Raw genomic sequence first — 72,089 nt, 5'->3', positions numbered from 1 at the left:
TAGAGTTTGCAGAACCACCAAACATATTAAACAGTTCCTTGCATTTGTTGTATGAACTTCATGTGTTTATTGCAAATATAAAAGGACATTTCAGTTGGACTAGATTAATATTTCATGTGGTATTTTTCACTGACGACATGTCAGTGTTTAGGGTTATTCCTCACTTGCTATTTCTGAGAAAGTAAAACCACATATATTAAATTATAGCACATCTTACAACATCTGGGTTTTGGAAGAGGTTTGGGTGGTGGGCAATGAATGTACAAAAAAGTGGGGATGCTGATCTATTAAGTGCTTATGTACTATAAGCAGAACAGCAGCTCTGCAAAGAAATCCTCTTCTAAGACAAAATATTTGCAGAAATAATTCTTCTTGAGGTTAAAAGGGTAATATGTATGAAGAATCAGCATATAATTTCTACATCATTAACTTTGCTCACAGGAATTGCTAAGTTTGTGAAGCCTGACCGCTACTTGTGCATCTGCTGTTATATTTTAAAATGAAATTATATCAAAATTCTAACTTATTTTCTGACCTCTTTCATATACCTGGCAAATCACTTATGGATAACACAAATCCTATAAGCACTTACAGTGTTATCATCTTGAAGAGAGATTGGCTTATTTAGTGCAATCAGGTTATATTTCAAAAGGGAAAGTGGTGCACATTATTTTGTATTGATTTTCACAGAAAATGAGCTGTAATTACAATGCAGTTAGTTTTAACTTTATTGTGAGTATTTTTTTTATCTTTTTATGCTGCATAGATTTAGCAAGGTTATTCATGAAGACAGACTTCCTACTCTGAGTTCTGTCCATTTGATCTTGACGTTAAAAACATATTATCTTAAATTGCAAAGAAGACATGATAAGCCACTTAAAACTTGAAAGAGCATTGTGTCATGTCCTGTTTTACTTACAGCTCAAAAATGTCTCTATACATGGCTAGTAGGCCTTTCAGTGAGGCAGATGCTAGACACATGGAACTGAAATTTGAAAAATATAAAACCAGAATGTGATAACAACATTGTAGAAAGGATGAAACAACATCAAATAAGGGCGTAAACTGGTATGGTAAGAATTCATGTCACAGAAGATGTATAAGATATCTGGCATTGTTAAAAGGTCATAAAGATGTTCTAAAGGCGAATGTTTTCATATTGCATGTGTTATGATTTCATGCTAATTGTAGTTAAAACACAGCTTTCCTGAATGCTGGAAACATGATGCAAAATGCAAGAGAAAATGTCAAATGCATGTGTGAATGAACAGGTAACAGGCTATTATTAACATGTGGGTTTCCAAGACATCAGTAAAAATGAGACAAGGTATATATATATATATATATATATATATATATATATATATATATATATATATATATATATATATATATATATATGTTTAAACTATTCTAGCCTGTTCTGCCTGCTGTTTTGGCATCTTCCAGTAGTGTGACCTCCATTTGTCAGCTAATACAAACACTGTGAGACATCCCTATAGCAGTTCTCTACCAGCAAGCTGCATCTGCAAAAGTCTGTGGCCGGTTTACTTAAAGTACAGGAACATTACAGTTTGTCAGCTAATACAAATGCTGTGAGGCATCTCTATAGCAGTTCACTACCAGCAAGCTGCATCTGCAAAAGTCTGTGGCTGGTTTACTTAAAGTACAGGAACATTACAGTTTGTCAGCTAATACAAACACTGTGAGGCATCCCTATAGCAGTTCTCTGCCAGCAAGCTGCATATGCAACATTACAGTGTATGTTAATGATTTAACCTTTCTATGATTGTAAATTTCATTAGAATGTATTCAGGGAATGCACACTACTGGTAACCCCCTCCCCCACCAGAGATCTCTCTAAACCCAATACTTTCTAGTTTGGAATCATTGTTTTACTCAGTCTTCTCCTTCTCAATACACTTGTCCATATTTCTCCTACTCCATACTCACTCCTGGCATAAGGTTTCTATTTCTCTAAGAATTCCTAGTCTACATAGATACTTTTCACAGTACCTGGTAGTCTAAGTGACTGTTCCTTGCTGTGCAGTTATGGAACTTGGCTCTGCCCACTCCGTTCTGCCCTTGCTACCCTTGGGCTTCACTCTGCTTCCCTACCCTGCCTCCATTCCCTACCACCCCTAAATCACTCAAATTTATCTAAACCTAACCTCTCCCACTCACACGTGTCTACCAATCACCACTTGTAACAATTTTGAATTATAAAGTAGCTCACATTTCCATGCTAATTCTAATCAATACCCATCCATTAGCACACATATATTAACCTTTTACCAATCCCTACCCTTTTTACCATTACAAAATGCCATCAATACATTGATGCTATCAATACAAATGACCCTCTTGTTTCATACACATCTAACAGTTGTCACACCCTGTAATCAAAACAGACCAATCTCCACTATACCCCCTCCCCCACCATTACAATACAAGACATATCCGCCTACACATTCAGCTGCTCTGACCTCCCACATAGTCAACCTCCTATCTGATTTAATCCCTGCTCTACCACATACCCACAAATTCACAACTATCATTTCCCCCTCCATCATCACACTACACACTCTAACCACACACTGTTAGTCCCACTCTAACAACCTCAACATACTAATAAAGCACACAATGTTACATTCACTAAAACATACATCATTATATCTACTAAAACAAACACAATTTACTACCTTATCTCTCCACACAGCCAACCTATTTACACTAGCCCTTTTTTATCATTTAACTAACTTCTACACACACATCTACTTTGACCACCCCACCAACTCCATTACCAACTCTCCACTGCCCATAACCCACCACTACAACTCCCAAATTGCACACAACCTCTACAACAATACAGAAGTAGACTACCTCCCACTTAAATACCATCAAACCAGACACAAAAATGAACCACTATTTAGAAACCACAAATAACTAAGCAAACTTATAACAACATTATTTCATATATAATCAAAACTAAAACTCAGTGGTGACATCCACCCCAAACCTGGCCCCAAGACTACCAATAAACAATCTACCACTTACACCTCAGTCAACTCCACCATACCCCTTCACCCCAAACAACACTCCCTGCTGTCCCTTAATATACATTTAAGAAGTATACTAAACAAAATCCATGACCTCTATGCACTAATTGACTTACATTCCCCTGACATAACCATTTTGACTGAAACTTGGCTTAAGCCACATGTCAAAAACAATGAAATACTTCCCCCAGGGTTCAACGTATATAGACTCGATCATCAAAATAAACGTGGAGGAGGTGTAGCAATAATGTTTAAACAAAATCTAGCCCTAGAAGTTATCAACACCACACTTCCTACATCTAACAAAGAAGAATTACTCATCACCACACTAAATATCAACAACAACAAAACACTAATCATAGTGGCTTATCTATATCCCTCCAGGAGATAACACTAGCACAGTTGAAGACATACTTCACTGGCTATCCACAACCGTTTACCAAGAAACCATAATTATGGGTGACCTCAAAACTGACTGGTCCACCTATAATTCCAATAATCCATCCAATTTCATAAACATATATGGTTTCTCCCAGCTCAGACAAAACCCCACAAGAATAGACAAAACCTCCAACAGACAATCCATCCTGGATTGGACTCTCACAAATAAAAATAACACATCACTTCTAGTAGGATGCCTCCGCGTACCATAAGTGACCACCTACCCACATACCTAATCAGAAACAATCTTAGTCCACCTAGACAAGTAGTCTATAGGCTAATCCGCAACAAGAAAAAAATTAATACCCACATTTTCAACTCCCTCTTCCAACAAATGAACTGGTCCCCCCTCAAAACACTACCACTAGATGATGCTGTTCAACACTTTAACACCACCTTCCTCAATATCCTAAGCAGCCTGACCCCCTGCAGAATAGCTAGAATAAAACATCAGCACACACCCTGGCTTAGAAACAACACCAAAGACCTACTAGAAGAAAGGGACAAGGCATAGGAACACTGGCTAACTAAAAAAGCAATGACAACCTTCTACTTTTCAAACAACTTAGGAATAAAGCCAAATCCTAGCTAAAAGCTGTCAAAAAAGTCTACTACATCACTGCACAGCAAAGAAACAAAAACAACCCCAAAAATTTCTGGTCCACTATAAACAAACTCCTGCAACCTGGTAGCACGTCCACCCCCAATCCTACTACACCCCCATCAAATGATATCACAGCACAATTAAATTCCTTTTTCATAAACACAATTCACTCACTTATTGACTATGACCAAAACATCACTACTACAATCCCGTAGCCAACAATGAGGGTGTAAACTCCTTCTCCTTTAACCCAATCCCAATCCATACCATAAAAAACTACTCAGTAAGCTCAAGCCCACCAGCCTAGCTGCTGACAGCCTCCCATCAAAATTCCTCAAAGCTGCCTCTGAAGTCATAGCCTACCCCATTTCTATCCTCATCAGCCACTCTAGCTCCGAGAACCGTGTCCCACTAATCTGGAAAGTCTCCAATATCACCCCACTGCATAAAGGTGGCAACTCTACTGAGCTTACTAATTACAGGGCTATTGCCATTCTTTCACCTCTCTTCAAAATACTAGAAAAATGTATTCACTCCCAGCATCTAAACTACCTTCTCACCAATAACCTCCTATCAAACACACAGCATGGTTTTTGCCCCCACCACAGCACCACAACCACCCTCCTCAGTTTTACTAGCACAATAAATAAACACAGAAATCAAAATAAATATGTCTCATCCATATTTCTAGATCTCTCAAAGGCATTCGACACAGTTTCACACCAAAACCTGCTGTCAGAACTGACCACATTACATCTCAGTCATTCTTCCCTAGCTTGGTTCCACAACTATCTAACCAAATGCCAGCAGGCTGTTAGATGGCAACAGGAGCTATCATCTTTGCTCCCTGTTAACATAGGAGATCCACAAGGCTCCGTATTAGGCATCTACTTTTTACCATCTTCACAAATCAACTCCATAAATCCACATCTCTCGTGTCTGTCATGCAATATGCAGAAGACTCTAACCTGATATGCCCCGCCCCCTCTCTAACACAACTACAGGCTATAACACAACAATCCTTCCTAGAAGTAGAATCCTGGCTAACTAACACTAATCTCATACTGAACACAAACAAGACCAAACTCATGCTCTTTCTCCCCACCAAAACACCCAATCCCTCATCCACTTTTCAAATCCACTCCTCCAACAACACAATCATAAACATCAGCTCACATACCAAATTACTAGGTATCACAATTGATAGCAAATTAAAATTCGACCTACACCTCTCACAAACCATTAAAAAACACATCAAACTAGGCTCTCTTTACCGAATTAATCTTTTCCTAACTAGCCATTCTAGACTAAGAATCACCAGGACTCATCGCTTATCTACTGTTCTCTATGCTTCTCCCATCTTTACAAACCTTAACAAAACTGACCTTACCAAACTTGAATCAGCCTACAATATATATGTATTTATATAGATATAGATATATATAGATATATATGACTTTACTATATTGTAATAACTTTCTCCTTTTCACTAAAGTGCCTATTGTATATTGTGCTTTCTTTATTGTCTCTAGATATTTCTGTTAAATTTTATGTAAAACTGACACTGTACCTGTCAATGTTGTTCTTGTTTTATTAGAGCTTTTCTCTCTAGGCCTCTGCTGAAAATGGCCTCACACCCAGATGGACTATCCAGGTCAACAAATGTAAAATAAATAAATAAATATGTTTTCAAGCAAGACACTTTAGTAGTCAGTTTTATGCACAGTCTATACCTCATTTAGGAGCAAACTAAAAGTGTCAGAATGGATGCTAATTGTTTCACTGGAGTGAGTATAGCAGAAATGAAGCTATTCAAATCATACCAGACTCATATGTATGCTGAAATGACTAGTCTCTTTTCTTTAGTTGTGAGAGAGTTTCCAAATCAAGGGATCTTTTTATTGAATTCAACCAATAAATCCATCAACTGACCCTTGAGAACTATAGACCCATAAGCCTAACTGGCCATGGAGAGAATCATTATGGACTTTATCAACAAAGACATAGCCGACCTTCAAAATCTTGACCTGACCCAATTTGGCTTTGTTAAGGAGAGAATATGCTTATTAAACCTGGTGGACTTCTTCGAGAATGTCACCAAAGCCCTGGATGAAGGCAAAACAATACATACAGCCTGTTTTAACTTAGCCAAGGCTTTGACACAATCCCCCACTCAGGCATCATTAAGAAACTCACCCAGCTGGGAATTAACCCATATGTTACTAGATGGGTAGCCAAATGGCTCTCCAGCAGAACTCATACAATAGAAGTTGGCGAATTTCCACTTCTATTAACAGACAAGTTACCAGCAGTGTTCCACAAGGAACTATACTGGGCCCTCTACTATTTAGAATCTATTTCTCAGAAGTCCAGATGGAAATAGATGGCCCATGGCTTACCAGATTCAACAATGACTACAAACTGGGTGCAATCATTGAGTCCCCCAATGATGCTGACATACTACAAAAAGGGCTTAAGGGCTTACACAGACAAACGATTGGTGCCAAAGCCATAGACTTATGCATTTTTTTGCATTTAGTTCATCATCCCTTTCAGCAAAGGGGAAGTCCCTGCAAATTATGATATCAACAGTATCCCCCTTGGTTCAAACTGTGTGGTGAGAGATTTGGGAACGCAGGTTGATAGCAACCTTAACTTCAATCACCATGTGTCCACAGTGGTAAGAACGGCCTTCTGTGTTGCACATCTCAAAAGTAAGGGCATCACATCCAGAGCTAAGGATGTTATAACTCCCCTGTAATCGTCCCTTATCAGACAACTAATAGAGTACAACACTCCCATCTGTATGTACCTCACCAGACACTTGCAGCAGCTAGAGATAGCTCAGAAGTTTCTCACCAAGAAAACACATGACCTACACTGACAGACTGAAGGCCCTGTCACTCTACTCTGTATCTTATAGGCTGCTGAGAAGCGACGTGTGCCTGACCTACAGAGCAGTCTTGTACCCTGCCCTAATAGAAATGCTGCACATCCATAAGTCAAACGGGACAAGATTCACTTCCTCTAGGAAATGTAACCTAGCCTGTGACATTAGTAGGACATGCTAGAGAGACAGATATGTCTCCCAGGGATTGTCACTCTCCCCTGGAACAAACTTCCAATTCATGTAAAACAGAGCTCCTCAATGACTCTATTTAAGTGCAACTTAGACAACTGGATGGGAGACTGTAAATTTGCCCTAGGGGTGTCACCTATGTCCCTCTTGGATAAGGGCAGTTGATGCTGATCATAGACTCAGACTCCAAATATAGACCATACAACTTGGTCAGTAAGGGAACGTGAGTATAACATGGCTAGGCTTATAAAGGGTCTACGGCCAATAGCCTAGTAACCTCCTATGAACCTATAAACATATGTATCAGTTACTTACTCCAATCCCTCTTAAACCATCTCCACCACTATAGAGACCACTAGTTAAACCCTAGCCATCTGGGACATAGTCATGGCAAAAACCTCTATACCATAGAGCAGTCACAATGGCATAGTTTTTTTTAAAGAAATTACATTGAAAGGTAGCTTATTAAGAGAAAAAGCATTGTCTTGAATGAAACCATAAAAACTTTCCATATTTTTAAATTTTTGACAATGACTGTTATTAATTTTATTTTTTTAGTTATGTTATTTAGTCAGATAAATGCTCTATAAAGGAAATACCTATTTCAGACATGTTTATAGGAAGCAATACATTTAAATCAATAGAGCAACTTCATTGCAAAAACTATGCATACAAAAAGAATTACTGACAGAGTAATAATAACCAGTAGACTATGGCTAGGATTCAGACAGACCTTCTCCACCTGTGGTATTTGGCCAATGTGCATTGGTCAATTAACACAACCTTTAAGAATCTCAGATTCAGAAACATGATAAATCCACACAAAGAAACACCTCATTAACATCTTATTACTATGTCTCTAAACTGAACACTGTGCTGTCAGGCCTCACAGTGTTAGTGTCACACTAGCAGCCCACTGCATGGATATAGCATAGGCACCCCACTGCATACACAGACACAAACACACACACACACACACACACACACACACACACACACACACACACACACACACACACACACACACACACACACACACACACACAATGCCACTGTACATACCTGTCTCTGAATCACTTTGCTGACTCAATAACCCACAAATATTTTCAGAGGAACAGCACATGGCTAAACTGCATTAGCCACTTCACCAGATTGCTGCATTAGCATGCAGCTTGAATGCAAGACCATTTTATATGTTTCAGCCCCTATGGGGGGAAACTACAGCAGTATATCAATCTGTAAATTGAAAAAGCTTATTGTGATTAAAAAACCTTTCAAGAAAAGGCTTGCACGTTATGGTAAGCATTTCTGCATCCCAGTCTCTATACCCTTCATAAGTAAAATAAATAAGAAAAGGTAACAGTTTTATCTAAACATATTAAGGAAACTGTAATGCAGGCCTCAAAGTAACTATACAGTTTCTTCAGACTTATTGAAAGTAGCACTGATAAATTGACATTAAAGTACTAAAAACATAACAGCATTACTATTCTATCAATAAATCACTGCATACATGTGTTTTGTTCTTTGCATGGCCTTGTGTCCCATTCTTGCATGCAGTGTCATTGTCCTCTTCTGAATTATACAGTGTAATCAAGGGCAAAACAGTACATACTTACTCTGCCACATTGCTTCACTTTCCTGATTACTTATGTTATCCCACTACATCAAGGAGGAAAAGCAGTGGTATTACCCAGCTATCAACCAATAACCATGCTCTGTCTCTAGTCAAAAATCATTGAAAGATGTATAAATTCCCAACTGCTAAAGTATCTCCTACATGACATCTTAATCTCTCCTATACAGCATGGTTTTCACGCTTCACATAGCACCACTACAGCTCTTATCTCGTTTCACAACACAATAAATCAACTTAGGAATAAAGATAAATTACTCTCTTCAATATTCCTGGATCTATCAAAAGAATTTGATAAATTCCCCATACTAAATTACTACAAGCATTACTCTTCCTTGGTCTGTCCACCTCTACCTAATAAAATTTAAACACCTATACTTTGTTGACCAGGTTAGTCACACTAGGCTAGTAGCCTCTTTTCAAGAAAGACCTGAGGTGGTATTTATACTATTTGGGGAAATTTGGTCAGGGCATCAGAGAACTCCCCCTACTCTTAATAGTTGGGGGAAGGCTTTATGTGTTATATATCCTGATTCCTGTTTCCTGTCCAGGCATGGAGGCAGCCAAGAGGAACAGGGAGAAAATATGGTTGATTCAGCTTTTGCTGAAAATGGAGTGAAAGCTGATGAAAATCTAGTTGAAATGATAGAATCCCTACAAGAAGATTTTTCGGATGATGTGGGTGCAGAAAAAAAACAGTAACATTGGAGGGAAAGGAGATTGTAGCTGTAACTGACATGGAGTCAGAAGAAAACTTTCAGATGAGATTGTTTGAAGGAGAGACAGTTACCTCTGAAAAATGCATAATTACAACCCTCCAATCGGGGGGGGGGGTGTTGCAGGATGATTATTTGGAATAAATGGTAAACTAAAGTGAGCCAGAAAGTAGAGTATCAATTTCATGGAGTGACATCATAGAAAAAATAGAAGAAGAAAAAGGAGAAGAAGAGACTATGCCAGAAAAAGTTCCACAGACAAAAACTTATGCACAAACTGTTGCAGAAGGAACAAAGAAGAAAGAAGAAATAAAAGAAACAAAAAGAAGTATACAGTATGTGTGAGCAGTAAAAAAGAAGAAAGTTTGGACAGGTATAAGGTTTGGACTCTATCATAGCACCTCTGAGTGTCAAAGCAAAGGAGCTAAGAGCACGCATTTTAATCAATAAAGAGACTTTTTGTGATTTAATATTTGAGACTGGGCAGGCTGTGGAATATTTTTGTGTTCATATGAACAAAAGAAAAATATTTATCTAGGTCAGAATATGTGGTGCAAACTTTTTACAGACAAAAACAAAAGAATAATGATTCAGTTTAGAACTGAAGTTGAAGGAAAAGTACTGAAAGAAAATGTGTTAATGATCTGTAAAGAAGTAATGGACTCTACAAAAATATAAGATGAAAGAGGGCTATGGACTTGGGGATGGGAATGTGGAGTAATACTGAAAATGGAAAATGATAATGTTATGCATGTACCTAGTATTATTAATTTTTCTGGTAATAGGGTTTTGTGAAATCCAGGTATCAAACAAAGACTTGTTATTTTTGTGGAAAAAATTGACATTTAATCAATGAATATGATAAAGATGTTATTTATGTGGTAAACCAGGGCGTAATGCAAACAAATGTGATATAAAGTGCAAAAAAATGTGGCAATACTGGTCATTCATGGCAAGAATGTGAAATGAATTTGCAAGAAAATGAAAATGAAGTTATATAGGAGAAAGAGATAGAAACATGAGAAAATATACAAAAAATATGTGACTGATAAAGAGGTTATACATGAAGTTAAAGAAAGTAACAAGGAAAAATAAACAGAGGAGACAAGTGAGGAAAAAGCTGATTGATGCAGAGTAAGAAATAAAAATAATTTGATGGGAAAATAGTTAAAGAAAGGAAAAGAAAATTCAAAAACATAATGCTTAGAGAAAATAAGAAAGGAAAGGGATAAACATTTTATTATAATAACTGTTCTTAAAAGCTGAAAATAGCTTTACATGTGAACAGTATGAAAAATCTTAAAAGCAGAATAAGTATATTACAATGGTGTGCTGCAGTAGATGGATGTATTATTGTTTTAGAAGATATCAGATTATTAACAGAGGAAGAAAGAACACAAACTGAAAAACACTGGAATGGTGAGGTAGTTTGGAACATGGGGAAAGAAACATGCTCGGGCATATGTATAGTATGTCAAGAGACCATTAAAATATTAGATGTAACCATAGTGGAATTAGAATAAATTATGGTAATAGATGTGAGATGGAAAAATATGTGCATAGAATTATAGCTTTATATGCATATATAACAAAAAAGAGAGAGAAATTATGTTTAAAAATATTCTTGAATATGGTTGTAAAAATATGGACATTATGGTGGTTGGTGATTTTAATTGTAATAAAAAAATAAGAGCAATTGTGATATTAAAAATAGTTAAAAAATTGAGAAGTGGACAATTAAGTGTATGGGAGAATAACCACTGGAGTTACAAAAAGAATTAAATTAGGTCAGAAATTGATTATTTTTGTTTAATATCTGATAGTTTAAAAGTTAAAAAAAAGGAATTAAGTATGGTGGATTTTTAGATCTTGTGGCTATGTGGGTTAAAGTACAGGAAAATGAAGAATATATAAGAATAGGAAAAAGAATAAAGAGAATTAATGAACAAGAACTAGATTTAGAAGAGAAAAAAGAACTTATGGAATTATGGAAAATTTATATGCATATGAGAGAATTTTATGAGAATTGGACATTTGGTGGCTTAATTTTAAAGATAAATATAACAAAATGGTTTTAGAATGTATAAGGAATAAAAGAAGAAAAGAAAAAGAGATATATAAGATATTAAGTCAAGAAACATTTAGAGACTTAGTAGAGAAGAAAAAATTCATTTCATGAAAAAGAAAAATAAATATATAAAATGAATCAAATTAAAATTAACCACTAAGAAGAGGTAGAACCACATTTGAGTGAAATGATAAAAGAAGGAAAAATAATAAGAGAATTAAAAAATAAGGAAGGTAAGCAAATAAGACAGAAAGAAGGAATATATGAAATAATTAAATTATATGTATTGGAATTGTTTGTTAAAAGAGAAGGAAACAGAACAAATTTATAAAGGTGAAACATTAAATAATGAAGATAATGAGCATTTAGAACAAAAATAACTATGAAAGAATTGAATGAAATTCTAAAAGGTATTAACATGAATTCTATAACAGGATTGGATGGCACTGAATATGCTACATATAAAGAAATGAAAGTGGCAAAAATAATTTTATAGAAGTTATGAATGAATGGTTAGAAACTAGAATTAAAGAGAAAAATATATGTACAGGAGTTATATAATTTATATTAAAAAAAGAAATAAAGAGGAGATAAAAAAGTGGAGACATATAACATTGAATAATACAGATTCAAATTTGTTATGAGAATAATAACAAAAAAGTTACAAAAAATGGATAAAATATATGACCAAAATGTATTTGGAAGAAAAGGAAAAGGAAGTCAAGAGTTATTATGGATAACAAGAGAAATAGTTGATGATATCATTAATAAAAATGTAGAAGCAAAGGTTATAACAGGGAATATAAGCAAAGCCTATAATAATATTCAGTATAGATCATTATGGGGAAGTTTGCATGCATATAATGTAAGCAAAAAAATACTACAAGTAATAAAATTTGTTTATGAAAGAAACTGTGTGAAACTAAATGTAAAAGGCTGGATTGGGGAAGAAATAAAATTAGAATGTGGAATAAAACAGGGCTGTCCAGCTAGTAGTTTAATTTTTTCATTAGTTATGAATGTAATAGTGAAAGAAATTGATAAAATGTCAAGTAGCTGTGGATACAAAATGATGAAGGAAGTACAATTACCAATAATGTATAATTATGAGGATGCTATTGTATTAATTGTTACAAATAAAGTATGGATGGAAAAAGTAAATGAAAAAATTAAGTATATGTTTAAAAATGGTTTAAGTATAAATAAAGAGAAAAGTAAAGGACTTGGTTTTGAATGTATGATAGGAAGTATTGAGTTTAATAAAATATATATATAGATATATTGGGAATAATATCTGGAAGGAATGAATACAGTCAACAATGGGATAATGTACTCAAAGAAGTAAAGAATAGGACTAATCTTTGCAAATCATATAGATTTTCATAAAGAAAAAGCACACTTGTTAAACACCATGGTAATAGGAAAAAATGCTTATGTTACTAACATCTATATGATTCCTATTATGTATGAAAAGGAACTAATGATGATTATATTTTCTTTTATATGGGGCTGTAGACTGAAGGGACTCTATGTATGAAAGAAGAGCAAGGAGGCCTGGGTTTAATAAACCCAGTAGTACATGCAGCATTTTAATTTTATATAAGGTATTAAAAGAAATTATGAAGGAAAATAAAAACTTGATAGAAATTATACTATATTATAAATATAAAGAACTGTGGGAAGGAATGGAAGTTAAAAAAAGAAGTAAAAGCATTGTGAATGAAGAAATGAAAGAGTATCAAAACAAAATTGTGTTATGGAAAATAAAAAAGAAGATATATAAGAAAAATAGAAAGGAATGGTACTTAAGTATTATGAAAGCATTTTATTGCATTGATCCATGGAAAGATTTAAAAATAGATAAGAAAAAAGCCATAATGATGAAATATAATAACTATAAAAAGATTAAAGAATGTAATGATTTTTTATGGAGATTGTCTATTAGAAAATTGCTAGTTAAGGCAAATATGCCATACAAAAAAAAAGAAAAATAGAATATTTAATAAATGTGGAGAGTTTAAGACTACTTGGCATGTGTTTTTAAAATGTGAAATAGTTAATTTGTGGAAAGAAATATGTAAACATAATAGGGTGAAAAGTTTGGTAAAATTTGAGCAAATAAATATGGATATAATCGATTTGGTTATTATGGTGCATGAAAACAGGAAGAAGTAAAGAAAATGGACAGAGTAATATTTTATGTCTCATGGACTATATGGAATGAGAGACTAAATGAAATTAAATACAGTGGAAAATGGACTTTGACAAAGATTTTGGAGAAAATAATGTTTTGGTTGTGGATAAAAGAGTGGGGAGGGAATGCTTAAATTGAAGTTTATAATGTATGGAGATTTGTAAATAGATATAAATAATGTAAATATGTAAATAATATGTAATGTATATATCAATAAAAAACCCTACTCGTCATTGTTGTGAGTGGGATTAATTTTGGAGGAGCACTTCCTGTTTCCATTCCAGGCGCAAAGGTGGCCCAGAGAAACAGGAAGGCAGATGAAGAGAGAAAGAGATGATGGAATAGTGAAAGAAATGAAAGTGAAAGCAAAAATTGAGACTGAAGAATGTGTGCAAGATTCTGAGGAAATGTTTCAAAGAAACATGTTTGAAGGAGATGATGCAGGAAATGATAGATGTAAAATTATAATCCTCTAGTCAGGAGTGTTGTGGTATGATTTACTTAAAGAAATTATGGTGCAAAGTGAGCCAGAGAATAAAGGAGATATTTCTTGGAGTGACATTATGGAGAAAATACAAAAGGAGGATGCAGAGACAATCTTGAAGAATAGTGGTGAGTTGGAAAAGAAAACATATGCAGAGAAGGTAAAATAATACAAAAGTGGAGTAGCAGAAAAGAAGGAAGAAGAAAATGAAAAACAGAAGTATTTAATAAAGGATTCAAAGTAAAGAAAACAAAGAAATGGACAGGTATGAAGTATGGGACAATTTAATAACTCCTTTGGGTGCAAAAGCAGATGGGGTAAAAGCATTTCTTCTTATTAACAAAGAGGCATTTTGTAACATTACATTTAAACCACTTTCTCCTGCAGAGGCAATAATTCCAATAGCGAAATGTAAAAAGTTCTTTTTATTCCACACGATACAAGAAGTTAAACAAGAAGTTAAACAAGAAGATGACTTGTTCAACTTCTTGTATCGTGTGGAATAAAAAGAACTTTTTACATTTCGCTATTGGAATTATTGCCTCTGCAGGAGAAAGTGGTTTATTCATTTTTAACATTACATTTAAGACTGTTTTTTCAATGGAAAATTTTCTTGGAGGCTATGAAAAAAAGAAAGACTGTTACCCATAGAATCATTACGTGATAAAAGCATTTAAGAGTGAAACAAAAAAGAAGCATGTACAATTTCAAACAGAGGTAGAAAGAGAGACTTTGAAAGGACATTTGAAAGCTTTATGTAAAGAAGTACTGGACATTGCAAACATTTATGATAAAAGGGTTTTATGGACTAGTGGCTGGGATTATAATACTGTGTTAAAAATAGAAAGAGAAAACTATACATATACCAAGCATAATAAATGTGGAGTGGGGGTGAAGCCTAGAAAGCCCAGAGTTAACAGCTTCTTCTCAGAGCTCTGAATTTTGTTAAAATTATTGACAGAAATATTATTACTTCATCATTATTTTCAAATTTGATATTTTCTTAAATACCTTTTGTATCATTTTGGAAAGTTTGATATTTATTGAAAGTAAATTTTCTGTCAAAGTACTTAAGGAAAGAGTTTTCCTAACACACTGAAGGATGAGCAACTCAAAGAATTGCCATACTGACTCTGCTATTAAGAAAGAACTATATCAGGTGACATCAGCATTGCAAGACTTAACCAGTAAAATAGATGGATTTCAACAAAACCTACAAGAAGTCAAAGAGAATAGTCTAAAACAAACAAATATTTTTAAAAAGTTATTCCAACAGCGTCAAACAAAAATCTCAGACATTGAGTATGCTGCATCTGACATTGATACTAGACTTAAAGAAAATGAATCTCAAATGATAACTCAAACAAATCAAAATCCCTGGTTAGTAATAAATCAAAATCCCTGGTTACTGGAGAAACTACATGACTTGGAGAACAGAGAGAGAAGAAATAACATACAAATGTTCAGTCTGCCAGAGAAAATACAGACTGACAACATGATTTCCTTTTTATCAACAAGGATACCTAAGGTATTTAATCTACAAGAAAGCTTTACTTTTGGAATAGAAAGAGCTCACGGATCCATTGGGAAATTGCATAATATTACTGCATCATCAAAATCAAGTTCTATTATAGTCAAATTTTTATCCTACTTAGACAACGAACTGGTACTAAAATCTGCCTAGTCAAAAGCGCGAATAAAATTTGAGCATGCAAACATCAGATTTGATAATAACTATTTGTCTAAGACTATGTATCTAAGAAAAAAACATGGTCATTAATAAAACACCTTAAACAGAAGAACATCAAAGCAAAACTTATTTTCCCTGCAAAGTTAAAGCTTCATCTATCTTCTGACACTAGGATTTTTTTTTCACTACAGAAGCTCTTACTTTTATCAAGAATAATAACATCATTTATTTTCCAGATGATATGGACCGGCTACCTTCCTCCTCCAACAGATCACCAGAAAAGGATGCTTGATCAGATGTAAAGAAAAAGAAACAAAAATAGAGGTTTCAAAAACATCTTTAATAAAATAATATGTCATTACTATTATTGTTTGTCTTGCAACATCTTTTAAACTAGAGCGTTTATCTCATATTATTGACTGTTTGTCACAATGTCGTCATACCAGGTAAACTTTTTTTATTATTATTATTTTTTTCTTATTTTCGATCTCATAATAAGATCTCATACAACTTACATATCTGTTATGTACAGAATTTCTAACCTACTTTCTTATTGTTTCCTTCTCTCATGTCTTGTAATATACCACATTATATGAGTATATACTAGACATTTTAACTTATTTTAGTATATAAATATAAAGAACATTATTAATACTTTTAAGTTAACTTATATAAGCAATTTTAACTCTGATTTTCATTTCAAATAACATTCTTAATACTCACTTGTTTGAAATATCTTGTAGTGAAGCAAGACATAGGAATGACTGCATGAGGCTTAATGGACTTAGATGCTCTATATTTCCATTATGGACTTGTTTAGAAATGGGTTGGAAGGAAAATAAAGGGAGATCATGTCTATAGATTGAATTGGTATATTTAGACAAGTTGGGCATAAATATTGGTGGATTTTGTTCATGAGGTTATGATACTGTATCATTTGTAAGAGATTTATGGTTCTGTTCTGTGGTATGTTTGGATCGCATTCCTATTTGTTGAATTGATGGTGTGGGAGGGTATCTGGATGATGAGGAAGGATGCAGTTCAATGGGAATTGTATAAATGATGGTGAGTTTTCTTCTTTCTCTTTTCTTTTTTATTTCTGGACTTTTACTTTCTATTTGAAAGCTTTGTGGTCCATTTTGTGGATGCTCTGAGACATTTGTGTGCTTCAGTTTTGGGTTTGTGGGGAGATGTGATATATTACTGTGAGGTAGTGTTGCTTTGAGGCTCAAGAATAGTGCTTTTCTTCTCTTAAGGTTTTTGTCAACTTTCAAGACTGCTGCTAATTGCAAGCCCCTTTCATTTGTTTCAAGAATGAATTTTCCACCTTGCATATCAACAGCTGTTGCTGCAAATCTCTCTAAAAAGTGTTTAAAATCTTGTACCGGACATTAGATAAGTGTTGCTTTATCTTGACTAGTTTTAGACACATTTGTACACTATATATGATTGTGCAAGCCTTCTCAGTGGCTGTTATGAATGCTGTTAGCACCATCTCCTGTTTAACTCCTAATTTAACACTCCAGAATATGAAAAAAGATGTAGATGCATCATATTAGCCACGGTAATATTGAATAAGCCTGAGATATTCCTTCTGTTGTTACAGTCACAGAAAACTGCCTAAGGAAACACTGCACACATTTATTATTTCATATATTTTCAAAGAATCTCATTAAATTAACTTTTGTTTAATGCTGATGTAGTTCTTCCAATACTTGCCCAGCTCCATATATTATAGATTTAAGTTGATAAACGTGACAAACAGAGTTGCAAAGCAAACTCACATTTTCTGAAGAAAGCATGATATCTGTCTAAGCATAGTTAGCCCCACTCATAGAATTTTATGCTGGTGCAAAATAGTGAGTGGTATTACCTTTGAAAATGTCTAACAATGCTGACATTTTAAGAGCGGCAAAGATATAATTCTTTATATAAACATCTGTATTGATGACATGGGAACTCCTAATTATGTGGTAATATTTTAAACTGGATGAACCAATTAATCCAAGCATATAGAAATCAGATGTAATGGCACGAGAGATGAGGTTAATGATGGAAGGAGGGGAGGAGGGGGAGAAAAGAGAGGAGAGTTCTGGAAATGTTTTCTGCAAAGCCATTAGATCCATTATGAAATGCAATATTATAGTAGTACCACAGTCATTGCTCATTTGTGTGGAGACTTGATAATGCATAGATGTCTCAGGTATTCTTCAATAACTCACCGATGGTGCAGCTCACATGTTAACAAACTCTTGGACAGATACTCGCAAAGGCTGAGAGACCAACTAAGTATTATTAAATGTTAATGAAACCAGAGGAATGGTTGTTCACTGGGATTGCATACTACCTATTTAGATAGTGAACTATATATGCTAGAAGCTCATAATTACAGTATTAGTTTAAAAGCCTTCTTGGCGTTTCTCTTTTTTGAAGAGGTGAGTAGAGAAATCCCACTATTGGTTTATTAATAGAGAAGAATTAGGGGTGATGGAATCTTGAAATGTGACTGGATATGCTGATATGTATGGGAATATGATGGTACAGAGTTCTGGATGTCCCAAAGTATACACCATTGGTTGAGACATAATGGATTACCAGATTTCTTTTGACTGCTGGGTAAAATCACAGTTGTGTCTGATGCTGTTGCAAATTCTTATGTTGTATATTGATGACTATGAAGGGAATATTATTTTTCTTGTGCCACTTTGTTCTCTACACATGTCTACTTCCTGTTGGCATGCAACTGTCTTTTGTTTTGGTTTTTATGGGAGACACTGGTTCATTGATAAAAATACTTCTCTCAAGAAACAAAATAATACATTTTATTGCTGCTTTGAAATTTGTCAGTAGAGGTCAGCAGATACCCAGTTATATTTTCTTTTTTTTTCAATAAAATTACAGACAGAATCCTTTCACAGAAATTCAAAGATTTAACTTCAAGCTAAATAACTGGACCTACATTTTATATTATATTGTGTATAATCATCATATTCTAAGAAGGCATTCTACCACATACACACAGTAATAATTCATTTTTATGATTGTAAAGTTTTCATTTGCATATAATTTATATTAATTTAATGGATCGTTGCATCTGTCCTCTCAAAGGAGAAATGTGAGCAGATGGGTCTAAGACTATTCACTGAAAGCACATTTCACTGAAACACATTTGACTGTGCACAAGTCATTGAAAGCTCACTTCAATGAAAACACAAACTCACTGAAACATTTCACTGAAAGTTATATATGACCTTTTCCCCACTGTTGTGCAACTCTGGAGTTAGTATATATAGTAAGGGGGTGTGGGGGCACCGCCACCCCCCACATAGGGGGGATGTGGAGGGCATAGCGCCCCACTGATTTTAAATATTTTGAACTATATACATGGGTAGTTGCAATTCCAATAAATTACTCTTTTCTGAACTTAATATATATCCAAAATATGTGGGGGGGTTATGCCCCCCACACCCCACCTTACTATATATACTAACTCCAGGGTTGCACAACAGTGGGGAAAAGGCCATATATAATTTTCAGTGAAATGTGTTTCAGTGAATTGACTTTCAGTGAATTGAGCTTTCAGTGATTTGTGCACAGTCATTTGACTTTCAGTGAAATGTGCTTTCAGTGAATAGTCCTAGACCCGAACAGATATACTTTATTATAAAAATTGACACAAATAAAAGTATGAAATGGGTTTATATTCTATGTGTAAATGACATATTGATGTTCTCCATCTTTTTTCTAACCCTTTTGACAGAATAAAAATACATCCATGCAGTCCAAACAAATATTATTGCTGCTGGAACCATGAATATTGCATATGAAAATTAAAAGCCAAGCTGCTCTTCAAGAAGGTATTTTATATTGGTAACATTCATAAGATTCTGCACTTACTAACAACATATAAATTTTAGTTTTTGTGTCATTTTATAAACTTTCTTCTTTAATAAATGCTTAAGCTTCACATATTAATGGATAATACACTGTTTTATACAGTTATGATTGCTCTTGAATTTACCAACTCTGTTTTTGTTGTGAAGTTGATTTAAACTATATAAAAATGTGACAATAAAAGATGGGTGTATTTGTCAATAATACTGTTAACCATGAAAGTATACATATACAAGTTCAATAATAATCTGATGTGGCTTTCAGGGCTGAAGTCAGTTCAGTGGAATCCTAGGCAGGGAAACGGAGTAGTTTACAGTATCACATAATTGATTGTATATGTTAAGATGACCACTCAGCTATGCTAAAACTTGGCTGAGCTAAACACTTTGCACTTATCACCTCAAGTAATATCAATTAATCCTGCTCTCCAGTAGATTTTTCAGATCCAACCAATGATTTGCCCTCGTTGTCATGACAGGATATTCTATTGGTAGGAAACTCCTCTCTCATTGGCTGAATGAGCTGTCAATAATATTCTTTCCCTGTGATTTTATCCTGTCTTAATTGTTACTTAAATTACTAGATGGTATTGGATGGTTTTAATTGTAAACAAAATTCATCCTTCTATGCCAAAAAGACCGAACAATATATAACTTTTTATAATTGGAAGATTAGTAGGCATAGACTATTATGTTTACATCAGATGCTGGTTTTGTTGATGATAATAAATTACAATTATGAAACCCCTATTTCTATGAGGTGTCTGATCTTCAAAGAATATTAACACAAAAGTCTTAGCAAACTGACAATATTTAAGCTCATTGGGTTTATAGATACATGCTTGACTAACATCCATTAACACTAATGTAAGCCTAATGCCCAAAATCTACTCATATTTAAATACTATCACATGTATGGTAAAGAGTGGAGAACAGAAGGGAGAGAAATGAGGAAGGAAGGAAGGAAGGAAAAGATGGGAAGAGAAGGAAAAATGTTCTATCTATAATTGGGATTTGTAACTTTTTTTAAATATGTTTTGGAACATGTATCGAGAGTCACATTATAACAAGTGTGTTTTCTTAAAATTATACTTGAGGGCCTTTATGCACGGGAGGTTATTAAAGACCAAACAAATCACATGCTAGAAAATATAAAAATAACATCATAAAACTGAGATGATTTAACCTTATTAGCTGTTTAGATAAGCACACCTGTTTATTATCTATGAGACCTGTTACTTTAATGCTTTTTAATAATGTCAAGGAAATGTATATGCAAATTAGATAATTGTTATAAGTAATTGCCTTAAGAACATAATGTATTGTTTATTGAAATTTGAATACTTTTGGTCTTTTCTTCTGTAAAATATCAGATAGCGTCTTTCTCAAAACTCATATAATGACTTTGTTCATTCTGACCTTTCAAGCTTAATTTTTTTTCTATATGTGTTTGCTGTACTGATTCATTCTATTGGAATATTTATTAGTTTGTGGTCCTATTAATGCAAGAATTTATAGTGAAGCCTATACATTACCTTAAATATTATCTTTTCAGACTCTATAGGTTAACTTTACAGCACCCATGCAAATGGAGAATAGTTGCATGACCGCTGAATCATAAACCAATGCACTGTACAAACACGTACACAAATGCATGGATCTCACCATACCCAATAGAACCAAGATGCTGTCCTCCAAAAAAAGGAAGCCAATCTGGTGGTCCCCTGCCATAAACAAACTCTACAACAGAAGGAGGAAACTGATGCAGAATACAGTGAAGTCCCAAGACTGGAAAAACTCCCTTATCAGCCTCAACAAAGGGCTCAACAAGGCCTTTGATACCATTTCCCACTCGGGAATCATAGAAAAACTCACTAAGCTAGGCATCAACCCCTATATCACTAGGTGGGTTGCAAACTGTCTCACAGATAGAACCCACAATGTGAAAGAAGCTGACTCCAAGATAGACTGCCAACCAGTCATGAGTGGTGTCCTATAGGGTTTGGTCCTGGGTCCTCTCCTGTTTGGTATCTACTTCTCTGAAGTCCAGGCCAACACAAAGGGACTCTGACTGAAAAAGTTCACAGACAATTGCAAGTTGGGAGCTATTATTAACTCCCCAAGTAATTTTGACATCCTACAGAAAGGCCTCACTGAGACCAATGCCTGGTGTCACAACCATGGCCTTAAGCTCAATGCCAAAAATGTGTTGTGATCCCCTTTGGGAAAAACCAAGTTCCCATGAATTACCACATTGATGGTAGTCCACTGAACACAGAAGGTGTTATAAGATATCTGGGAACACAGGTTGACAGCAACCTCTCTTTTGACCACCACATTGACACTGTGATCAGAAAGTCCTTCTATGTGGCACATCTCATTACTAAGGGTTTTGCATCCAGGAAGAAAGAGGTCATTGTCTCCCTCTACTCTCCCCTCATTAGGCCAGTCATCGAGTACAATGCCCCATTTGGCATGTTCCTCACCAGACACCTGGAGAGGCTGCAAAAGTACCTCACAAAGAGGATCCTAGGCCTTAAACACTTGTCTTATATGGACAGACTCAAAAAACTCCAACTATTCTCTGTCTCATATCACCTACTTAGAGGCGATCTCTGCTTGACTTACAAAGCCATGTCTGACCCAGCTCTGTTAGAAATGCTACATCTAAAGAAATCCCAGTCTCTCCACACCACATGTTCCAGAGACCTCAACCTCATTACCGCAATCAACAGACCAAACTGGAGGGACAGGTTCATAACTCAGAGACTGCCCATGCTATGGAATAGATTTCCCATACATGTCAAACAGAGCACATCACTGGTTCTCTTCAAGAGAAATCTTGATGAGTGGATGGGAAATAGAAAATTCACCCTGGGGATCACTCCAGTGGCTCTATTCGACAAAAGCACTGGGAACTAAGGTCGGGTGGCACAATGCCAGGGTAATCTTATGGGCTAGGCTTGTAAAGGCTCCAGAGCCATTAGCCTAGTACACACCTATAAACCTATGAACTTATATATTGAGTGTGAAGACGTATTACACAAATAGAAAGACTTTGAAATGAACTTAAAACAACAAATTTGGTTCCTTAAAAATAATTTTAATCAAATTGTAAATGCCATGATTCTTATTCATTTTATTAGACATTTGTTTTGATGCCTTATTTTGTTCTGAGTGGCAACTTCAGAATATAATTTACTTAGAAACTAGTTTGATAAAACTGATATAGAATTTAAATAAATGTCTGCTGGAGACCCAAGATGATTTATGTGATGAGATGTGAAAAAGATAAGAATAGTTTTAGTTCAGAAAATGTATATAGAATTTTATCATTGTTTTCTGTTTTTTCTTTCTTTCTCCTCTTGTTTTTTTCTTCTGCGTTAATTATGCATATAAATGAAAAGTTTACTCAAATTCCCATATTTTGTCTCTAATCGCAGAGCTCTCTCAATATTTATCTTGAATTATTTATTTGTGCATTTATTTATTTATTTATGTATTCATTTATTTTTGGCATTTATATAATGGGGAGAGTTAGCCCTGAGAAACTGTTTTCTCTGAAGTGGACTAGGAATAATAATAATTCCATGGATAGAATTTTAAGGAAAAAAATATGTTATTTTACTAACATTGTTGCTTTTTTCTTTTACCCGAGACCTTAAATTCCACATATTTGTTAATTACAGAATTACATTTAATCTTACTAAATATTTTTTTTCTTTTTCCTCTAAAACATGGAAATAAATGTGTTATCATTAAATGTTAATAGTCTAAATAATCCTAAAAAGAGGGTGAATTTACAAAAATATTTAGAACTTAATAAATCTCATATTTTATTTCTTCAGCAACTCGATTTTTTTGCAAGAGACAGATACTCAGTTTTGGAACTTTAGCAAGTATATATTACTTTATATCATTCTTCTTTTAAATTCAAAAAAAGAAGATTTGCAATTTTATGGAAAAAGGAGATTCAAATGCCACAGATTTTATTTAAACATGAAGATAAACAGGGCTTAATTACGTTGATGACTATAAAATATTCTGACAGGATTTGGACTTTGGTAAATGTATACTGGTTTCCTGGAATGGGAGTTAAAATAGCAAAAAAAAATCTAAATTTTATTATAAACAATTATAAAGGTAATGTAATCTTAGGTAGAGATTTTCATTGTATATTAGATGACTATTATTATTATTATTATTATTATTATTATTATTATTATTATTGTTCAGTGAAATTCCTAACTCTAATCAAATAATGATTTGGGTCTCATTCAAAGTGTATATTAATGGAAACATTTCTTGGTATAAATATAAGCTAAAATAATGGAACAAAGAATTGTTAGACATACAATTAAAGCTAAAAGATAATATAAAAATGTGAAGACAGGTCTAGGCAAAATAAGGATTAGATAAGAAAATTAAATAATAAATATAATGAAATATTATCACATAAAACTGAGTTAGCTCTAGAAAAGCTCAAGATAGCATCTTATTCAAGATGTCCTAGACATATAAGAAATACAGCCAAAAGAATTAAGTTTCAAACAAGCAAAAATGGTATTATAGAAATTAAAACCCCACTACAAATAAATTAAACTCAGATATTGGTGACATCTTAGAAAATTTCAGAAATCGCTTTTCAATCTTAAATAAATCAGATACAAATGGATGGGAAATTTTATTAGAAAATGTTGATTCCACTTTCATTAAAAAAAATCTCTCCCTCACAGAAAAAAATATTTATTAAAATCTATTTCTCTACAAGAACTTACTCAAAAAATAAAAGTTATCAAATCTAATAAATCTCCTGGAAATGATGGAATAATGCCTGAATTATATAAATTATTTCCCCCAAAAGATTATAGTTGTTTTACAAAATGTTTTTTTTTTCAAAAGTACAAGATATAGATCAAAGCCCTCATTCGTGGAAATACTAATTACTCCAATTTTAAAAGAAGGTAAAGACCTTCAAGAATGTCCCTCTTATTGACCCACCTCTTTACTTAATGTAGATTACAAATTATTCATGCCAATCTTAACTGATAGAATGAAAGAAATGTTATCAAAAAAAATGTTTTAGATAGTTGGGATTTATTTATGGAAGACATACTTCTTTTTTGATCCAGATATTTTATTGAATTTTTCAAAAACAAAACAGCAAATTCACAACATTTTCCCATTATAGAATAAAATATTAGCTTAAGAAAAAGCTAATTACAAAATGTACAAAGGTCTGAAGTAAAATTGCAGCTTACAAGTAAATTAAACAAGTTCCATTAACACGAATTTCAGTTCAGAAAGAGCTGTAAACATTTGTAGAGTATTAATGAGTGATAAAACTTTTATCCAAGGATTGTTAACTATAGTCTTTGAATAGAGTCTGCATGCCTCAGTCTTAGTTTCCTTAATTGCCAGTGCTTTCACTAAAGACAGGAAATCTTCAAATGTCGGAGAGCTGTTAGTTTTCCATCTTCTGGTAATATAATTTCTGGTGACAGCCAGTATTGACCATAATAAATATGTGTTATTCTTGTTCAGAGAATACCTTTCATTTACATTAAAAAAACTAATGATTTGGTTAATGAAAACAAATCAGTGAATAATGCTTTGAGAAAATTATCAGTACTGTTCCAAAAACTTTTTAACTTAGGACAGTCATAAAAAATGTGTACCTAATCAGCATTAGTATATTCTGTACATTTCCAACAGGAATCTGTGGAACAGTTATTAAATTTAACTAGTTTACTTGGTGTCAGAAAAGCCCTACGAAGGTATTTCCAAGTGAAAATTCTCTAGTATTGAGACCATGAGTTATGTTTAATGGATAACAATTTATTTATTTATTTATTTTTATTTTGGAAAAAAATTCCAATATTTCTGGTTTACAGAAGACTTATAAGTTATATAATTTTGAGATAATATTGCCTGTGGTAGATTTATTATACAAAATTTCACTAATGAAAGTTATCACCATTAGTCTTTCCTGATAAGATGAGTTGCTAAGCATTCTAATAGACCAGGGGAGTAAGTTAAGACACTTTGTAAAATTAACTAGTTCTGAGAAGGCAAATCATACTTTTTGATAAGGGTAGCAGAGTCTAAAACTTTGACATCATTTATGCATTGATGCCAGCATATTAAATGTTTAGTTTCCCAATAATCTAGAATATTAAGATGCATTTTATCCGGGAAGTTTCTTGTGATTTTAAAGGGGGTTAATATTTCAAACCAAGTCTTAATATCTGCATTGGAGTTAACAAACTTTCTAAAAAATAATAAGGTGATTTAATGAGTTCAGTTTGGTGGGTTTGGCAATGTTATTTTGAATAATGTGACATAAGAAGATGCAAAACATGTTAAAATGATTATTTAGTGGGAGTTTAGCTAAAGATGGGTTTTCATTAATGATTAAGGTAAAATGTAGTAATTTCCAGTTATAGTGATAACTAGGCTCTATACAGTTTAGAATGACTTTAAATATGGATATATTTATGTGCATTTCAATATCAGGGAACTTAATGCCTCCTTGTTTCCAAAGCCTAATATGATAACATTAAAAGATTAATTACACTGATAGATGTGATGAATAATATGGAAAATGTATCTTTGTTTATCAGTTTAGATACTGAAAATGCATTTGACTCTGTACATAGGGATTACTTATTTAAAGTGTTACAGTTGTTTGATTTTCCACCTAATTTCATTAAATTACTAAAGAATATCTATAATAATAATAATAATAATAATAATAATAATAATAATAATAATAATAATGAAGTATATGTAAAATTAGGTTCTTATACTTCTAACTTCATAAATTTAATTAAAGGAACTAAACAAGGTTGTCCCCTCTCCTCCTTTATTATTCAATTTAGCTATTAAAATATTTGTAGTCATTATTAACTCAAATATTAAAATCCTCAGTCTAGAACTTAACAAAGACTTGTTTGCTGACAATATTCTTCTAACTATTAAAAATACTCTAGAAATCTTAAAAGAACTAAATACGATAATTCATTTTCAAATAATGTCAAATCTGCACTTTAATAGTTTCAAGTCAAAACATATCTTTATTAATAATAATAATAATAATAATAATCTTTATTAATAAGAAACCCTCATTAAATGCAAATATTTTATTTCTAGGTGAAGAATCTTAAATATACTCTACCTAGGCATTCATATTTGTAATACTGCAGAAGAAACCGTATATTATAACTATGAAAAAAATATTTCTTTAACCTCATTAATTCTTGGAATAAAATATACATTTCATTTGAAGATAGGTTATATATTATTAAATCATTTCTATCCCCCAAATAAATTATATATAGTGCAATCACTGGTATTGCCATCAAATAAATAAATAAAAACAATAAATGGTTCATAGGTTCATAGGTAGGTTCTAGGCTATCAGCCAAAGGGCCTACGTAAGGCTAGTCAACAAGGTTCCCTGGCTAATGCCACCCAAGAAAGTTATTTTCCTGTGCCACTGTCGAGCAAAGACACAGAAGTTATCCCCGGGGTGTATTTCCTATTCCCCATCCACTAATCAAGATTTTTCTTGAAGAGTGCTAATGAAGAACTTTGCTTGACATAGATGGGTAGCCTGTTCCAGAGTATGGGAAGTCTCTGGGACAGGAATCTATCCCTCCAGCATGTCCTGTTTATTGTGGTGACAGGGTTTAGGTCCCTAGAGTGTATAGCTTGGAGGGATTGGGATTTCTTTAGGTGTAGCATGTCCAACAGCTTTGGGTTTGACATAGCTTTATATATTAGGCAGGGAACACCTCGGAGTAGGCGATATGCAACGGAGTAAAGCTGGAGTTTTTTGAGGTCAGTGTAAGGCATTTGTATGAGGCCAGTAATCCTCTTTGTGAGGTACTTCTGTGGCCTTTCCAGCTGCTGCAGATGTCTTGTGAAGTACATTCCAAAAGGGGCATTGTACTCTATAATGGGTCTAATGAGTGTCGAGCAGAGGGGAACAACGACCTCTTTTTTCCTGGATGAGAACCCTTTTATGATGAGATGTGCCACATAGAAGGACTTCCTGACTACTATGGTGATGTGACTATTAAAGGAGAGACTACTGTCCACCTGGGTCCCAAGGTCTCTTATCACACATTCGGTGTTAAGTAGATTGCTGCCTATGTGGTAGTTCATGGGTACAGAGTTTTTACCAAAGGGGATGATACTGCACTTTTTGGCATTAAGCTTGAGGCCATGACTCTGACACCAGGCATCTGTCTCAGTGAGGCCCTTATGTAGGATGTCCACATCATTTGGGACTTGACTATGGCTCCTAGTTTGTAGTCATCTGCGAACTTCATTAGCCAGAGGCCTTCTGTGTTAGCCTGTACTTCAGAGAAGTAGATATCAAACAGGAAAGTTCCCAGGATGGACCAACAAGGATTTGACTTTAGGTGTAGAACACCAGTCACTCATGTTGGTAATGACTAGGTCTAGGATATTGTTGCCCCTGGTGGGGGTGTGGATAAGTTGATCCAGGGCATTGGAGTTTATGAATTCCAGAAAGCGTTGCACTAAGGAGTTGATACACAAGTAGTTTTCCCAGTTAATGGTGGGGTAGTTGAAGTCACCCATTATTAAGGTGTTTGGTTGAACCCTAATATTTTCCAGTACATCAACAAAAGAGGAGCTGGAATCCTGGGGCATGGTGGGGGATCTGTAGCAAGCTACAATTTGGATTGCAGTTTTGTCCAGAGTTAGTTGCACTTGGATAACCTCGGATGCATTATGCTGAGCAACTAGCCTGGAGGTCTGGATATCCTTAATGAATATGGACACACATCCACCTTTGGTGTTTCGATCCATGTTACATGGCCGAAAAATGTGGTATGAGTTATAGCCTGGTAGTGCAGTGGTGCTCTCTGGAGCCTTGAATCAGGTCTCAGTTACTGCACAGATATCGATGTTCTCCATTTTAAGGAGTGCCTCAAGTGAGTGCATTTTGAGATTTAGACTTCTTGCATTGAGTAGCATTACCCTCAGTTTTTGCATGCCTATTCCTGTTACTGTGGTGAATTTGTTATTTGAACCTTGCCTAAAAAAGGCACTATAGGAGCAGCAAGAGCCTTAGCCAGTATCCGGAATCCCAGGGGCGACAGGTGCAGGCCATCTGTGGCAAAGCGTCATGGTCTGTCGACCATGTCACCCCAAGCAGACAGATACTGGTCTTGGTTGGAGAGAGCTTTACCTCCAGTTTGGCTAGATAAGTGTATCTCTCACAGGTTGTAGTGTTGGGTGTATCCAACATGCCTAGGTTGAATATAAATCATCATTTCAGACCTTGGAAGAGTGCGAGGTTGAACTTTCCTAATCTATAAACTTATGCAAAAACAACAGTTATAAAAATCATTCTTAACTGGTTAGACACAGATGACATATCTAAATGGAAAATTCTACATCTACAATTACTGAATATAAATATGCTTAACTTTTTTAGACTCAATCAATATCAAATTATACAACCAATTGTGGATATTTACCTGTAAATATATCCAGATATTCAAAAGTTCCCATTCTAACTCAACTTGCTTAAATTCAATCTTAAACATTTTTAAAAGAACAATACTAAGTAACTCAAATTACAAATGTTGATTTGAATCTTTAATTCCCTTTTCATTGACTAAAGATTTTATGAATAAATTACCTCCTCATATTTTGAACTATTGGAATAATAAACATCTTTATTATGAGTACCAATTTTTTGAAGGACCCACTTGTAAATCTGTTGAAACTATTCATAACTATTCATAACTTCTGCTAGAGTTGCAAAAATGACAAAAGAAAATATTTCTGGCTGCTCAAGATGTAATAATCAAACTAAAGTTAAATGGTCGCATATGTTTTTTGATTGTCATATGGTTCAGAATTTCTAGGTAAAATACAAGATTTTTTTTAAAGCATTATGGAATGATACATTTATTTTAACAAAAGAAATGGTTCTCTTTAATGTTCTAGAAATAGATAAACAAAAGCAATACTTTTCTTATTTAACTTAGACTATACTTGCAATGGTCAGAAAAAAATATTACTAGGAACTGGGAATCTTCTTCAGAATGAAATTGGAAGACTTTCTAACTCTTCTAAAGGAAGCTGAAATCAAGGAAGTCTAAGTAAAAGAAGCAAGAATTTATCCAAACAAACTACGGAATAATGTTTGGATGAAGGTTTTGGCCCTTATTGAATCATCATCTTTATCTGCTTAATTATTTGGACTGTTATTAAGCTTGCTTTGTTTTAATTATTACTTTGTGAGACTAGATAAATAGAGACTGTAGTTGTGATTTAAGAGAAAAGTGTAAAAAAAGGAAATGAAATAAGAAAATGTTAGAAGTTACAAGATATTGTAAATTAAAATTTTGGGACACAAATTCATGGACTTACAAAAGGGGTATGTATAGAACTGAAACTGATTATTTTATAGTATCAGAAGGTTTAGTTATAGGAGAAGAGCGAGGATTTTCTGATTATCTTATAATATGGCTAGAGATAAAAGAAAATGGATATATAAAAATAAGCAAAGGAATAAAAATGATAAATAAGAAAGCATGGAATGAAGAAGGAATGAGATTAGTAATACAGTTTTGGAAAGATAATACTACTTTTGAGAACATTTTATAAAAATTAGTCTGAATGGTGGATGATATTTAAGGAAATATATAAAAAAAATTTTACAGTGGCAATATGATATGATAAAAGTAGAAAAAGAAAAATGTAAAAGAACATATAACGATGCATTGGAAGATGTAGAGTGTAATAATAGAAAATACTTTGATGAAGAAAAATAATTATATGAAAGAAATCAAGGAAAAAATACAAGAACTGTTATATAAGTAAGATATTTTTACAAGGAAAAAGAGAAGTATCAAGTTACTTAAGCAGATTAGTAAAGGAAGACGGTAGTACAATGAGAGAAATAAAAAAGTAAAACGATGAATAGAAAAAACTCAGGAAAAAATTGTGACTAATGTAATATAATATATACAAGAAATGTTTAAAGAAGAAAGTAGTGAAAAATGTGGAAAGTGAAAAAGTTAACAGAAAATGTGAATAAAGAGTTGAAAAATGATATTTCTTTAAATGAGTTAGATAAACTATTAGGACAAATACATAAATATTTGGCTGCAGGCACAAATGGCGTAGGGTATGAACTGTATAAAAAGTTAAGGGACTGGCAAAAATATGTATATTTTTAAAGAACTTGAATGACTGCTTAAAGGAAGGTTTGATATATAAAGAATTATGTAGTGGAATACATAAAGTCATATGGAAGAAGGATGATGAAGAAGGATGATGGAAGAGAATACTAAACTGAAGACCAATGGTATTGAATAATAATGATTATAAGATTTTATGAAAATAATACAAAAGAGATTTTAAACTAAAATGGGAAATATGGAAGATAGTATTTATAGTATAAATGGAAGTATTGACAATAATTGTTAATGATAGAGAAAGAAGAAACAAAAATCATGATAGGAGACCTTAATAAGGGATTTGCCAAATTTGGACATGAAATCTTATGGTTACTAATGAAAGAGCATATTAGAGGTGAGAAAAAATAAGAAATTATGCATGTCAGCATATAGTAATAATATAGTAAAATTACTTGTAAATGGCTAGTTAAGCCAAGAGGTACATATGAAGACCAGTGTAAGACAGGAATGCCCAATGAGCTGTATACTCTTTGCATTAGTTATGAATATAATGGTATGTGAAAAAAATTACAAAATGAAGGAGGCAGGGTATATAATAACTGAACGGTTACAAATTCCAGTCATGTTAACATATACAGATGACATTATAATAATTGCAATAAAAAACTGGATAAATGAAGTAATAATTTTCACAAATGAGTGTTTAAAGGTGGTAGAGATAGCTTTAAATAAAAAGAAAAGTAAAGGTTTAGTTGATGTAGTAAAGACAGGGGTTATTTATTTTGCAATAAATTGCATTTTTTGTTAGGTATATAATTTGTGAATAAATATATAAGTCAAATTCATTGGGGAAAAACAATGAACGAAATAAAGCAAACAAGTATTTTCCAGAGAACATTTAAATTATCATTCAGAAAAAGGCTTATCTGATAAATTCAGTACTGATGGGAAAATGTATTTATGTTGCTAACAGTATTTGAAAAGGAATTATTGCATATATTTTTCATTTATATGGGGTTCTAGATTAAACCTAGTAAAAAGAGGAATTTTATGTGTAAATAGAGGAGAAGGAGGTTTAGGATTAATTAACCAAGTGGTATACAATGTTTCATTAAATTACTATAAAGTGTTAACGTGGATAAATGAAAAAGATGAGAATTAATAGTAAAACTGTATAAATATACGTATCATAAATTTTGAGGTATGGTAAAAAAGAGTAGAAGAGAAAAAGATTGTATAAATAAAGAAATAAAATGTTATCAAAAAAGTATTTTTGTGGAAAATGCTACAGAAAAAGATAGAAAAGTATGGTATAATAATGTAATGATAAAAAATTACTATGCAAAAACATGGGAAATTTTAACAGATGAAAACAATAAAAAATAAATAAAAGCTATGAAAATAAGAATCAAATGGTGTAATCAGAAAGTAGAATGTCAAGATTTTTTGAGGAGACCAGTAGTAGATAAATTGACAGTAAAAGTAATATGCCGTATATAAAGAAAATTGATAAAATATGTTTACATCGTCAGGAAGAAGAAACTACAGAACATGTGGTTTAGAAATGTAAAGAGTAACATGGTTATGGGAAACTATGTAAAGGAGATTTTTTGAAGATATAAGAAGTGTATAAAATAAACATGGATATGATTAAATATGGATATTATAAGAACAGAAGTAAAGGGAATGTTAAAGTTATTTTATGTTATATGGGTTATATGGAATGAAAGAATAAACAAAATGATGTTTAATGATAAATGGATTTTAGCAACAATATTAAGCAAAATCAGATGGTGGTTATGGAAAAAAGAGTGGGAATCTAATAAGGATGAAAATTTAGCATGATTGCATATGAAATTGTGAATATGTGAAAATAGATTTGTATATTTGTACATATGTAAATATTTCTAAATATGTAAATATTTTGTAAACAAGCCTTATTTTTGTATATAAATAATGGGCCCCTACTCTTTACAATAGGTACCATGGGACCTTTAACATTCACCTAAACTACCACCAACTCAGGTAGACTATCTCTTAAATAGGACACAATGTATCAAATAGCAAACATGCTACTCATCCTACCTACCCCTAACCATTGGTATCCCTCAGGGCTCAATCTTTGGTTCTCTCCCCTTCAATATTTTCATAAGCAACCTCCATCCTGCAGTAGAACAAGGCCCCCTGGTACAGTATGCAGATGACTCCACTTTAATCTATTTAGCTCCAAGCATGCCACTACTACAAACTATTACATAACAATCCCACTCCTTCATCAAATCTTTTCAGAACCTATCTAATCTTCTGCTGAACCCAAACAAAACAAGAATTCTACTTTTTATCCCAAAGCAATACTCTGATCACAAAAATGCCTTTACCATATAATCTACACTTTAGATTGTCACACATACGAAATTACTTGGAGTCACCATAGGCTGATAATCTAAAATTTGACCTACATAACCAAAACACTGTCAAAAAGACCCATGTGAAACTAGATATCCTCTACAAAGCATATAATTTCCTCACCTTACAATGTAAAAAAGAGCACTGCCCTCTCTATCTGTTGCCAAATCTCTCCTATACCTTTCATTGACTCACAAATATCAAATCCTCCCTTTTAACAAAACTGGAACAATGTTCCAATAAAATAGCAAAATCTGCAATCCACATTCAAAGCAAACCCATCACTGATTAGTACTCAGTCAATTTAACTGGTTGGAATTCCCCAACTATCAAAAATGCAATCGACTTACATTGGCCCAAAGTATATTTCATCACCCAAACAAATGTGCAACAGCACTGAAAATAGTAATATTATGGTACTCCCGATCTACATCTCTCAGGCCTAAGAACACATGTATTGTCAAATTCTATAGAGAAAACAATAAACACAGTGAAGTAATGTATTCCTCATATATATCTAAATGTTGAAATTGTCTCCCACAAGACCTAAGACAAAGCATAATCCAAAAAATTTCAAAGCAAGCCTTAGGACCCGCCTCTTGGATTCAATCTACTCTCCTGCCACTATTTCCCTTGCTAAACATTGCTACAACTATAGCCATTTGTCCTTTATCTGTAGCATACTTTTGGTCTTCTAGCATAATCTAAACATCTGCATTTTCATCAGAGGACCCATTTTCTTAATTTTCTTAGCCACACCTAGAAATTCTTACCAAACAATTTCCTATCTAGGAATAATGCGTTACATGTATTCTGTTCTACATCTTTATTAAACAAATGGAAGTTGTTAACATTGTCATTGTTACTTAGTAAAACTGCAGTGTAACTCTTTGAAATATAATGATATCTAGGATCTATTTCTTTTTCTGTTTTCTTTTATCTTCTTTGCATGTTATTTTAGTACCTCGTATCTGATATTTGACAACTGCTGTTTTGTATTGTACTGTACTGTATTGCATTCCATGGCATTGTATAAGATTTGTTAACTGCGGAGCTTTTTTCTGGACCACTCCTGGAAAAAAAACTATCATGGCTCAGTCAGACTTTCCTGGTAAACAAATGATAATAAACTATACACTATACAAATTCTGTACTGACTGTGAAGGCAAGACATGGTTATTGTCAGCAGAGTACCTTCACATTTAGATATACATTATAATAGTAATTTGTTCTCCACTGTGATAATAATGAGTCAATGAATTCTAGTGCAAACATTTTGAAAGTTGAAAACAGCACTTTTTTAAAGGAAACAATGTGAGATTCCTAGTTTGATATTTATTCTACATTTTGAGTGGCACTTGCTTCACATTTGTGAGACTTTTGCTGGGAGCTGTACTTTCTAAGTAATAACTTGAATTTCTAAGTCTTGCAATGCTGAGTCCTGAAATATGGAGACTAAATGACTGAACATTCAAACTTACATATACTAAGTTTGAAATTACCATTTCTCAGAATATCCCCTTTTATTAAAGATATGGTGATCTCAGTGTTGTTGTTTATATGTTCAGGGGCATGGGGGGCTTATTTCCAAATCAGTGGGTGCAGGAGCAAAAGTGATGTTCAATATTCATTCCTCACCCATATTTCTGGTCTTGTTTTTAGGGACAAGGCATTGCAAGTCCTTGCATTTTTTTATGGCGACATGTTTTACCATTTCATGTACACTATACCTTGTTTTACAAATAGAAACGTTAGATGTTACCTGAAAGAATCAAAGCAAATGACTGTAGTTTTACATAATAAACATTTAATTCACTGTCTAGCTGTTCTATGGTTGTATTATCCCCTATCTTCAGTAAAAAAATGAAAAAAATTAAGGATTTTACTCTAATCACTTGCCTTTCAACATGCCTCCTTCATCTTCCAATACTGCTATTTTGAACTCATCCTTATTTTATTTATTTACTATTTGGTAACTTGGGGGTGGCTGTGGTAGTGCAACGGTTTGCATTGCCACCTCACAGCAAGAGGTTCTCCAGTTTGATCCTCGGCTGGGGTGCCTTTTGTGTGGAGTCTGTATGTCCTCCCTGTGGTCATGTGGGTTTCCTCTGGGTGCTCCAGTTTCCTCCCAAAGACATGCTGTAGGTGAATTGGATACTCTAAGTTGGCCCTAGGTGTGAGTGCGTGTGTGTGTGTGTGCCTTCCATGGAAGGTAGGGCACTGGGCTGGCAACTCAACACAGCAAAACTCCACTGTCAATCATGAGCAGACCAGCGATCCAGTGTGGTGACCTCTAACCGGGAAAAAGCCAGAAGAAGAAGACTATTTGATAACTTGATAGGGGGATATGTCCAAAAACCCTTGCAGCCACAACCCAGGCTCAGAGGAAATAAACAGTGCAACTAAACTTAAAATATACACTTCAAATATTGCATACTTTGCATAGCTGAAACAGTTTAGACAGTTCATATACTGTTATTGTATTTTTTTTTATAAAGTACAATGTTATACAGTGTTTATACATTTCTAATAAAGTAGTGAGCTTGCATTAGGTTTTATAAGTTTACATGTGTACTTTTAGATGTCTATTTTCTTTTATCTTGGAAAACATTTACCTATGTACCTGCAGCCCATACATGTAATGTTTTTTTCCCTATAGAAGTGGTTGTCCTTGTCACCACACTGTACTAGAGTAGCAGCACAGGATTTGTAGTTATTAGGAGGATACCCTGATACACTGACCTGGAATTGACTGAGCTTGGTTTTCCTGACTGTTTTCTTGGAAGTCAGCCTAGTCCAGTTTTCTGGCTCACAACCTTGTATTACTTTGTGTCTTTCCACCTCCCACACCTTGAACCTGCACTCCTCCCTCCCACTCCTGCTCCATTACAAAGGTATCAAAAACCTGGAGTAGAAAGGCACCATCTTTGACTTAGCTTTCCTGCCATTGCTTCATAGGAATCCCAGAAGTGTGCTCACATGTAAGCAGTATATGATATTATTTTGCTTGCAATCCTTATTACTATTTTCGTGAAGTTTCACACATGGTCTGTTTGTTTTTTCATGTATATTTTTAATTGGTAATAGCAGTATATGGTCACTTATTTTCTGGACCTAAATTTCAAAGTGTTTTGTAATTTGCTTTACTCCACTTGCACTGCATATGAGTGTTTTGTTATGCCAGTATGGAATTATACTCATAGCATATTGCGGCTTTCAATAACAGGTACCATGCTGCTTTATTCACTGAAGTGAATATTGTCGCCTGCTGTCTGTACTTTTAGATCAGTAACCTATCTGGCAATTACAATAGAACATACTGTAAGGGATACAAGCAACTCTATGTTTCTGTATAATACCACTATTGTTATTCTTGACATCTAGTGGAGAATGCAAACTTGTGTGTAGCATCTTAGTAGTTACTGTTTCTTTTCATACCCTTTACAACAATACAATCTAGTGTATGTTATAATAGCTTGGTATCAACTGCAGTTACTTTTTCTTTGTTTTTTTCTGCTTTTCTTGCATTTGTGTTGCTCAAAGACTCGTGCTGCTTATTACAAGGTATGTTGCCCCTCCCCTGCATCCTCTATTTTCTTAGTACTTGGTAATCAGGGTGTTTTAAAACTTCAGATGTAATATTTACCTACTTTGCGTTTTTATTTCCAGTCAATCTGCAAAAGTTGTATCTGTGTCCTGACCAACCTCCAATAAACCAAAGGTTGACTGGTTGCCCTGCACTGTGAGACCCTGTGTCAGTGGAAAGCTAAATTGCTTTCAGCTAAACTAGTGTATGTTAGAGTTGTATTTAATCTGCCCTCTAGACTGAAGACATTCTTGCTATAACCTTTTACTGTAAGCATGCACACTACTGGTCCCCCCCATCTTGGAAAAGGTTTATCTATGTATCTGCAGCCCATACTTGTAATGTTTTTCCCTATAGAAGTAGTTGTCCTTGTCACCACACTGTACTACAGTAGCATCACAATATTTCTAGTTATTAAAAGATACCCCTGATACACTGACCTGGAACTGACTGAGCTTGGTTTTCCTGATTGTTTTCTTGGAAGCCAGCCTGGTCCGGGTTTCTGGCTAGCCAAACCATTTGATACTGTTTCCCATCCCATCCTCCTAAACAAACTTTCCAACCTACAACTCTCTACCTCCACTACCTCCTGGTTTAACAGCTACCTCTCAAACAGATATCAATCAGTCAATTGGCAAATATCCTTCACCCCTTTCTGTCTTGTTAAGACTGGGATTCCCCAGGGCTCTATCCTGTGCCCCTTACTTTTTAATATATTTACAAATAACCTCCATGTCTCCTGCCCCCACTCTACCTTAATACAGTACACAGACAATTCCACAATTATTAACACCTCCGACAATATACAAAATCTCCACACTCACTCAACAATCTCTGCACCAAGCAGAACAATGGCTAACTGAAAGCAACCTGCTTTACAACCTCAAAAACACCAAGCTTCTCCTTTTCCTTTCTAAAAACCTCAATCCCGCTAAAGAAAACTTCACCATCTCATCCTTAGATATTGCAATTATCACTGCGACTCAAACACCAAATTGATTGGTGTTACTATAAATGACCAATTATAATTCGACCTACATATCTTAAACTGTATCAAAAAGTCCAATAAAAAAATAGGTCTTTTATATCGCAACAACAAATGTATACCTAACAAATCTAGACCTAGACTGGCTCAAACATTTAGTCTACCATCCCTGCTGTGTGCTGCTACCATACTTACTAACCTCCAAAATAATCTCTTAACCAAACTAGAAACCAGCATAACAAGGTAGCCAGTTTCACAGCCAGTAATAGCTACAAATCCCATCAGTGCATTTTATATCCCTGAAAAGCTTAAGATGGCCTGAGCTCCCCCACATGCTTCAAATATCACAACTGCAAATTACACATAGCATCCAAAATAGCCCCAATTTCTGCCCTGCCCTTACATCTAGAATTACACTCTACACACCCATGTCCTCAGAAGCACACAACAAAACCTACTTCAGGTGACCAATCCAAATAAAAATATTGGAAAAATACTTTTCAGTCATTCAATTGCATACACATGGGCAAACTTCCATTGTCCCTTTGCTCCACAACCAAAAGTGATGAATTCAAAAAGCAACTAAAAATTCATTTTCAAATATGCATGGATCTGTACTGGTTAGGAAATAACCAAATTAATTTTTCTTCTTCTCTCATTCAACATACCTGCCTGGTATCTGCTATCTAAACTGTCTACACATATTACTCTCTCTGCAGTTAGTACCTATGCTATTAAATGCATCTTTGTTGTACTATGTCATGATGTTATTCTGAATTGTATGTTACATAATTTTTTTTTTATTTTAAGCATTACTATATTCCTTGTATATAACTTAATGATAACCAGATTTCTCAAACATATTGCTACTGCATTCTCAAAATACTGTATTTTTGCCTTGTAAATATTCATGTTGTATGCTTCTCTTTCTCTGTTTTTGTATTGTTAAGTATCTTACAACTTGAATTGTTAGTTTATTTTCTTATTTTTGTAATTACTTTCCTGGAGCTTTTCTCCTCAGGTCTTCACTGAAAAAGGGCTCTATGGGCACAATTGGACTAACTCAGTTAACAAATGTAAAAATAAAATAACTAAATAAATGTGTGACTAAAAGATAATCCCCCAGATTTACTAATCTTCCATGCAGGACTAATCTAGTCCTGCACGGAAGGGGCAGTTGAAAAGGAGGATGGCAGCGCACCATGCATATTAATGAAGATGTGCTGCCTGAACTCCTAATACTACACGGAGCGTGGACGAGTGCAGGGGGCGTGTCTGAGATCAGAGCTCTCAAAATAAACATGCCCCTGCAAAGTAGAACAGAAGAATCTGTAAATAAATGGGCAAGACTGCTCATAGGTGTCCACATATCCCCACCAACAGTCCCCATGTGTACAACAGCAACAGTACAGAAAAATAAAATGAAGAAACCTTATATATTTTTTTTAAAACCCTGAATACAGCTAACCATAGGTGTGTGGGTGTGCCCATCGCTTAGCTTCGGTTAAAGAAGCTAAAAAAGCTGAAGAGGATAACAAGGACTATATCTGCAAATGAAGCAGCACAGCAGTAGTATAGTGGTTAAAGCATCCACTTAGCAAACAGGCTTTCCTGGTTCAAGTCCCACTGCAGCACATATCATCTTCATGTAAAATCTGTATATGAGCATATTTTTACATCTTTTCGCTGTATAACCTACATAATAACATTTAAATGTGAACTGGAGTACTGCATGAAATGCACATGTGAAGTGTCAGTGTCATAATGAATAAGGAACTAGTAATCAGGTTTAAGCACAAATAAGAAGTAATAAGCATATATAAGCACTAGTAAGCATGTATAAGTGTGTTTGCATGGGAGGAAGCATTGCCTACACAGATTAAGCAAAGTACAAGCTAACTGAGTGTAAGAAATCGTAACCAGAGGTTAGCAGTGCTTACTGTCGCGCAAACCCACTCACAACTGCTTTAAAGTGCCTTAATCACTCTGTATCCAACGGACCATGTTCTGCCCAGCAACAATATAAACTGCTCTTGCAAGGCTCAAACCAAGTACCCTGCACACCATCAACAAAGTGATTTTCTACTAAGCCATGACAGATATGAAGAGATTTAATGTTTTCAGAAACATATCATCCAGTCCAGTCATGCAACAGTACAGAGAATTTATACCAACATCTAGATGTATGCGTGCGTAAATATATTAATATCTAAACAGATACAACATATTTAGATATGTATATATATATATATATATATATATATATATATATATATATATATATATTAATTTCTAAATCTATATACATATATATGCACATATATACATGCATATGCCTAAATTGACAAATATATGTGTCTACACCTATATGTCTACATATACACAGCATGTTACATATGTGTACACAGATATATATCTATGTAGGTATATACGGACATAGTTATATATATATATTAGCATTTATATAAATCTTTATAGGTATATATGGCCATACATCTGTAGATAGCAATAGCAGATTAACAAATACACATATGTCCACATGCACCGTTAATGGGATTGAGAGGCCCCAAACACTATACGTCTTGTATGAATAGGCACCCCCCCCACAGCCAAACATGTGCGCTCTGCAATACACTACCAAGTACAGTCTGCCTCCCATAGGACATGTAATATGTGGAAGCCATCAACATCCCCAGGATTCAGATAAACAGACACAAATATGCAGATACATATATATATATATATATATATATATATATATATATATATATATATATATACATATATATATATATATATATAGACATCTGACTACACATACACACACAGATATATGTACAGTAAGATTCATATGTAGAAGGTGCACACAATATGGAACATCAAATATGCCTACAGTTAACACCTGAACAACTGGACACTGTACGGGCCACCCATACAAATGTCAGTTGTTGCCTGCAACATATACCCATACAAAGGTCATAGGAAAGACACCACACACAGGTTTGCTGGAATGGGAATCCTTTAATTGTGTGCTATATCATTTCTATATGCCATGTCATATAGTTGTTCAGATACTGACAACCAAATAAACAGAGTGCTGCAACTGTGAAACAGTTACACTAATACAGTAGTCTGGAAAGGTTCACAACTGTTGCTGTCCAGGCCAAGCCCTTCAAATTGTACAATAGTGAAGACAGACTGTGCCACAGGATACCAAACAATCAACAGAATGTACTGCAGGTGTGTAGTTCAGCAGCGTCTATCTACACTCTGTACAAACTCAGTGGGAGTTTAAGACATTTTGTAATCAAATGGGTTGTGACTAGTACATGATAACTGACACCATTACAAGCACACCGACAAACAGAACAGTCTGTATGGCAGGAGGCAGTAGCCTTGCAGTACCCAATTCATGTAAGTAATGTCAATATAGGTGAAGTATATGGTACTGTACATCCAGATACCTTGTGGCAGCTCACTCCTAATACCCCCACATTTTATAACAGCCTAGGTCATCATTTATGGTGCTCCCCACCTACACTCAGTAATACAGGCCCATATACCACTGTTACATACAGTGGTCTCTGGCGTGCATAAGGGCACACATGTCTTGTGTAGGTGACGCCCACAGATATATGGCCCCAGCCCCACTGTATGTGTGGGGGATACAACAGCAGTGGACTAACGGCAGCAATGGCAGTGTGATATACTCACAACCCACTACAGAACAACCCCCAACAGCATGACATATGTGCAAAGCTTGATATGCAGATGGAGGACAGAGGCCGGAACACAGGTACCTATGTGGAACACTGTTGCCATACACTAAGCAAGGTGCTGGTTTTACAGGATAGTCTGCAACATACCCTTAGTCAGGGTATTGAGGTTAGACACAGAAATGGATGTAGACATGTACTGATAGCATGCAACACACACACTGCCAATGTAATATCTGACACAGGACCTGTGTGGTGGACAGACAACACATAACAGGCATACCTCTTTCCAGCAAGAAGGTAGCCCCACAGTAGTGAGCTATGCAGGCAGACTGCATTCCAAAGTACACAAGTATGTACATACACACACACACACACACACACACACACACACACACACACACACACACACACACACACACACACACACACACTGTAACACCAGTACTATGCAAAGCATAACACAACTCTACTTACAGTCTGTCTGTAGTTCCTGATCCTCCTATGGATATGTGGCCACTCTGAGTTTGCAGGTTCTCCTGTAAGAGGTACTGCTACCTGCTGTCTGTAACACAGATGCACACACAGGAAGGATGCCCATAACACAGGAAATGTAAAGGGACTACACCCACATGCTGTAGGGGCTTATAGTGGGTGGTTGCCATGACAGTGGTAATTGGAAGTAGTACACATGTGTAATTATATATATATATATATATATATATATGGCTATCTGGATAAGTATATGTACATATATTTCCACCATATGTCCTGGAATTGGAGTGTAGCCCTACCCCAGCCCTTATAGTCCCAAGGTTGTAGTGCAAGAGGATGTCAGGTATGCATAGCAGGTATATTACTTGACTATTGCTACTGTCATTTGGATTGTCTTCACATACATGGTGTGTGTGGAAGGTGACATCTGCTTATAACATGTGTGCCATTGGCTACTGACAGACATCCTAAGGAAATCATTGTAAAGTGCTGCCACTAGCATGTAATGCCCCTGTGGAGTGCAGCAGAGATATTGGCCAATATATGTAGAACTTCGGACACACCCTGTACAGTCCAGAGGTTTACACATAATCCCTTAAGGCACAACATATGTACCAGGCCTGACAATATGGATGTAGACAGACATGTAGATGGGTATAACACATAACGACTGGTATACATTGGCCACAATAGGGTTTTAGATTCACACACTCCTGTCTGGCCTGACACATAATGACTGTTGGTACAGGGGTGCCATGGACACATACTATCCACTAGATATTGACATACATCTGTACAGCATCCCACTGCTCTGTCTGACATACATGACTTTTAAGGGAGGCCCCTGAAGCAGTACATCTGGCATGTATCTGCACATGACATCTCACTGGGTAAGTACACTAGGCTGCTAGGCATGTAACAATGCACTGTGCAGGCTACAGGCAGACTGGCCCAACACTGGCCTACATCTCATATGGGGGAATGCACATGTACCTGTATATATAACAGGCTCAACAGCCATGTCATAGCACAGGGTAAGATACATCTGTGTGAAAGTGCATGACCACAACCAATGTGAACACAGCCACAGCCATATATGGTAAAGCTAGCATATTATTACAGTATATGGACTATCTGTTCTACACCATCCTCATATGTGCCACTCATAGAATGACCCTACATATACTGGGCTGCTACACAGTTTGGTCTGATGGCTGTCTGTGGTATGGGACATGTGTGTATATGGCCCTACAAACATGTACGTCAAAATGGTACCATACAGTGGGGCAGCATGTAACATCAGATAGAAGGAGAGCTAGAACAATGACATCTACTACAGTCTGTGCACAGGCTAACGTACATGTTAACAATGCGCACACTGCCGACATTCACCATCACTACACAGACCTCAGTGCTGTACAAACATCCACAGAATGTCCAGGTTATGTCATGATATATAACCCCTACTGTACATGACATGTGTAGCAGTCTGATATATCACTGGCGTGTTATCAGATATGATGACACTATGTATGGTGTACAGCACATGTGCACCACTTCATGCACGACATATGCACAAAGGTTGACAGAGGTGTGGCTGACAGCACATACACAAGGCCAGTTTAGACATGTTGCTGTGATAACCTCATGCATTTATCATTGTAACAGGGTTTGTTGCAACATATGTCCTATGAGGGATATGACGTCAGTAACCATCATGGCTTTCACCATCTACAGACTGCAATCCTCACACTACCTTCAGCATTCCACAGATAGATGCACCTTGGTTAACTCATGAAACCAAAGGCATAACACTGCCCAGTCTCAGATGACCCTGCAAATGGGGATTCCTCATATACATGGAACTGGCATGGCAGGTATTGCGACATGTATGACAGGCATATCCAGACAAACACTGTTAAACCAACATTACTCCAAATGCAGTATAGCAGCACTTACAGTCTGTAGTCAGGTCAGGCACATCCCCCTCCTATTTGTTGCCCTCTTTCCACAGTGTATGTTGTTATAGGTTAAACCCCAATCCATCTTGGATGCTGTTTGACAAACAGAAAATCTAGTTCCTGCTCACAGTGACTGAAAAGGGCCAACACCACCATGATGTTCCTAGGTATTGGAGTGTGTTTCCATGCATTTGGCTATGGGAATGTTACCACAGCTGTTCCACATTCAATCAGCTAGGGGAGGGCTGCAATTCATGCAGAGGCCATCAGCTGATCATGAGCATCATTTAAATTACACATGCTGCTGCCTAAGCAAAGCAGGTGTGGGCCTCTACTTCCATCAGAGTTGGGGGGGGCAGACAGAGACAATGCTTGTGTCACATTGTATCAAACCCCCAATTATGAAGTGCTATCACAGTTTGCTGCAGTTATTGGATGCGCCACATAGGTTACCTGCTGTGGAGCACTCAGAACATATATGTGATGGTGAGTGACATCTGCAACAGGGATAAAGTAGATATACGGTAGGTGATGTACACATGCCTGTCTGCATGAACAGGTGCCAGCATCAACACAGGCACACTCACACAGGGATGCACACACATTGACACACTTGGCAGGGACAGAAGTGCAACTCATCACTAGTGGGATTGCCACAACACATCAATGTGCAGGTATCACATTCACCACACGGGTCATACATAGGTCATATGGGTAAAGAGTATGAGGAGGTGTCAGACATCAGACAGCATGCTTCAGTATGCACTGCAGGGTTGTAGTGAGTGTGGATGTGGACATACGCACCAAACAACACACACACAAGCACACAGGGTGCCAGGTCTGACATGCATGGGTGCATGTCTGCATGGGTGTGTGGTGGTCAACTGTGCCAGCAGGCTGTACAAGGGTAGGCGATGAGTATGCCTTGGCATCAGGCCACATGACAATGGTCTGCATTGCGGCTCAGGCCTGTAGTTTCTGCATTTGCCCAAACAGGTGGGTATTGCATCTCCCATCCAGTCACCTGGGTGACTATTGTGTGTGGCCAATGCTGTGCATCACTTGCCATGTATGTGTTCCTTGGTCCATGACATGGATGGTGTCTGGGATGTGCATACCTCCCACATGCATGTACAATGACATGTGCTACTGTACCTGAGGTGTCTGTCCCATATTGTGAACACAGATTATCATCAGATGTGCCAGTCTTGCACACCTATGGCAGGAACTGGTAATGGGTAGCAGGTTTACCCTGCACCTACAGTGATAGCATGCTAACAGCATTCCCTGATGTCAGGGTATGTTGTCAGGCATGGTATGTCTGTTGTAAGTCACATGTGAATGCACCATAGGTGTCCATTGGGGAACATGGTGGAGGTGCACTGTCTGCATGTACATGCATATTGGACAGATGGGCAGGGTGACACGCCCTCTGTAGCCCACTGCTATCACTGCATAGTTGCTATCAGTGGCCAATATACAGTGTACTACCCACATATTGGCTGTTGCCTAAGCATGTGTGTGCATATGACACATGGGTTGAGTGTGTGCTCTGGGTAATAGTGGGGTTGCTAACTGTGATTGTCTGGCCTTGATGTCACATGTATGGGTATGGCTTTGCACTCCAGCCTCTCAGCTAATTTACATCTGTTATCCCTCTATGGTTGACATTGTGATATATAGTAGGGTTACCATTAAAGAAATAAGCAAACCCCCCCCTCCACATTGCCCACACCCACCTCTACACAGGATATGCATTACAAACACACACACACACACATACACACACCTGTCATGTCTGGGAGTTGAACCCTTACCTAACTACTGAACTATTGAACCCCTACCTACCTAGTCTAATATTGCTACATACTCAAGTGTGTTAGCTTGCACTGCATGTGAATTGTTTTTACTACTGTTTTTGCTACTTTTCTGTAAAAAATAAAAATTAAAAAAATAAAAAAACTGTAAGCCTGTTTCCTACCTTTCCTGTAACTAGTGTTCCAGATACAGCTTTGCTGTATCCAGGACTGTATGTAGCTTCTGAGCCCTACAAGCCTTTCTGTGTTGGAGGGAAGCCTTCTAGCTTATCAGTGGGAGTGGTAAGCACTAGGTAACCTGTCTACCACATAAGGAGTGGTTTTGGCCCAGAAATTGTAATTATTGGTTGTTAGGGCAATCTCTTCCATCTCTCTCAACTTTCTGATTTGAAAGCCTGCATTTGCACTTATTTCTGTCCTGTAACTCATCTAGTGCAGATACAGATTCTTAGTTTTAGCACTTAAATTTGCTTATTCATGCTCAGCACTTGTTCAGAACTTGTAAGCACTAAATAAGCTACTAATTACTATAGCACTCAATCTTCCTCATTACCTAGAGGAAACAATTTTTGTACTTACTTTTCTCAGTTGCTTAGAGAAAAACAGCACTTGTACTCACTTTTCTCACTTATCTAGAGGAAAATAGTTTTTTATTCAGGCATGTCCAAGGGTCAACTCCCACTGTTCTCTCCTGTCTATCTGATGAATCTGGGCATCTTGAGGCAATGTAGACATTGCCTCATGTACACAGACAACCCTCTCCTCCTACCACCCAACACTACAACCTGTGAGAGTTGCACTTATCTAGCCAAACTGGAGGTAAAACTCTCTCCAACCAAGACTGAACTTGGCAGTCATGAGGAGAAGGTAAACATTTGCACCACACTCATCACATAATCTCACTAAATATACACAACCAAAATCCACACATAGTAACGCAAAAACATTCCCAGAGGCCTTCAATAATAATCTGTCTAAGCAACAGAGACCGCCAAAGCAGAAACGCAAGCAACCTCCATCCCCCAACACAACCCAAATGACACATAGCCCACAGTCTCAGTTGCCACTCAACCACAGCCAATAAGGCAAAACAACGTAACCAACACACTAGTCATAGGTGACTCTATAGTCAGGCACACTGATGTCCCACTCACCAGGCTAAACAAGGAGAAGGTTACTGTCAGCTGCCTGTCGGGTGCCAGGATCCGCCACATAACCCATGCACTCAGGTCACTCCACAGCAAGTACAAATATGACTCTGTCATTGTCCATGTTGGTGTGAATGACCAGAGATGTACCTCCCTGGAATACATGAAAAGAGACATGGAAGAGCTCTCCGATCTTATAACCCAGGCAGGTATGACCCTAGCCCTGAGTAGCATTCTGCCATCACATCGAATGATACCACAGTACAAGGACAAAATGATTGACTTCAACAATCGGCTAAGCTCCTGGTGTCATTCTAAGGGGATCCAGTATCTGTCTGCTTGAGATGACATGGTCGAAAGACCATGATGCTTTGACACAGATGGCCTGCACCTGTCGCCCCTGGGACTCTGGATACTGGCTTTGGCTGTTGCTGCCCCTATAGTGCCTTTTTAGGCAAGGTTCAAATAACAAATTCACCACCATAACAGGAACAGGCAAGCAAAAACTGAAGGTAATGATACTCAATGCTAGAAGTCTAACTCTCAAAATGCACTCACTCAAGGCACTCTTTAAAATGGAGAACACCAATATCTGTGCAGTGACTGAGACCTGGTTCAAGGCTCCAGAGAGCACCCCTGCACTACCAGGCTATAACTCATACCACACTTTTCGGCCATGTAATCTGGACTGAAACACCAAAGGCGGAAGTGTGTCCATATTCATTAAGGATATCCACACCTCCAGGCTAGTTGCTCAGCATAATGCATCTGAGGTTATCCAAGTGCAACTAACTCTGGGCAAAACTGCAATCCAAATTGTAACTTGCTACATATCCCCCACCATGCCCCAGGATTCCCTCTCCTCTTTTCCTAATAATGGTTGACTTCAACTACCCCACCATTAGCTGGGAAAACTACTCGTGTACCGACTTCTTAGCTCAACACTTTCTGGAACTCATAAACTCCAGTGCCCTGGATCAACTTATCCATACCCCCACCAGGGGCAACAATATCCTAGACCTACTCATTACCAACATGAGTGACCGGTGTTCCACACCTGAAGTCAACTCCTCGTTGGTCCGATCCGACCATAAGCTAATCACCCTTGATATCCACATCCCGCCCTTACCCCCATTAAGGAAACCACTGTAAAAAATTTCTCCAAAGCCAACTTCATGCTTCTTAAGACAGACGTGGTGAACTTCATGGCACCCATGCAGATGGACAATAGAGTTACAACTGCTGAATCCTGCACAAATGCACTCTATAAGCACTTACACGAGTGCATGGATCGTGCTATCCCAAGACGCTATCCTCCAAAAAAAGGAAGCCAATCTAGTGGTCCACTGCCATAAACAAACTGTACAACAGAAGGAAGAAACTGTTGCAAAAGAGAGTAAAATCCCATGAGTGGATGAGCTCCCTGGTCAGCCTCAGTAAGAAGCTGAGATCCCTTATAAGATCCTCCAAAGCTAGCTACGACAACAAAATTGACACTAATTCTAAAGACAACCACAAAGCATTCTATAGCTATGTCAAGAATCTCGATGGCAACACCCAGATCTGCTCTGAGTTACAGCACAAAGGCACAAAAATTGCAGAACCAACTGATATTGCCAACCTCCTGGCAGATAGGTTCAGTGCTAACTTTACCCCCCCCACCCCCTAAAGAATGCAGAGTCCCTGTCATCACAACTATGCAGGTAAAAGCTGCACTCTCTAAAGCAAAAAACACAGCATCCATGGGACCGGACAACATCCCAGCCTGCGTTTTACATGATCTTCAGAACGAACTGGCTCCCCACTTAAGCACCATGTTCAATAATAGTCTTGCATCAGGCTTTGGGCTCACTGAATGGTGCACAGCAACAGTTATCCCACTCTGCAAAGGTTGAGCCACCACTGATCCTGGGAACTATCGACCTATTAGCCTGATGAGCCTGGTCTGCAAGGCCATGGAATGTATCATCATTTAACTCATAAACAAAGACATTGGTAACCTCCAAACTCTGGATGCCACCCAGTTCGGGTTTGTGAAAGGCAGATCATGCCTCCTAAACCTGAACGACTTCTTTGAGGCAGTCACCAAAGCCGTAGATGAGGGTAAGGTGGGTCACACAGCCTATCTTGACCTCGCCAAGACTTTTAACACCATTCCCCATTCTGGAATTATAGCTAAACTCACTAAACTAGGTATAAATCCCTATGTCACAAGATGGGTTGCCAAAGGGCTCATTGATAACACCCACACTGTAAAAGTTGCAGACACCAAATCTGACCTCAAAGCAGTGTCAAGTGGAGTACCACAGGGTTCCATCCTGGGACCTCTCCTATTTGGTATCTACTTCTCTGAAGTACAGGCTAACACAGAAGGCCTCTGGCTAATGAAGTTCGCAGATGACTACAAAGTAGGAGCAATAGTCAAGTCCCCAAATGATGTGGACATCCTACAGAAGGGCCTCGCTGAGAGATGCCTGGTGTCAGAGCCATGGCCTCAAGCTCAATGTCAGAAAGTGCAGTGTCATCCCCTTTGGTAAAAACTCTGTACCCATGAACTACCACATAGGCAGAAATCTACTTAACATCGAATGTGTGATAAGAGACCTTGGGACCCAAGTGGACAGTAGTCTCTCCTTTGATAGTCACATTGCCACAGTAGTCAGGAAGTCCTTCTACATGGTGCACCTCATCATAAAAGGGTTCTCATCCAGGAAAAAAAAGGTCATTGTTCCCCTCTACTCGACACTCATTACACCCATTATAGAGTACAATGCCCCTTTTGGAACATACGTCACAAGAAATCTGCAGCAGCTGGAAAGGCCACAGAAGTACCTCACAAATAAAATTACTGGCCTCAAACAAATGCCCTACACTGACCGCCTCAAAAAACTCCAGCTTTACTCCATAGCATATTGCCTACTCCAAGGTGATTTCTGCCTTACATATAAAGCTATGTCAAACCCAGAGCTGTTGGACATGCTACACCTAAAGAAATCCCAGTCCCTCCAAGCTACATGCTCTAGGGACCAAAACCTTGTCACCACAATAAACAGGACATGCTGGAGGGATAGATTCCTGTCCCAGAGACTTCCCATACTCTGGAACAGGCTACCCATCTATGTTAAGCAAAGTTCTTCATTAGCACTCTTCAAGAAAAATCTTGATGAGTGGATGGGAAATAGGAAATACACCCCGGGGAACACTTCTGTGTCTCTGCTCGACAGTGGCACAGGAAAATAACTTCTGTGAGTGGCATAAGCCAGGGAACCTTGTTGGCTAGGCTTATGTAAGCCCTTGGGCCGATAGCCTAGTACCTACCTATGAACCTATGAACTAGTTTATTACTCTATAGCATGCACCATGGACACTACTGAAATGTTTCTTCCCCAAAGGTGTATTTCACAATGAATGACAACAGCAGAATTACCAAAGAATGGCATTTTAACTGTACTGCAAGTGACTAGCCTAAAATGCATTGCTCCCTACACAGACAGTGAGACACACACAAAACATCCACAACTGACATGTATGGCTATAGAACCCCTGAGCAAGGTTTGTAGCACACTACAGCATGGAGCTGTTATAGGATGCACCATAGGGATTATTACAGAAATTCTCCCCCAAAGGTGTATTTCACAATGAATGACATCAGCAGGATTACCGAAGAAGGGCATTTCAACTGTACTACGAGTGACTAGTCTAAAATGCATTGCTTCCTACACAGACAGTGAGACACACACAAAACATCCACAACCAACATGTGTGACTATTGAACCCCTGACAAAGGCCTATATCACACTACAGCATGGAGCAGTTATAGGTTGCACCGCATAGAACTTTTTCCACAATGTTGTATTTCACAATGAATGACATCAGCAGGATTGCCAAAGTAGGGCGTTTGTAATGTACTGCGAGTGAGTAGCCTATAGTGCATTGCTCCATACACAGACATTAGAACACACACAAAACATCCAGAACTGCCATGGGTGGAGATGGAACTCTACTACAGTTCTAAGTCATACTCCAGCAATACGCAGTTACAGAATGTGCTACAGAGATTACTGAGCTATTGCCTTCCCAGAGGTGAATTTCTAGGTGGGTGACATCAGCAGCCTTGCCAAAGTTGAGTACATGAATTGTACAGAGTGTGAGTAGCCTAAAAAGCTTTGTTCTCTACACACAGAGATTCACACACAAACACACAGTTTCTAAGTCTGGGGTAAGAACACCTACCTAACTATTTTATCACACTACAGCAGTACGCACTTACAGGACACGCTATGGAGATTACTGCACTACAACTCACCCAGAGGTATATTTCTAGGTGATTGACATCAGCAGCCTTGCCAAAGTTGAGTATATGATTTTTCGGAGTATGAGTAGCCTAAAAAGTATTGCACTCTACTCAGTCAGACACACACATACATTCACCTACTAACACAGTTGCCAAGCTTGAGGTTAGAACACCTACCTCACTACTTTATCACATTACAACAGTATGCAGTTACAGGATGAGCTACGCAGATTACTGGGGTATAATCTTCCTAGAGGTGTATGTCTAGGTGAGTGACATCAGCAGCCTTGCCAAAGTTGAGTATATGATTTGTACGGAGTGTGAGTAGCCTAAAAAGAGTTGCTCTCTACTAAGTCAAACACACACAGTTGCTAAATTTGGGGTTAGAACATCTACCTAACTACTTTATCACACTACAGCAGTATGCAGTTACAGGATGCACTACGTAGGTTACTGTGCTGTAATCTTCCCAGAGGTGTATTTCTAGGTGAGTGACATCAGCAGCCTTGCCAAAGTTGAGTATATAAATTGTGCAGAGTGTGAGTAGCCTAAAAAGCATTGCTCTCTATTCAGTCAGACATACACACAGAAACACACAGTTGCCAGGTCTGGGGTTAGAAGACCTACTTTATCACACTACAGCAGTGCACAGCTACAGGATGCACTACAGAGATTATAGAGCTATGACTTTCCCAGAAGTGTATTTCTAGGTGAGTGACATCAGCAGCCTTGCGAAAGTTGAGTATATGAATTGTATGGAGTGTGAGTAGCCTAAAAAGCATTTCTCTCTACACAGTCAGAGATAGACAGACACACACACAAACACACACTCACACAATTGCCAAGTCTGGAGTTAGAACTACTACCTAAATAACTTTTCACAACAGCAGTACGCAGTTATGGGACGCGCCATGGAGATTACTGAACTACAGCTCTCCCAAAGGTTTATTTCACTTTGGATGACCTCAGCAGGCTTGTCATAATACTGCTATGGGGAGAGCAGTGTGTGCATGGGCTATAACCCATGCATGTAGGGATCTAAAGACTAGTGTGGTCTCCTTTAAGGCCCCCGAGCCTGCGGTAAACACTACGCAAGCCGCTGAATCACTTACAAATGCCTTCTACCAGCACCTGCAGGACTGCATGGATCAGGCAATCCCAAACAAAACAAAGACTCTTTGTACCAAAGGCAGGCATCCAGTCTGGTGGACCCCAGCCATAAACAAACTCTACAACAAAAGGAGGAAGCTACTACAAGCTAGAGCTAAATCCTTAAGAGGTAAGACACCTTTGATCATTATAAGTAAAAAGCTAAGAGCTCTCATAAAATCATCCAAAGCAAATTTTGAGAAAAAAATAGCTAAGAACTCAAAAGACAATCATAAGGCCTTCTTTAGCTATGTTAGAAACCTGGGAGGAAGCTCCCAGATATGCTCAGAATTAGTTCAAAACGATGTGAAGATTACTGATCCTACAGACATTGCCAACATACTGGCTGACAGGTTCAGTGCAAACTTCACCCCACCCTCTCCCCCAAAAGGAGATATATCTATACCAAATGATAGTAGCCCCCCAAACATCTCTAATGCCCAGGTGAAAACTGCTCTCTCCAAGGCAAAAAACACTGCATCCATGGGACCTGATGGTGTCCCCGGATGTGTACTCCACGAACTCAACGAGGAATTAAACCCACAGTTAGGACAGCTGTTTAATCTCAGTCTCACCTCTGGATACACCCAGGAGTGGCGCAGCGACTGTGGTCCCACTTCACAAAGGCGGTGCCTCCACCGACCCTGGAAATTACCGTCCCATTAGCTTGACAATGCTTATCTGCAAAGCCATGGAAAGGATCATAATGGATCTCATAAATAAAGACATAGGGAATTTGCAGACTCTGGATCAAACCCAGTTTGGCTTTGTCAAAGGCAGATCATGCCTTCTAAACTTGGTTGACTTCTTTGAAACGGTCACCAAGGCCATTGATGAGGGTAAGGCAGTTCATACAGCCTACCTGGACCTAGCAAAGGCCTTTGATACAATACCCCACTCGGGTATCATTGAAAAACTCATCAGCCTAAAGGTAAACCCATACGTCACAAGATGGGTTGCAAACTGGCTGAGTGACAGAACCCACAGGGTCAGAGTTGCTGGCGCCATGTCAGACTCAATGCCTGTCACAAGTGGTGTCCCACAGGGCTCAGTCCTGGGCCCACTCTTGTTCGCATCTACTTCTCAAGTACAAGCAAACACAGGAGGGTTATGGCTGACCAAGTTTGCAGATGACTGCAAACTGGGCGCCATAGTCGAAAACACATCTGACACAGATATCCTTCAGAAGGGCCTCACAGAAACGGATAACTGGTGCCGGAGCCATGGCCTAAAGTTAAATGCCAAAAAATGCATAGTCATACCCTTCGGGAAAATCAAGGTTACCCCTAGCTACCATATAAGAGGCAATCCACTGAGCACAGAAGAAGTTATCAGGGACCTGGGGACCCAGGTTGACAGTAACCTTTCATTCGACACTCATGTTGCTAAAATAGTTAGGAAGACCTTCTACATTGCCCACCTGATCAAGAAGGGATTCACATCTAGATCAAGGGAGGTCATAGTCTCCTGTACTCATCACTCATCAGACCAATGATTGAGTACAATGCCCCATTCGAATGTATCTGACCCGACACTTGCAGCAGCTGGAGAGGCCCCAAAAGTTCCTCACCAAAAGGATAAAAGGTCTCAAAGATATGTCTTATGCTGCCCGGCTGAAAGAACTCCAGCTCTATTCAGTCGCTACTGCCTGCTCAGAGGTGACCTGTGCCTGACATACAAGGCCATGTCAAACCCAGATTTGATGAACATGCTTCACCTCAAAAATCGAAATCTCTTAGAGCCACAAGGGCAGGAGACCTAAACCTAGACACAGCTATTAATAGGACGTGCTGGAGGGATAGATTCATCACCCAAAGACTCCCTATGCTGTGGAACAAAATCCCGGTATATGTGAGGCAGAGCACCTCGCTGGCTTTGTTCAAGAGGAATCTTGACCAATGGATGGGAGATCGCAGATATACCCCAGGGATTACCTCAGTGTCTCTGCTCAACAGAGGCACTGCAAAATAATGGGCATAGTTTCTCCAAACTAAAGGGGTGGCGTAAGCCACAAAACTATGGGCTAGGCTTGTAAATGCCCTCGGGCAGATAGCCTAGTATAAACCTATGAACCTATGAACCTATGAACATGTGGGCACACAAGGGGTTATATGCCACAGGTACGTGTATACAGCTACTAGATGACTACTCCCTTGTACAGTCATGTTGCACAGCTGTCATGCACACCACATAGTCTGTCATGCTGACAGATACTGGTGGCTAGTATCTGCAGTGAGTGATATCTGCACCTCATGTATTTGAGGCCCTTTGGATGTGTGCTGGGTGGGACAGGCCCGGATGGCTCCTTGTCATGGTCACCCTCTTCCACACATCTATGTCCATCCACCTTTGTCTTATTTTAGTATGTTGTCCTCACTTGTGTATCTGTATTCCTATCCACTGTGTGTGAAAGGCAGGAGTGGTGCATACTGACATGTGTCTGCACTGAGAACTGTGACTGCCAGATATGTCTGGTCCAGTGGTGTTTGTAGACATGGCCTTCATGTGTAAGTGTGTGAGTATGCCCCGTATGACCTTTCAGTATGTTGTTGACTGACATTGCCTTCATTCCTCTAAGTGTGTGACCATGCCCAGTATGGCCATCTGTATTTCATGTGTGGATCATGTTTGTACTATGGTGCTGACCTTTGTGTTGTACACCAACAGGTAGCATGCTATGTCTGCAGGGTATCCATTGGTCATTTGGCATTTATTGTTGATATTTTTCTGTAGAGCAGGGGGGGACACCTGACTGTTTCTACATTTCTACACAGGAGTGTGGGGGGGGGGGTACACCTGACTGTTACTATAAGTGTACGTAGGATGGAGGGGCACACCTGACACTTGTACACATTTGCTAGGACTGTACTGGTATGTCAGGTACTCCATTTCAGTCTGTAGTATTCCCTATTATGCTGGCTAGAGGCATACCAGTGTACTACATATCTTGGCTTTAATTATCTACATATTAATTTCTGACTTCCTAGCCTTCACAACTTACATCCAACTGCCTGGCCTGCTGTAGTCTGTCTGTGTAGGCATGGGGGAAGGGTTACCCATAGGGCTCATTCAGAGGCCATAGTACAGCACTTGTTTGTGTTTGTCTACACCTGTCCTGCTGGCTGAGACTGTTGCTGGGTATGTGACCCTTCCTGACTGCCATGTGTGGGTCTTATGGACACATGTCACTCAGCCCATTTCCTACAGTGGGTTTTGTCACCCTGTGTAGTACTGGCTACTATGGTGACTCCAGTATGTGTTACAGATGTCATGGTGCCACTATGGGTGTCTACTGTCTGCTGCCATAACATTCGGCCACCCAATTCTCTTGCATACTCACATCCATACCATAGCTACAGGTAACAACACATTATACTCCATTTGGCAATTGGTAGGTTGATTGACTTACCTTGAGGGTGTTCCAGATTTAAGGATGGTGCTGGAGGGCTGCCTATGTCAGATACACATAGTACACTTCCTATACATGGTTAAGCACAGGTGGTGTCAGGTTTGGCATCTCTTTTACTGTCTGTGTGAGTCAGAGAGAGGTGTCATTCCTTGGGTCCCTACTCTGTCAGTACATATGCTATGCGCTGCCTCTTTGCCAAGATCAGGACATACTGGGCATGCCTCCTTCTGCCTACTGGGGCAGGCTCAGATTGTTCCTCCTCTGAGTCACTCTGTGCCTGTACAGGCCTTGGCATTGTTGGGGGGCTGTTTGGCCCTGCCCCATGCTGTTTCCACAGGATCATATTGTGTAGCAAAGCACATACCATAACAATTTGGGTACATGTAGCTGGTGACTACTGCAAGGCTCCACCAGATGTGTACAGACACAGGAACCGTGACCACAACATCCCAAACACACACTCTATTATATGTCTGGCCTGTGCGTGTGCCTCATTATGGCATTCTTGTTCAGGTGTGTGTGCATTTCTGATGGATGTCATCAGCCATGGCTCCAGTGGGTACCCGGCATCCCCCACTAGGTGACCATAGGGGATGTTCACATTGGCAAATCTGTGATACAGCTGTGTCAGATGCCGTATGTGTGAGTCGTCATAGCTTCCAGGGCAGCCAGCACACACATTCATTATAATGCCCTGGGCATCACATACGACCTGGCAGTTGATGGAGGGGATGCCCCTGCGGTTGATGTAGGTGGTACCCTGCTCACTGGGTGGTGCTTTGATGCATATGTGCATGCAGTCTATAGCACACACTACCCCAGGGTATTCTGCTATTTGGTGGAAGAGACGCATATTTCTGGTCAACACCTCACATGCGTTGAGGAAATATACGTGCTCACTGGCATGTGCTGATATGACATCCAGGAACTGGTGGAATACTCTGGATGCTGATGCCTGTGAGATCCCCATGATATCCCCAGTTGTGCTTTGGGAGGTACCTGTGGCTAGTATACCTAGGCCTACACATACCTTGGTATCCACTGGGATGGGTTCCACTCGGCCAGTTTGGTGTGTTAGGTGTGGCAGGCACAGTTCAACATTTTGCTGTAGGAGGTCTCTGTCCACCCTATAGTGCTCCACTATCTCCTGCTCATGTAGCCCCTGGGAGGTTACCCTGGGTCTGTACACTCTTCTCTGTCTCCTCACTGTGGGTTGTTTGGCAGCATTCACATCCTCACCACCCTCAGCCTCTTGCACATGCTGGTTTATAATAGCAAAAGCAGCCCCTAACATTTTTTCTCTTGCTTTCGTTTTGTAAAATTTCCCCATTTGTATACACTGGTGGTGCAGAGGTTTTGGGAAAAACAAGGGGAAAGGTGTTTGCATAGTTTATAGTGGTGTGCTGGGCTGGGCTAGTCTGCTGCCTGTGTGATTGGCTGATTCTGATACAGTTCACCTGTCAGCTAAGTTAGTTCTCCTTGGTTACCTTCCTACTGCTGTTTTCCCATTGCCTTCCTGTGTAAGCCCTTGTGCGCGCCGTGCAAACGGAGTGCTCAAATGTGCACAGAGCTGCTATTTCCTGGTTTAACTTCTTTTTTCTTCCTGTAAAACCTGGTGCACAGTGCGCACACCCGCTTACACTTTGTAAAGAGTGCTAGGCAGGTTTAGACACACCCCTAGCTTAACTGTGCTAAGCCAGGAGCAATCCCGAGCCACAGGACTCCAATCCACTTACAGTATGCCTGACACACACCCCCATGATGTCACCTATATCCTAGTCTTGCACTCAGCTATTCATACTATTACACTGATGGGACCTGTCTCACATGCTGGGGAAAAATGCAATTCACTATCCTTCCCTTCATTTGCATAGGATTGCCTGCTAATGCATAGTTACATGTCTCACACTGAGTCTCCCCCTTTAGCAAGCACTACTCAGTGGCCAGGTTGTCTTCTGTCTGCCATTGACTTGCATGGCAGAATACTGATTTTAGTTAGAATGCTCATTTTAAGTTTATTTTCTTATTTTACCCCCGATCCCATTTGCGCGCCGCTGCCCTATGCTTAAACAGCCGAGATCGGCAAAAAAAAAAAATAATAGTTTTTTTTAAATTTTTTTTATTGTTTGCAATGCCAATGGCCTTATACATGGCCATTGGCATGCTTACTCAGTGATATGCAGCCTTTATTTGGAGCTGTCATAGCTCCATTTTTGATTTTGCAGAAATGCACTCGGTTACTAACCGAGTACATTTCTGCAGATAGCACTAGTCTTGCATGGACTATTGCAAGCTTCCTGGATTGCATAATCACCTTATTTGCATGGATTTCCCTGCAAATGAGGTGATTTGCATACCAGGGCTTAGTCCATGCAGGATTAGTGCTGGAGCTCTCGTGCATGACCCTGCAGGCTGTTCCTGGATCGCACGGCAGACATATTGCCTGCGTGGGCTCCTGCACTCATCTTGCACTCCGTGCAAGCTTTTGAGAATCCGGGGGATTTCTTCTTCAAAGTTTAAAAATGAATTTCCTTGAAAATAAATAACTCAAATAGATGTGAATTAAAAAAAAGATTAGCAAGACAGGCTTAGAGACTAAGAAGAAATAAACAGCAGTAAGAAGAAACAGCAAAGGAAAACAACTGAGAAACTTTAAGCATCCTTAGAATTTATCATCCTTTTGAAGAGTTTAACCATTATCCCTAAAGCATTTAGAGGCACCTTCTTGGATGAACTGCTCAGAAAGAGACTTCTTAAACTTAGGAAGAATATCTTAATGCCAAGTTTCTGCTGGTAGTTTATTCCAGAGAGCCAGATCTCTTTGTAAGAAGGCTCATTCACCAATGAGGTTTTAAATGGAAGCCTGTTGTATGATATTGATTTATCATGTTAATTCCTTAGGGAGAAGGATTCTTCCTTGATTGTGGAGTTTTCTTTTTAGAAGGGGTCAGTAGCCATCATTTACAAGTTTTATAGTAACGTGAAAAAAACAATATGCCAGACAGACAACACCAGAATATAAAAGAAACAGTTGCTGGAGTATTAATGGATGCACAATAAATGATACCTGGTTGTGAATTAATACCTTTATTCGACCATACACATACATAAAAGTGTCCAGAACCATTGAGCGCTTTTATCCACTAAGCGTGGATTTCATCAGAATGTAGTTACAAACAGATGATAGCAGTTTAAATTAACTTTTTGGCGCCAATTTCACCTTCTTGTATAAACCTCGTCTTAAAGCAACATAGTTACAAATAAAATCATTGTTAAAATGTTTGCGTGTGTCAACAATTGTATCTAGCATAAACATTTTAAACTGTCAATATGCTATAAACAATTCAGTGAAAAAATAATAATAATAATAATAAAAGTATTGTTTGGCATGGGTAAAATAAATATACTAAACATATCAATATAAATATTACATTTGTATATTAAATCTAATAAATACTACAACATATAATAGCCTTTCAATATAGGTTTAAAAAAATCACTAAGTTTCTAAAATAGGTTTCATCGTAATAAAATCATTAAGACCTGGTTTTCTAATCGCGTCTGTGTAAATCTGCCAAAGAACTTCCTTTCTACTTAATAAAGTCTTAAAATTCCCCCCTTTGGATCTATCCTTACTTGATCTATAATACCAAATTTGAAATTATGTTCAGGTCCATTTTCAAGAATGTGCCTACTTAACGCATTATTCATATCTTTGTTCTTGATGGAATATAAATGGTCATATATGCATTTTTTAAAACAACGCTCAGTTTTCCCAATATAGAATCCTGAACATATACAGCATTTAGCTAAATATATGATGTATTTCGTGTTACAATTACCCCTTATAAATCTTACTGTTGTCCTATGAATATTATCTAAAATGAGCTTATCTGTTTCTAATATAACATAACACTGATTACAGGAACCACATTTTTTTTGGTACTACCTTACATTTTTGTACCACTTGTTTTTAATGTAGATCGTTCTACTTTCTTTTTTATATTTGTTCCAGTTCTATAAACAAATGTAGGTGTGGTTCCAATAATATCACGTACTTCGTCATCTACTAATAATATATTCCAGTTGTTTTTATAAAGTTTTTAATAAGGTCCACATAAGGGGAATATTCCAGAATGCAAGCTCTTGCATAATTGTTGTTGTTATTAGTACGTATATTGCTCTTAAATTCTTTTCCTAATAATGGGGGAAATATTTTACCCCATTCTTTAATGACTTATTGAGAAATGTTATTTAACATAATAACTGGATAACCTCTATTTGTAAACATACCTTGTATGTATTGGATCTCTCTTATTACATCTGTGTATTCAGATGTCATACGCGCTGCTCGGATGCATTGACCTTTATATATACTCTTTAACATGCTGCACGGATGGCAGCTATTATACTCTAAGTAACTGTTTGAAAAAGTTTTTTTTCTATAAATATTAGATTTAAAACCTGTTTTAGTTTTAGAAATAAACAAATCCAAGTATGCAATACCATCGTAATTGCTCATAAAAGTAAATTTTAAAAATGTACTAGATTGGTTTAAATATTTCATAAAATTGTCAATGCTCTGTTTGTCTCCTCTCCAGAGCAAAAACATATCATCCAAATATCGGGAATAATAATCACCATTGTTAAAATGATCACTAGTAAATAAATGGGTAGTCTCCCATTCAAGCATAACTAAATTGGCATATATGGGAGCACAAGCTGCTCCCATAGCTACGCCTTTTGTTTGCCTAAAATTCTCCCCTTCGAAGTGTATATAGTTGTGGTCAAGAACAAGAGACATGAGCTCCATGATAACTAAAATCTTGTCCCATTGAAAATCTGAGAATTTCGATAGACTATTACAAAAATATTCTAGTCCAGTTTCTTTTGGAATACTGGAAAAAAGGTCAACCACATCAATGGTGATGAACATAATGTCATCAAACCATATGTCATTGGTTAACTTAGACAAAAATGACCAAGAGTCTTTGACTAAATGTGTAATCTTATTGTACATTGGTTTAAGCCATTTATCAATGACAACACCAAGGGGGTATATTTTAGAACGACTTCCCAATACTATATGACGAAAAGGGGGATGCTCTATATTTTTGTGTATTTTTGGTATACCTACTATGCTGGCTAAAGTAGGGTGTTCCACTTTCATAAAATCGTAAATGTCCTTAGTAATTCTTTGATCAAGTAGTAGTTCTTCTATACATAAATCTATACGTTTGTATCCGATGTTAATTTCGTTAATAGATACAGTCTCATAATTTCCTGAATCATATAAAATTTTATAAATTTCATTAATATAGTCAAAGGTATAAAATAAAACTGCTCCACCCCCTTTGTCAGGTTTCATGACTCCAATGTCATTATTAGTGGATAATTCTTCCAATAGTTTTGTCTCTTCATTATTCATGTTGTTGCAACCCTTCTTTTTGATTAATTTCCTATTGATGTTGTACACCTCATTAATCACAGCTTTCTCAAAACATCCTATACTAGGATGAGTGGGGGGTATGAAACTACTCTTTTTCTTAATTTCCACATCCTTATATGCAGGTTTATTCTTAAAATGCATAGCAAGATTTAATTTCCGCATAAATAGTTTAATGGTAGTACCAAAAAATGTGGTTTCTGTAATCAGTGCTATGTTATATTAGAAACAGATAAGCTTATTTTAGATAATATTCATAGGACAACAGTAAGATTTATAAGGGGTAATTGTAACATGAAATACATCATATATTTAGCTAAATGCTGTATATGTTCTGGATTCTATATCGGGAAAACTGAGCGTTGTTTAAAAAAACGCATATATGACCATTTGTATTCCATCAAGAACGAAGATATGAATAATGCGTTAAGTAGGCACCTTCTTGAAAATGGACCTGGACATAATTTCAAATTTGGTATTATAGATCAAGTAAGGATAGATCCAAAGGGAGGGAATTTTAAGACTTTATTAAGTAGAAAGGAAGTTCTTTGGCAGATTTACACAGACGCGATTAGAAAATCAGGTCTTAATGATTTTATTACGATGAAACTTATTTTAGAAACTTAGTGATTTTTTTAAACCTATATTGAAAGGCTATTATATGTTGTAGTATTTATTAGATTTAATATGCAAATGTAATATTTATATTGATATGTTTAGTATATTTATTTTACCCATGCCAAACAATACTTTTATTATTATTATTACTATTTTTTCACTGAATTATTTATAGCATATTGACAGTTTAAAATGTTTATGCTAGATACAATTGTTGACACACGCAAACATTTTAACAATGATTTTATTTGTAACTATGTTGCTTTAAGACGAGGTTTATACAAGAAGGCGAAATTGGCGCCAAAATGTTAATTTAAACTGCTATCATCTGTTTGTAACTACATTCTGATAAAATCCGCGCTTAGTGGATGAAAGCGTTCAATGATTCTGGACACTTTTACGTATGTGTATGGTTGAATAAAGGTATTAATTCACAACCAGGTATCATTTATTGTGCATCCATTAATACTCCAGCAAGTTTTATAGTAAGGTGTATAGAAAATAACTGGACTTTTCAGTAACTGGTAGCCAATCAACATCATTTTGAAGGTTACAGTGTGTAGTATTACACGTAGGGCAAATCTGCCAATTTTATTCTCAGTGAATTGACAGATTTGAATGCTATAAGCAGAGTGCAAAGACAGTAGAAGATGACTGTATTATATTGTTAGCAGAAGGACATCAGCAGTAAGTTTCTTTCTCATATCTCTTGGAGCCGAGGTTCATTCTTCATTATTCTATGTGTAAATTTTCTTTGTATACTTCAGTTTTATTCTTTCTTCCAAAAATACATTGGTTGATTGGTTATATGAAACTATCAATATATACTGCATTTATGCTTGTCCTTGTAAGTTAAGCCTGAACCACTTAAATAAAATAAGTCATCTCACATACCATGGAAAAGAGAGGTCACTACCCTATAAATACACAAAGTTTTATTCCACGTCAACAAGCTCCCAATAGCTTTTGCAAATACTTTCTCAACTTTTTTTTAATAATTTATACCAATAAAATACTTTTATAGGCTATTCAACATCACATGACTTAAGATTTAACTCATTTACTTTTTGTATACTTCTAGTCCAACTTCTTTAACTAAGCAATTTATCAGCTAATAAAGGACTGTAATTCCAACAAAGGAGTGGACCCAAAGCACTGGAGACCAAACCAATAAAGTTTAATAACACAGCCAAAATCAAAATACAAAAGATTTAGTGCTTTCGTCAGAAAGTATCATAGACTTCCTCAGAAACATTTCAACTGAAACATATTCAACATGTATATACCCCACCTAAAACATCACATCCTTCCCTAATTAATGAATTAAACCAAAATAAACATTTAAAGCTATACATTCATTCAAAGCTGCACCTTATATTCAAGTATTGTTATGCATATACATTTATCTTGTTCATTTTCACCTAAAAAATTCCCTTTTGTTAAAAATATGTATACAATATATACATTTTTTACAAATAGTTATAAAAATAATTATAAAAAACATGATTTAATCCTGATCACACTGATAATAGAAGCATAATCATTTAACCCAGGGTAAACACAAACATTAAGCTTAATTTGCCATTTAAGTTCCTTTAACTCCACTAAATCATTCTAGGGACCCCCCCCCCAATGTTTTTGATGGCAATGTCTATGCCCACAAACCTAAACTGATGGCTGGGATTACTGGTAATATGTTTGACCAAAGCATTATTAAAGTTGCCCTTTCTGATACTTAAAACATGCTCGTATATCTGCTCTCTGAATTTTCTTATGGTCTTCCCAACATAAAAACAATTACATTGTTGGCAGAGAGCTAGATAGACTATACCCATAGTATTACAATTGCAATGGAAACATATTTTAATACCAATACCATTCACATATACCTTGTCCAATTCAATAAGATGTTTGCAATAATTGCAATGTCCACATTTATGGGTACCCTTCTTTTTAGAAGTGACTAAAGGTTCTCTCTGCCCTGAAGATTCCAAAATTTCCTTAAAATTCCTTCCCTTCCATACCATCCTGATATCATTACAGTATACATCCTTAAATTCACCAAAGCATGATAAAATCTGCCAATGATTATTTAACATCTGTTGAATGTATAAACACTCAGGTGTATATTTGGTAATAAATAATACAGAGTGATCCAATTTGCAAGTTTCAATACTTTCTACAGCTGTACTAGTAGAGAGATAACCTTCCCTGTCACCATAGAGCAAGGGTTTGTAAAACCCAATAGCCCTTTTTTGCTCAATTTAAAAAAAATATTGTCTCTACCAACTCTCTCGGGTAACCTCTATTGTAAAACATATCAGATAAATTCTTGGCTTCCTATAAAAAGGATCCATTCTCAGTAGTTATTCTTGTGAGTTGGACAAATTGAACCTTAACAATTCCCCTTTTCTGATGTAGGGGTGGCAACTATCAAAATGCAAAAAACAGTTTGAATGGGTAGGTTTTCTATATATATCACTCACAAATCTATTATTAACCACGTCCTTCAAAATGTTGACATCCAAATATAAAATACTAATTTTGTTACAAACATATGTAAATTTAAGAAAATCTGAGGTTTGGTTCAAACATTCTATAAACAACTGTAAATTAACTTTAGTATCCCTCCAAAAAATAATGATGTCATCTAAAAAACGCATATATAATGTCCAAGGGGTATCACCATGAAATTTGCCAAACACAAATTGTTGGAATTGTGGTTCTTAGTTTGTGTAATAATGGACTGTATTAGAAAGGACACAGACGACTTAACAAAATGGCAGTACAACTGTTAATGTGCAATTTACTGCAGAAGAGAAATTATTCACTGTTTACCACTCATATTTCATATTTTCATATTTGAGTTCATATTTTCAAAACTGAGATGCCTACAATGCTATTGAGGGGTATGATGTGAAGTGCTATGCTTGGAGACAGAAAGATTAATTGTCAATGACAATTTATATGGCACTATATTGGAGATATTGCTGGTTATTTGTTAGAAATTATGATAGACGATATTTCCATATATACTTAATATTTCAAAAAACAAGTGACTTACAAACTGTTACATGGCGTCAGGTGAAACCCTAGATGTTGTTGAAGAAAAATGTCATTGATATTTGCACAGTAAGTTGCACATCTTGAGAGATATTCAGTGTTATTTATATTGATAAGTTTGCAATTATGCATAAGTTTTAATATTTCTATAAATATCTCAACAAATGTGCACTCAGAGAGGAAGTTAGCTGTCATGTGAAAGTTTTTGGTTAAAAAAGTGTTCTAATAATATTTATCTAGGTTGTACAATTTTCAGTTTATGACAATTTGTTAAAATTTAGCAAAACATAATTCTGGGTTTCTCTGCATTATAAAATATTACAGAGTTTATGGAAAGACTATGACTGCACAATCTAGTATCATTGTAAAGAATATTTCTTACTGTTAATATTGCTATTTGTACCATTTTTATAGCTTTTTATTCACAAAATAGTTACATTTATCTTATGTTTTTAAGTTGATTTTTTCCAAAAATGTTCTGGAATGCTAGAGGTGTGACATTCCACACCACATAGGTGCTAATAAGTTAATTAATTAAATACTACCTAAAATGCTTTACTTTTAACACATGTTTTAAACTGACAGCATCATTTAAACTCAGAGGCCTGTCTGTTTTCAAAACTTAATGGAAAATTCCAACTTAGAACTAAAAAAAAAATCTATTTTTTTTCGCTTTGTCTTTGTTTTCTGAGCTGTTTAACACATCAGAATCACTCTGACTGCTTTGTATAGAATTTTAATATATTTTCTGGACAATGGGGCTTGACTTACCAAGGTGATCTTATTTTTCTTCAAGCCTTCCCTTTTTCAAACTCCATTTCAAGACTGCTTTATATGAGTCATACTAGACATAAGGAAGCAGTGGTGTATTCCCACGCCATTAACAAATAATGAGATTAGTGTTAGTCATTGTCATCTTATATACCTTATGTAACAGGGCCATTTCTTTTATTTCTTGAATGGCCCTCATTTGTGTGTATCTCAAAGCGTGTTTTCCAGTATACCAAGGAGTTATACAGCTGCAACCAAATAAAGTAGCTAAATTGCAGGCCTTTGTTCAAAGTATTTTTTTGTAATCCAAGATGAATTGACTGTCCACTCCCCCCACCCCACTTTTCCTTTGGGTGTCAAAACTGTCACTGCCCTGAAAGATTCTTGCAGTTTCATGTATAGGTGACAGCTGCTAATGGAAAGGATTTGAAAGTAATTCAAAGATTTTTACTTTTATTCAATCATTCATCCATTTATATAGATAGGTAAAGTACTTCAGATTTCCCTTTCTTAATGTTTTAATGAAAGGGCACATAGCACATGTAAGCCAAAGTAAATTCAAATATACATTATGGCTGCTGTCGATTGTTACATTTTATTTGTTGACTAGAAAATGCTCATGCATTCCACTTGTGTAATGATTGACTCAAAGTCAGTGAAAGATGTCTCTTCCCAAGGATTTGTACACCAGATATGCATCCTCCTTTTAATAGAATGTCACAGGAAAGTATAAAAGACCTTCTTATAAATAGTATCAATGCACCTGGTTGATAGGGTTGTCAGTTGTTCACTTTTGGCAGAGAAGTCCTGATTTGGGCAATTTTGTCCTTTTGTTTTTAGAGGGCATGTAACTGGTAAATGCGTTGACACTTTGCAGGAATTACAACAAAAATATTTTCTGAGTTTTCTTTCAATGTTAGAGATTTTTGGCATTACAATTAAATAATTCTAAAATGTAAAGTAGTATAAACAACAAACAACAATCCATATTCTAGCTTGTTTTATACAATGCAGTCTGTTTAGGACAATTAACCAAATGATTTGCCATATGTTAAACTATGCGACAAAAGTAGTCATGATGGTTGGACAGTGATGAGCCAATCAGCATTACAGGCCTGCTTCTGGTCATATTTCTGCAGGTATGATGCATACCAACATCATATGTGTTAGGTCTCACATTATTGTGCAGTACTGCCACTAGTGACCAAGAGCTCAGGAAGGTTGATCTAGGTATAGTGGGGATAAATGTTTACACTGGAAAATCCACGCAATCACAGTTATGGAATAAGAGAGGAGGTCTCTGTCTTTGTAAAATTAGCTGAAAGCAGAACTTTGGGCAGAGTTTTACTTACTTCATTATGATTAAGTAAATTTGATTTACTTAATCATAATAAAATGTTGGAGATGTACCCATTCCAAACATGTCAGTTCAGGAAGAATGGTGACTGATCTATGTGTAATAACAACTGAGCTGTTGGCACTTGATCAAAGTTAAATGATTGTATGCATTTGTGTGTAAAACAGTCTGGCAGTTAACATGGAAGATTAAGAGTATGAGCTGTTAATGAGTCACTTCCTGTGGTGCAAGGTTTGATTCCCTCAACCTTCATTTGTCTGCTGTTTTTGTCTACTGTGTGACTTTGAGCAAGTCATTTAACCATACAGTGCTTTTAGGCAACTGGGAATATGAAATAGCTATTATACTATGAATCTATTACAATGGACACAATTTAAGTCAGTCTCAGTCAAACATTGGATATGTACCTAATTAGAAAGTAGTTAGCTTATCTGTTTGGGGGAAGGGGATTGATAATGTCAACTTCCATTTTATTAATGTGTTTCATTACAAAATACTGGTCATAAAGGTAACATAAAATAACTTAACAAATGCAATAAAATATCACATAAAACTGACAAAACTGAGAAACAAAACCAGGACATAAAATAGATTTAAATAAAATAAAGGTCATCACACACCATCAAAGACTACTTAGAATAACTAGCTTTTAAGCACCCTTTGCAGATGATCAGCTTCAGAATCAAGAAATCCCTGGTACAAGACATTACAATAGTTCAGCTATGATGAAAACAGAACATAAAAGAGAGTTCTGACTGAAGTAATCCTAGAGATGTTTTGCATGTGGAAATAAGATTATGATGAAAAAACACTTGATCTCAAAGTGTAATTGTACACTCCAGGATTCCACCTAGTCAATGCACTTGGTCAATGAACTCAAGTTTCTTACCAACATCTTCTTCCGGCTTTTCCCGGTTAGGGGTCGCCACAGCAGATCACCTGTCTGCTCATGATTGGCAGTGGAGTTTTACAGTGTCAAGTTGCCAGCCCAGCACCCAACCTTCCACAGAAGTCACACACATGCATGCACTCATACCTAGGGCCAATTTAGAGTATCCAATCCACCTACGACATATCTTTGGGAGGAAACCAGAGCACCTGGAGGAAACCCATGCAACCAAAGGAAGGACATACAGACTCCACACAGAAGATACCCCAGCCAAGGATTTAACCAGCAAACCTCTTCCTTTGAGGCGGCAATGCTAACCGCTTCACCAACGTGGCCGCCCAAGTTTCTTACCAACATAAATTATATAATTAGGGCGTCAAGGAGCCAAAAATTTCCTGAAATTAATTAGCATTTAATTGAAACTAACCACTATGTTTCTCTATATAAAAGATACTTAGTGTCATTGGAACGATGCCATCATCAAATATCCCTATACTACCCTTGACAATACGGCTAATACAACTTCCACATTAAACTGATATAAATTCTTAGGGATGAAATGGAACTCTTTGGTACAGAGTGTACCGGAGGGCCCTTGTCCTAGATTTGAAAAGCAATTGGAATTTATATTCTCTTGCATATAGGTACCAAATGCTGGTTTGCACATTAATTTTACTGACACTATGTCAGGTTACATTATACATGATTTCTGTTAGGGATAGGTATATCACTTCATTTCAGAGTGATGAGTGCAACACATTCCCAAAGCATATCTATACTAAGTTTACTTCATTTTATACCATAAATGAAAGCTGTATACACCTGCTCTATGAGTCTATATTAGTGTGCCAAAATTTATTTTCAGCGAACACCTCTTCATCGCCCCATATTCAGTGAAAATCACTTCTGTGATTCATTGAATTTTCCAAGGGCAATGAAGTAATTGGCCAACTACACAACTTTGCCCTTTTCCCCACAGTAGTGTGATCTCAAAGTTGGTATATATAGTTGAGGGGTTGTGGTGGGCAAAGCCCCCTACTTAGGTGGGTTTGATTTAGTTAGTTGTGGGTCCTTTGTGCTGTAGAGCAATTTTTTCATTGCCCTTGGAAAATTCAGAAAATCACAGAAGTGATTTTCACTGAATATTTTCGATGAAGAGGTGCTCACTGAAAATAAATTTCTGCAAACTAATATAGACCCTATATATATATATATATATATATATATATATATATATATATATATATATATATATATATATATCTCAGTCTAGATATCTGTCTATCTATCTATCTATCTATCTATCTATCTATCTATCTATCTATCTATATCTTGATATATATAGATATACACTAACTCCAAGTTTGCTACACTTCAAAGTAAGAAGAATATTCTGAGGTACCACTACCTTGGATTTAGTATATATATTTCCAGTATTCACACAGCCCGTGATACTGTTCTTAATATCTTAAATGCGATCCTTAGAATTTCAAAAGGATCCTGTGAGAATCATAATTTTAGTGTGCTGTTATGACATCACAACTAAATATAATATTAGTTTTTATTTATTTATTTTTTTTAAGAAGGATAGCTAACTTTGTGGGTTGAATATATACAAATCACCAGAGGAAGCTACTGAATTTTATGGAATGGGTGGAAAGAGAGATGCTAAGTCTTCTGGTGGCCTATGCAGTTCTTCGGACTGATATCCCCAGCCCAAAGTAGCTAGCTGCTAACATGCTCTACAGTTAACTCCTTTAATGCAGTACTGAAGCAGTGGCATTTTTTTAAAGAAGTCACATATATTGCCTGCAGCTTCTTATATGAATGCCAGTACTGTACTCACACCCCATCAGCAACTGTCCCCTCACATCTTATACCTGAAACAGCAATACCCTTTGCAATACCCTGATAAGGACTCTGGATGGAAAGAGAAAGGCAGGAAGTATGTGCTGTTGTATTATTTGACAATATAAAGAAGCAGCACTGTAAAATGAGAAGGGGGATGTAAACGTCCTTGAACGTTTCGGTAGGGGAGTTTCAACACTGTAGAAAGAATTCAGTCTAAGAACAGTTCTAAATGAAAAATCTGAGGTGGGTAGAAGAAGAATGAGGCAAGGATGTCCTTTGTCCCAAGGATGTCCTTTGACTCCTATTTGTTATTGTAATGAAAGTCCTGGCCAGATAAGTTAGAGAGTATTTGTTAGAAATATCACATAACTTAATTAGAATAAAAGTCTATTCAGTCACTTTTAAGATTTCTGAAAGCATGGATTTTTTAAACATCTTGAGTTGTGGCGGGACCTAGATATTATTAAAATAATTCAGTCCATGTTCCTGTAAGGAAGGAGAGTATCACTATCATAGAGGTAAGGCTACCAATAGTAGATAGCAAGGCTAAGTATTTAGGGTGGAATGAGTTATGAGGTATTCATAAAATGCTAGAAACCAGTCAAAATAAATTAGTGGAGAAGGTTGAAACATTGTTGCAGAGATGGATGAGAAAGGACTTCACTTTGAAGGAATTTATAGAATTGGTTAAAATTATGACTTTTTACCTTCAGTATTGTACTAAATAAAACATCTAATGGTTGAACCAAAAGATTTAGCAGGTGTGAAAATGCCAGTGATATGTGATCAATTATATGGGAGTGAAGGAGGTTGAAAACTTGATTGGGCAGACTGCAAGGAAGAAGAGATGAAGGTGACTGTGGTCAACCAGACTTTGAACATTAAATTGTGGCAACAAAGTGGAAACAAATAGTGTGAATGTGCATCAGAGGGAGGAGAGTCTGAGGCTGCTAGGAGTAAAAGACAGAAGAGGATATGAAGACCTGCTACTGAAATCAGATAAAGAAGGCTGTTAAGTGATACTGCAGCTGATGTTACATATTAGATAACTTATGATGGGGAAATATTGTGAGAAAATGAAAGAATAGTGTTAAAGAGAAGAGTTTTGCAGGGAGAGGGAAGGGAACCATACGTTTTCTAATCTTGTATTATTATCATACTAATCACAGGAAGGTCAGTGCAAAGTTAAGTATTTCAATATATTAGCAGTAGAACAATGATTAAACATTTACACAAATGAAGTACGATTTGCAAATAAAGCTGGGTATGGATGCCTAACATCATTCAAAGAAGATTTTGGGGGAGATTAAAATGGGATTGTGAAAAATAAAAGGTGTGGATCTAGCTGAGGATATTGCATAGATGGTTTAAACTCTACTTAAGATTAAGGGGGAAGTGGAGGAGGCAGTTGTTAAAAATCTGGAGAAGAAGATGTTGACAATATATGTGTGTTAGGAATGTGCAAAGTAAGTTTGTGAATGACTGGAGTAGCATTGCAGGATATGAGTTGAGGGTGATATAGGAGGTGTATTGAGAAGGGGTAGCCCAGAGTTGATTGGCAATAAAATAATGTTGGGTCTTCGCTGTCTAATCTTTGGATGTAACTTAAATGTAACAAAAACCTAGACACTGATGGAATGAGGGCACAAGGTTAATATTCATCAGGAAAGTATGTGAAATATTAAAAGTTACAGAAGGCAGTCAGATTTAGATGGATTTATGCCAGAATTAGCAACATTAGGGAAAATCCTCCTAACTGCTGCAAGATGAATCAAGATGCAAATCGAGTAGGTAGTATTCAGTCCATGGTTTGGTTGTTGCGATTTTGTTGGAAGAAAGACAGCATGTTGTAGCTCGGTACATAATTGTTGTGGAGTATCTAACCTTTATGAACAAATAAATATGACAACAACTGATGCAGAATAGGAAGGCACAGATCACAATGCCAAAATGTTTTGATAAAATAAACATTCTGTACAGACTGGTAGCCTTCATGACTAGTCACAACTGAGTGGGTTGGTCATACCTTCACAGAGATACTATCATGTATGCCTTACTCATCCAGAAATCTGCAG

Source organism: Protopterus annectens, chromosome 3.part0 (assembly GCF_019279795.1).
Source record: "Protopterus annectens isolate FY-2018-M chromosome 3.part0, PAN1.0, whole genome shotgun sequence".
Taxonomy (NCBI): domain Eukaryota; kingdom Metazoa; phylum Chordata; order Ceratodontiformes; family Protopteridae; genus Protopterus; species Protopterus annectens.
This window is presented reverse-complemented; position numbering follows the sequence as displayed.